The 72,089-nt window shown below is 39.3% G+C and overlaps 1 protein-coding gene across 1 annotated transcript; it reads left to right on the top strand.

Moving 5' to 3' along the window:
• Window positions 1-15,742: 15,742 nt before the first annotated feature.
• EHHADH (enoyl-CoA hydratase and 3-hydroxyacyl CoA dehydrogenase) lies at window positions 15,743-57,958 on the top strand (the record flags this gene model as incomplete). The annotated part of the gene is given in 7 exon segments (XM_084232352.1): window positions 15,743-15,816; window positions 21,796-21,899; window positions 24,448-24,620; window positions 27,193-27,306; window positions 34,870-34,969; window positions 47,777-48,118; window positions 56,697-57,958. Coding segments are annotated over 7 exon segments (2,169 nt in total).
• Window positions 57,959-72,089: the final 14,131 nt, after the last annotated feature.

Below are 72,089 nucleotides of genomic sequence, written 5' to 3' on the forward strand. Positions count from 1 at the left end.
TTCAGGTATTCTTCTTCATAGAAAACAGTGAACATAAGTGAGGATTATCACTTTGAAGATTTATTAACATAGAGCTGTTTTTATCTAACCAAGAGGGCCCAAGCTGCTACAATGTTAAAATTAGTTGTTCTGCTCTCTGATTTTTTTCTTGTACCACTCAGGCACTCAGTTCCTTCATATTGCTGCTCCTAGCACATTGGGGAGTTAGATACCAGTAATTAAGCCCGTTACAACTGTGAAGCAAATAAACTTAGTAACAAACTGAGAAAAACATATGGATTTTGTGTCTACAATTTACATCCTCAGGTAATTTTAAAATTTATTTCCTGGTTTTGGGTAAAGCAAGACTGAGGGATAACCTGAGTGGCCTGAGTGGCTAAGTTAGCTGTCACTATTTAAAAACAGGGAGAATAGCCTTCTACTACAATAAATCACTTCATTGCCCCACCAAAAAAATTTCAGGATTTGAGGGACCTTCATAATAATCTAGTATAATCTCCCATACAGCAGGAAAACCTTCTGCAACACTCCTACTGTTCAAAACAACTTAAGCAACCCTAATGACCCAAGTTCAGTCTCTTGACACAATCTGCTCTACTGCTGACTAGTTCTATACCTTCTCTCGTTTAGAACTAATTTTGGCCTCAAATAACAGAGAACAAGCATGCTTCTTGAAGAGTTTCTGCAGCTCTTCCAAAGTCTGCTATTTTCTGAACAAAATAGTCCTTGTTCCCTCAATCTAGGTCATCACAGTAGTCCTTCTATGTAATCACAAAATTGATTAAAAGCAATTCTCTTGTTCTTCAAGGTTTATCTAACAATGAAATTAGTTTTTATATATAAATGTTTTGTAGGTTAATGGGTCTAGTTAATCCATCTTGGTCATATACTAATTGGAATACTAGGAAAGGCTTCTGGGCCTGACTCATTTAAAACTGAATGGCAATACATTTTCAGTTCCCCCTTCTTTTTCCCTTTCCTAAAACAATACCATAAAACGGAACCCTGAAAGAGATTCTTAATCTTAACCTTGTATGTTGCCAGATTTTAATTTTTTCACTCTTGGGCTCTGTCTACCTTTCTAACACTTGGACCCTATAAATTTTGGATTGTAAATTCTTTTTGGTTGCTCTCACAATTATGACTTAGCTATGACAGGCTTAGCTCTGAGGCCTTGAAATTCTTTTTTCTTTCTCTTATACTAATTGGATATCTTCCTCTCTGTAATTTTTGGTTTTCTGAACATTTGTAATTTGTGTATCTATATATCTGTATCTATATATGTGCACTGTACATATGTGTGCGTATCACACACATACATGCATCTTCTCTAATTCTGTGTTCTCTGCATGTAACTTTTACATTCATGCTAATCTCCTTTTTTCCTATATGTCACCTTAATCTAACAATTGGACTCAGGATAACCCAATCTACCCTTAGATTCAATTCACTGCTCTCCACACCAAGAATAGAGTTCTACTCCAGGAATACAATCCAATGATTTCCCCCTGGTAGCTCTTAGTGATTAACCTCAAGCACTTCAAGAAGCAAATCATCATTTCATAGAAATGATTATATGTAAAATAATCTGTCAAACAACAGTATAAAACACCTGACATACCATCATCTGTTCTATTTCATTAATTATGACTTAGCCAATAGATTAGTAGCCCTCATTTTGATTTTAACAAGATACACAATCAGACATATCATATAGGAATGTATCTTATGCAGCCTATTCTCAAGAAAGTTTCAAATAAAATCCCTCTACAATAAAATGAAGATGTTATATTGTTAAATTTCTCATATAACTCAATTACTCACTTATCACTATTCAAAATTTCCTACTATAAAAGCAGATGAAATAAAAATAAAGATGCCTACAGAAAAGAAAGTCACCAGAAATTTTTACTGAATCCAAAGGTAGGTAATCATTCAATTCAAAATAGTATTCTTAATATAGAATGAAATTATTCATGTATATCTAAAAAACATTTCTGGTTTACTGATCTTATTAATAGAACAAGTCATTCTTTGAATGACATAAACCAGTTCTAAACATCAAGAAAAAGTGAAATAATAACTGTAAGATATGTTTAAAGATCCAAACAGGATCAAATGAAGCCAAGTTCATCTCCTTCAGTAATACTGAGTAGCTCAGAAGAGCCATGCCAATGCAAGACAACCTAGCTCGCCAACGCGGGTCACAACATGCATCACCTGGTAAGATCAGCAACATGCTATAAGCTGTAAATAAGCATTGAATTTGGCAGCACTAAGCATTTAGTTTATTCACAAATACTTATTAAAAGCAATGATGTAATGCCAAGGTTAAAAATTTATTATAACATCACCAAATCTTCCATGCAGTTTTGGAAAAAACTTAACTCATTTAGGCAACCCTAATTCTTCTGAATAGTGAAAGTAATTATAAGCACAAAAGTCATGAGGAATGGTAGTAGGTTTCCATTATTATTAAAGTCACATAAAGTGTTGCTGCTTCTTAGTATTACAAAAATAAAAACATGCTCATAGTAAAAACTTCAATCCATTAAAAAGAGTATACAGGAAAAAAATGTGAGTCTTCTTCCTTCTCTAGACCTCATCTCATTTTTCCAGGTTACTCTGTCAATAGTTCCTTTTGTGAATTTGAAGATATTTTGCGTGGGTTTCCATAAATGCATGGAACAAGTGAAAACATACTATACATACAGTTCTATACACTGCTCTCTTGTTAACGCATCTGAAAGATTTTTTTCATAACCTCAATTATAGATCTACTTCATTCTTTCTAAAAGTTGCAAAGTACTACACTGAATGAAGGCATTCATTTAACAGATCTCTAGTGAGGGATATTTAGGTTATTTCTAGTTTTTAAAAAATTTTTAAACACTACGGTGATCAATATCTTTGTAAACAAATTTTTGTATGCAAGTACATCTGAAATATAAATCCCTATAAGTACTGCATACTTTTAAAATTAAGAAAATTCTAAACAAGAAGTCAATGTATATACAATGGAGATCAAGAAAAACTATGCCGAATGTTATCACAAAGGTAGAAGTTAAGGTTTTAAAGAGCAACAAACTGATAAATTAGGAAAGGTTAAACAGGGAAAAAAGGAGAAATTACCCCCACGACAGAAAGATGACTGGGAGAATTAATGATCTAAGAGATTAAGGAAAAAAAGACATTTTTGTAGCTTAAACATAGACATAAAATAAAATTGGCCAGAAGATTTGGGACATATACTCTCACAGAGCCAAACTTGGATATGAAGTGACTTAAATGACTATTTGATGCCACATTTCTATAGATATCCATTTGCTGATATATTCCACTAGGCTCTGAAGTGTTGAAAGGAAGTCTCCCCCAAAAGTAAGCACAGCAGTAATCTTCCAGGAATAATATACCTTGTAAATCTTTTTAATTTCTCATCAATTTGACAGGGAACTAGTAACAGTTGCCTCATATACAAAGCAAACATCTCTGGAAGGTCCAGATCAAGACATTTTAAAGAGATTCTGCTTTTATTTTTCATTCACAAGCCTATAATTCACTAGGCAAATTCGGGGCTGTACTAACTCTCATCTAACATAAAACACAGTCATCAACTTACCTTTCCCAAAATGCTAGGATTTGAATGCCACAATACAAATTGATTCATGTTTTTGTCCATTAATGGTCCATGAATTTCTTTAAATGACGTCCATGTTAGAGTCCATAGATATCCATGTTCTGCAAAACTGAAAACCTTAAGAATATCAACAGATATACCTAAGTTACCATTTGGATGTCAATTTATTATGAATAATAATTATAAGTTATTATGAATGTAGGTATGTAAATTAGTGAACATGATATTAAACAGCAGACTGAGGTACCAAAATTAGACTTAATTTTTAAGTAAAATGTTAATATTAACATAAATGTAGAGAATCTCAAAACATTTTGTGCCATGTATATATGTATTCTAAAGATGACACCATAGTACACATATACAAAGATAGGGATGACCTGGATACCAACACTTGCCAGAAATTGGGTAAACAAGTCTTAAAAGGGAGTCCAACTTTTATTTTTTTTTAAAGATTTATTTATTTATGCATACAAGAACTGGGGTACAGGCCAGAGGTGTGGGGGGTGAGAGGACCTTTCACCAAAGACAGAAGTGGGGAACAGGCAGATTGAAATACACTGCTGAGGGGAGCATTGGGCAAGGCAGGAGAGGTCTGCTGCACCATGTGGGTCAGCTCCCTGGCCAGGGATCGAACTCATGCTGCAGTGGCTGCGGATTGCTTCATAGTGAGCGTCTTAAGCCCTTGTGCCACCAGGGAAGCCCCAGTCCAACTTTTAAAATTTAAATGACTGCAGTGATGTATTTACATGTCCACTTTTTGTTTTTAACTTATTTTAAAGAACATCTTAGAATTTTAAAATCCAAATTTAGGTTTTCCTATTCCATTATATCTAATCCACAAGATCTAGAATCTTTTAACAGCTATTCTCTCATTAGATAGCAGGAAGCTCATACACACAGTTACCTCATTGGGACTACATCTCCTTAGCGATTCTTGCCCAGCTCACATTACATAGCCTGATGGGTCATCTGCAATTTTCCCATTTGACCACCAAAAACAATCTGATGACAGTATGTGTTCTTTTGGGTGTAGACCCACTCTTCACCACATTTAAGATACTTAAACAAATATTTTACAAAGGCAACAATTTAATCTCCAGGGATTCACTATTTTGGAAGCTTTCTACAACTGCCAGGAAAGAGTTAGCTTTCCAGGTAAAACCTCTAACTGGATTTTTATTATGAAATAACCCCAACATAAAAAAGAAAAACATTAAGAAAAAGAAAAGCAAGTTCATATTGCTGAAAATATAGCACTTGGAACATTAATTAGAAGTTCAGCCCAACAACTGCAGTTTGTCATTTGATGGCTAACTCCTCCCAGGTATTATTCATCTGAAAGTTCTTCCCAGAAAAGTAAAGGAACCCAAAAGAGGAGACGTCAATCGCCTTACCCTCTTATCCACTTCAAAGAAAAACATTAAGATACATTTCTAGGCCTCCGTGGTGGCGCAAGGGGTTAACTCTTAGCACTAAGAAGCCATATGCAGCCACTGCAGCAAGAGCTTGATCCCGGGCCAGGGAGGTAACCCACATGGCGCAGCAGACTCCTCTCAGCAGTGTTTCATTCAATCCTCCTGTTCTGTTGCCCACTCTGTCCCTGGTGAATCTTCTCACCCTCCCGCACCTATGGCCTGCACCCCAGTTCTTATATGCATAATAAATCTTTTTCTAAAAAAAAGATACAGTTCCACATTTCAGTAACTACAAAACGTCAACCACATGTCCTGAATCTGTAGTGGGCATTCTCATAGATCACTCTAACAAAGCTAGAGTCACTTCCACATTCAGTGGTAGGGATACTGAAGTTGGGGAGAAGTTCTCCATGCTGAGCCAGAACCAGGTTCGCGCGCTCACGAACGTTCATATTAACTCACTCATTCAACAGCATCTCAAATATGCCGAAGAGCAGCAAGGTACTGTCCTGATGAGATAAAGAGGACGTCCCTGTACCCTACTAGCATCAGAGTTGAGGTCGAGATATGTGGGAAATAAACTCTACAGCCAGCCCATCTTTACGTCCAGATTCCATCTCTCCATCTCCGAAAGCGAATGCCCAGAAGCCCGTGACCCCCACACATGAACGATTCTTAGGAAACTCAGCCTGCCTGTATTTCCTCCATGATCTTGGCCCTCACAACCCCACTGCCAAAGTTCCTCTCGTCCCCATCCCCATGGAGACCCACGCCAACCAGCCTTCCTCCCGCCACCACCTAGTTCGAGATCCACCGTCTCTAAACGGCTTAAGTTTGGGGCCGCGAGCAACCGCCCCTTGCACCCTCCGTCTCCCGTCCAGGTTCCGCCCTCAGATTACCTGCCCAGGTCCCAAGGCTCCAGGAGGACCACAGAAGCCCAGCTCCGCCCATCGCGACGCCCTCCGCGACCAGACACCGCCTCCTGGGCGTAACTTCCTGGGCGCCACTTCCGCCGGGAATTTTGCGTCCAGCGCCCGCCGAGGGCTTCACTGCCGAGCTGCTTTGAGTTCGCCCGGTGTCCTGCCGCTTCTCGCAACCTGTTTACCTGGTTCTTTCCCATTCGCTCATCTGCACCGCCCTAGGAAGCTGTCCGCAGCCTTTGAGGCACGAGTTCGATCCCCGGCCGGCCAGGGAGAAACCCACATGGCACAGCAGACCTCTCCTGTCTCCCCTCTGCTCCCCTCAGCAGTGTATTTCAGTCCCTCTGCCTGTTCTGTTCCCCATTCTGTCCCTGGTGAATCCTCTCACCCCCCCACCCCACTTCTGTCCTGTACCCCAGCTCTTGTATGCATAAATAAATAAATCTTAAAAAAAAAAAACCAGAATGCATGAGAGTGTAGGTTCTGAGGTTGTGCTTCTCTGTTGTAACGGTGTTCCCTCGGCAAGTTACTTAGCCTCTCTGTGCCTTGCCTCAAGTGGGAAGCAGTCCCGGTACCTAGAACATAGGTGTGTGTATCACTTGAAGTCATACATGGGAAGCGCTGGGAAAAGTAAAGTGCTCAATGAGGTAACTATTTAAAGCGTTCTCAGGTTTCCTATTGGAACAGATGAAGTAGTAAGGAACTCGGGAACCAGTTTTCCTGTTGTCCTTTGTATCCTCCGAATTTAATTATGTAACTAGTATTTGGTACTTTCCACCTCTGAGCAGTGAGTTCTTTCAAAGTGGACTCATATTAATATAAGAAACAACTTCAACCTTCCTTCATATAACCTGCTTGGTAATTCTGCTATATACTGGGGAGAAGATGAATAAAACCCAGACCTTAGCCTAGAAAATATGGATGTACTTAGATTTTTATGGAAGGAAGAAAGCCCAGGAAAAAAAAAAAAAATAGAGGGGACTAATTGAGCTGAGGGTTTGTTCTCAGGACAAAAAAAAAAAAAAATATATATATATATATATATATAAATAAATAAATCACAGAATGTTAGATGTGAAAAGAACTTTAAAGATAACCTGTAGTCACCCTTCTGATGTTACAAGTAAGGGAAATTGGATTCAGAGATGCCACTGAAAGTTACACAATTAGTGGCAAGGCAAAGACCAGAAATGGAAGTGTCAAAATGCTCACTACCTCGCTCCAGTCCCCCGAATGATTCACATTCAAAACCTTTTCTCTCAAGTAAAAAGGACCAGGAAAGGGACAGTCCAGGATATATAAGGGTAGTGTAGCCTAGCAGCAGACACCATATAATTCTGATATTCATGTAATGTTCCAGTCTCACCTCAACTGGTTTCATTTTAAAATAGTAACCTCCTCTAGTCTGGCAGTGGTCTTATAATCTTTAATTTTTAACCAGAAATGAGAGGTTAAGTATCAACTTTAAGCTCTACCTTCAGTTAAGAATAGGGAAAATTAACTCAGCTAAGCAGTTTCTGAAAGCAGACATAAAGACTGTGAATGCACTGTCAGTGACATGGCACAATTTTATTTAGGCTTCTCTATTGTAAGATTTCCCTTAAGTATTCAACCTTTCTTCCAGAATTATGACAAACCTAGCATATTGTTGAAATATTGGCAATAGGTCTGTAGTCCAAATAACCAAGAAATCCCATAGACCCATAGAATAATATAATTGGGATAGATGAAATATAAGATTTCTTCCAACTCCATAAAAAAAGTCAATTATTTTCAGTGAATCTGTGGACCATAAAATTAAATAAACTGCTGAGTCACAGTGACATTCAGTTCTAGAATCGAAGCCTCCTAATTTATTTATCCATTAATTTGAGACACCATGCCAGGCATTAGAGGTACAATAATGAATAAAATATCCCCTGACTTCAGTGGGCTTCCTATCTGATGAGAGAGGCAGACTCTTTAATGAAAAAATAATTCAATGTCCTTCTAATGTCCATCTAATTCCTTCATTCAACCAATGCGCTTTTTCAGTCCTTTGCTATCAATATGATACAAAATATGACGCTTCATCAAATTTTAAATCGTTTGAAATATTTTTTTGACCACATTTTTAAGAGTTTCAAAAATCATAGCTTACACAGCCTTAGATCAGTTTGTTTGGGTCCTATCCTTAGCTCTGCAGCTCTGCTATTAGCTGTTTAAAGAAATCACTTCTCTGGGCCTTCTCTAGGCCTTATTCTTCACTTCTCTGGGCCTCAATTTCCTCTTTAGGGTCCTTACTGGACTAAACTTTGTCTTGTTCTGCCTAGCAGAAAAAAAAAACCCAACATGGTATTGCCCACTATTTCCCGCTTCCTCCCTCCCTTCCTTCCTCCTTCCCTCCCTCTGTTTCTCTCCCATTCCCCACCCCTTTCTTGTTAGTTTATCTGCCCAAAGACACCATTGCACTGCATATCCAAACAACTGCCTATATAGGAGGTCCTCAAAAAATGTGATTTGTTCAACATTTTATTATAGTGTTGAAAAGGAATTCTAACTTATGTTGAAGGGAATTTAATAGAGGGCCTTGTTCAGTATACAATGCATCCTTTAAAATTACTTTCCGAGATCCTATTGAACACATTAATGTGGGCTTACTGTACTGGTAACACGAATCCAGGTAATGAAAGATATAAAATGTCTGTTGACTGAATGGACTTAGGTATTCTTTCGGGCCCTGCTATGCTACTGCCTCTTTCTCCTATTAAAATGCTTTGTCTTATTAAAGCTATGGTGATGGGAAAAGGAAGAAAAGACAATAAATAAGAGTCTAATTGGGAGGAATAGACAGAAAGCACTGCAATGCATTTGAAAGCATCCGTGCTTTGTTGTATTTGTGGATTAAATAATGCATTGCTGAGGCTTACTTTAGAGTAATATAGGGTGATATCAAAAGACAATGATTTGTCCACTGAACGTAGGTAGAGGGATTTCATTATATTCTTTCATAGACATGACATGTATAAATGAAAAACTATTTGCAAATCTAAAGTGATGAGCAGATCTCTGAAAACTGGAGGTTGGGTGTTGGGAGATAGAAGTGAATAGATTCTCAATTCAAGTTTTGCCTGCATTCAGCTCAGGTTGCACCATATAGGTGTGATCTCTAAATATACTCAATAAAACATTAATCTCTTACTTATTTCAGCTGGTGAAAATTATCCACATATGACTGAGTAATTTTTGCTACAGTGGGATCTTTTTTAGAAATCTTGATATCTTGTCTTCAAGACACTGAATGTCTGTGTGAGTGTGTGTGTGTGTGTATCTCCAAGGCTCAATACTTGAGCAAGCCAGTTGAAATAGCAGAAATTATCATTACTGCTATGACTGATATAGTGAAGAAGTTATTTAGATCCCATCTCTCATTTCATACACTTATGTGAGCAGTTTTTTTCCTCAAATAAAACCAGCTTCACTATGAAAGAGGTTTGCTCACTGCCCATTTCTTCACTGCATCAGTTAGGACAAGTTAAAAATCTTTAACAGAGCCAAATTAATTTCTTTCTCCTGCATAATCCTTGTTGTTTCTAGTCAGCAAGGCAGCCCTCTTTCACAAAATCATCGGGGAAATCAGTTTTCTTCTATCTCTGCTGTGTCTGCCCCGGGGGCTATGTGTCCCTTTGTGTCCCACAGTGAAAAGGGACAGGATATGGAAGAGATACGGGAAAACATTTTATCACTTCAGTCTGAAAAGCAAGATTTTGTGCTTGTTCCAGAATACAATTGATTGGTTTTCACTCCAATGGCTTCATGCGCTTATTGAGTGAAGTTTCACAACACTACAGCCTGGTTCCAGAGCTAACATTGTGGTTTTGTTTTACATCAGTTGAACCATTTTAACATTTTTTCCCTGTGATTTTGATATATTTGCTATCTTGTTTTAGCCAATGCTCCAAATTTTTTTCTTTTGGCTTGGATAATGCACTATTTTTAAGTAATGAAACTGTCATACTGGACATTCATGGACAATGCTGCTGACTAATTGTTGCTTCTCTTACACACATTGTAACCCTGAAAAAAAGACTGTCTCCTAACATTACACCATGAGATCTGTGCCACCATAGATATGGTGCAATAAAAATTAAAAGGGGGGATTGTAACAGGGTGGTCCCCAGGAAAGGGGGAGGTTCCCTGCCCCACCCAAGGGAGGGTGGAGCTAAGCAGGAAGAGGAGAAGCTGCAGAGGAGACTGAGGAAGGAAGCAGGATGGAGCCAGGAGACCTGGAGGAGACGCATGGAGCCTAGAGACACGTAAAGAAACTGCGCTTGTCTTTTGGTCGTGGACTGGGTGACACAGATGTGGATGAGACCCGTGGAGAGGTGACCATGGCAGCTTTTATCTTGATGTTGATTTTGCTCTTTTCCTTCTGGGCTTGTCTGGTTGTTTCTGACTCTTTTCTGTGGGTCCCCACTGGAAGATGCTTTAGACTTGTGACAGGCTTTGGGGCCTTGCTCTGGGCCGATCCCATTTGGATGGACTTTTACCCACGAGGGGATGGGTAACTTTGGGTGCTTGATTTAGAAACTAGATTCTTCGCCTTACCTGTATTGTTTCCTAGTTTTATTAAAGTTCCTTCCCATTAAAGTCTCCTATGTTTTGTGTTGATGCGGCGGATGGCAGAACCCATTTAGAATAGGCAGGTTTGCGGGGTTTGGGCTGCCCCTCTCCTTGCCCTATAACAACATGACCAATGCAGGGAAGGTCAAGTTTAGATAGCCATCTGTGTTCTTGCTGTGAGTACATATCTGCATGCTGTAGTATACAAAAGTTCTGTTTACATTTTTTTTTAAATTTTATTCTTTTAAATGTTAATGAATCACTTCTGACCAACTGATCTATTTTCATGAACTGGGGATATAATGCAACAAAATGATATTTAATAAGCAAAAGTAGTTCTATGGAAATGATACAGAAATGCATTAGCTGAGAGGAATGGCAAGTAGCACTTATTGAGACAAATTAAATGAAAAGACAATTTAAAAACATAATAATTTGTCACAATAATCAAGAGATTGTCAAGAGGTCTGTGAACAGCACCTGCTAAATTGGCTTGTAGACCAAGGAATCCAAATAGGTTTAGGCAGTTTATTATTTCTACAGACAGAAAAAGAAAGATCAGATGGCACCCAATCTTTGATTCCTAGTCCTACAGGACGACAGCAAATAGGAGGGACTTGCTGACTGATCACAGGAACTGTGGATCACCCGGTTGTTGAGGAGTAGGACAGGAGAGTAAGTACCCTCTTAAATTTTGCCCACTAGGTGCCTTGCTTGTGCACCCTTTTCCTTACTGTGTTGAGGACCCAACACTAAACTTAAGCATTTTTATACATTTATGCAGAAGTTTGTGGCTGTACCTAAGAGGGTGGGGAGAAGGTACACCCACAGCAGAAAATTCTGTATTCAACTAAAACTAGGAAAAGGAGAAATGACTTGTCTCCTATGAGATACAGATGAGAAAATGCCTCAAAACAATCCCACACCATGGGCAGGTGATCTGCACTTGCTCCACGAGGAAGTTCAAGCCTCACTTACCTTTGTGGACATGTCCCAGTGGCTAGGCTGTCCCTATCAGATTGTTGCCCTGATGGAAGACAAGAACAGAAAAAAAAAAGAAACTGAAAAGGATGAACGCCACTAGACCAGAAACCTGGCTCACACAAGGAGGTGGGGGGAGAAGACATTAACATAACCATTGACACAGCTATGGCAACCAGGATCCTTAGGTGCAGACACACAGTTGCTGAAACTAGTCACCTTAGGCACAGACTACTATCCTTAGGCAAGACGCCTAACGCCTAGATTACAAAGCATAATATGCAAGCAGGTATCCGAGGGCCTGAGGGCACACCCAAAGGTAAAGATATGGAGATTGAGCCTGTTATAGGTCAGCCACGATATTGAACGGGTTGCCTGGCTGTGGGTCCTCACTCTCGCGCTTAAAAGGGACTTATTAATACTCTACTACAGACACACACAAAAGGTTAATAAAAGGTTTATTTACAAGGGAAAAGGAAATAAGGAAAATGTACAACTCAGGGAGAAAATAGGGAAATAAAGTTTTTAATGTGTCCTACCCTATCTGACGACCTGGAAACCCAAAGTCACTCTCAGACCTGGCCAGACGCTGCGAGCTGGCCGAGAGCCAAAATGGGGGACCTCCCTCCAAAGCCCACATGTCTGGCTTTATACCAACCTGGATGCTTAACCCCACCCTCAGGTCCCAGCCACCTTCCCTTTGGTGGTGATGGGATTTGGAGTTCCCAGTGTCTTTGGCTTTGGCCTGGGGTGGGGGTGGAGTCCACAAAGCCTGTATGGGATTAGCTTTAGGACATCATTTTCCCCTTAACAAGCCCATTGTAGAATCTCTGGTCCCTTTCAAATTCTACATAGTTATCCAAAATTAGCAACCAACTAACACTAGGAGTGATCCCTCCCAAACAGAAGAATACTATATCAGTTCAGTCTCTACACTGGCTTGGGGAAGCAATCCCACTGCTCACCTGTGACTATGCAGGTGCTACTTTTCACCAACTCTCCTCTGCAGGGCAGCAGCCTCCCTGCCTGCCTGCAACCATGCAGGCCTCTCAGCAAACCTGTCCCTTTTTGGGCAGCTCTTCCTGCCTGCTTGTGTCTATGCAAGTGTCTTTAACTGTTTTATCCCTTCCCTATTAACCCTGCTCTTTAAATATACTCCCATCTCTGTCTTATGGAGAAACTCACCGGGTATCGCTGAAACAGGAGCTTTGGTGACACCTTTCCCAGAGTGAACCCAAGGACTCCAAAAATGACAACAGCCCTAGAGACCAATATCTGAAATAAGAAAACAAAATTGAATTTACTGCTTCCTAATGTAAGGGAATGCTATGCTTCTAGTCATTTACAATGTCTGCAAGCAGAGCAGATCTTACACTGAGTTCTGGGGGCAAGAAGGAGTTCAGGGATTGGTGAGTTTCCAGAGGCATGTCACCTGTAAGAAGCTGGGTGTTGTTGACCATTGTCACTCAGAGGCTTGTGCACTGGGCTGTTTGGAATTGCTAGCTCTCAGAGGTGAGGGCTGTCCTTGATAGTTTGATCTTGATAGATTCAATCTTCTGTTGCTATTTGTCTCCAGTCATACTTTCCTAGGAGTTGGAAAATTTTTCTTTCCAAGAAGTAAATGTCTGTGAAAATAGTTTTTAGTTATTGTTAAAATTTGTGAAACAACTGTGACCAGAATCACTCCATTGTTTTTTTTTTTCCTCTTAAGCTGCCAGTCTGCTTTCAGATGGAAAGTCCATTTGCTGGGCTGTGGCCCCAGTTTCCCTCAGCCAATAAAAGGAAACCGAGTTTGAGGAAAAGGAAAGTGTTTTATTTGTTGACAAAGGATACCACCATCAATTGCATTTAGAAAGACTTTGTTCCAGTGAGAACTTTCAGAGGAAAGGGTCTGAGCCTTATTTGTCTTTTTTTTTTTTTAAAGAAAAGATTTATTTATTTATGCATATAAGAACTGGGTTATAGGCCAGAGGTGTGGGAGGTGAGAGGATTCACCAGAGACAGAGTTGGGAACATAATGATACTGGAATTGTCAGGCCTAGTCTCCCAGCCAGGAACAGATCCCAGGCTGCAGGGGCAGCGCTGAGTCCCAGCCACTAGACCCCCACGGGCTGGTGTCTCACGAAGCTGCAGCAGGAACTTCGCAGACGCTCAAGCCAGCAAGCGAGAAGAGGCAGGTTTGTTTAGAGAAAGAAAAGTTTATTGAGGAGAAAAAAAAAACAGAAATAAAGTGGGACTCCCAGGCCATGGAACCAGGCCTGGGAGGGGCAAGGAAGCCAAAGTGGAGTCGTGTCCCAGGGTATTTATACCTTCTTTCCCTAATTATTCTAAAGCTTCACCAGTCTCTCTGTGATTGGTTAGTTCTTGGCTGTTTCACTTAATTTGCTACTGAGCAGGGGATCTTCACATTCCTTATCTAACAGCTTTCTCTTTCCCCATTTGTTACTTCTTTATCTTTATGGCCCAGTCCTCTGATAAGCATCTCTGCATTGAAGTTAAACAGCTGCCCTTTTAAGTTGTCCATAAATTAAACCATTCTCTATTTCTCCAATCTTTGCCTCCCTTTACCACCTGAAGGAAACCAAGGCCAGCATTAACAATGTTGTCCTTGGTCCTGAGATGTTTGTTTTTCCAGGTGGAATTAGTTACACTCCTCTTGCTGCCCTTATCTCTGAAGCCTTCCTCAATTCTCCGAGGCCCCCTCCTGCAGTGTCCCTAAAACTGCCTAATTCCTAGCTTGCCCTGTGTCTCAATAACAGGCAGATTGACCGAAGTACACTGCTGAGGTGAGCAGCGGGCCAGACAGGAGAGGTCTGCTGCGCCGTGTGGGTAGCTCCCTGGCCAGCCTGGAGCCTGGATCGTACTAGCACTGCAGAGACTGCTTGTTATAGGACAGGGAGAGGGGCAGCCCAAACCCCGCAAACCTGCCTATTCTAAATGGGTTCTGCCATCTGCCGCATCAACACAAAACACATGAGACTTTAATGGGAAGGAACTTTAATAAAACTAGGAAACAATACAGGTAAGGCAAAGAGTCTAGTTTCTAAATGAAGCACCCAAAGTTACCCGTTCCCTCGTGGGTAAAACTCCATTCATATGGGATCGGCCCAGAACAAGGCCCCAAAGCCTGCTACAAGTCTAAAGCATCTTCCAGTGGGGACCCACAGAAAAGGGTCACAAACAACCGGACAAGCCTGGAAGGAAAAGAGCAAAATCAACATCAAGATAAAAGCTGCCATTGTCACCTCCCCACGGGTCTCACCCACATCTGTGTCACCCAGTCCACGACCAAAAGACAAGCGCAGTTTCTTCACGTGTCTCTAGGCTCCATGCGCCTCCTCCAGGTCTCCTTCTGGCTCCATCCTGCTTCCTTCCTCAGTCTCTTCTGCAGCTTCTCCTCTTCCTGCTCAGCTCCACCCTCCCTTGGGTGGGGCAGGGAACCTCCCCCTTTCCTGGGGACCACCCTGTTACATGCTGACAGCTTCACAGCGCTGTGCTTAACCCCTTGTGCCACCAGGGAGACCCCTTATTTGCCTTTTAATCTCTGCCTAAGCTGGGAAAATAATAGGTGCTCAGTTCATGGATAAATGAAGTATTTAAAAAACCCCTCAATTTTTAAGAAAGGCAGAAGAAAAGAGTTGAGCAGAAAGCCTAGAAACCCCAGTTTTCACTAGGTTTGCCAGTTCATAGTAAGACAGCTACAATGACTGTTATGTGATTAACCGATTGACGTTAGTGTTGCATGTGTGTGACCCACCACATAATTGTCAGGATTCCAGATATCTGTCCCTGTGAGAAGGCTCAAGAAGATAAAAGCTGTGCTGGGGACAACTCCACCAGTTTAGTGAAGACAGAATTTGTCCAGAGAAGCCAGTCCCTGTGCACCCGGGCATTACAAATCTCCACTTGCTGGCAATTCCACCCATTTTGCATCATCCTCCCAGATCTACTTTGCGATGGGAACGAGATGCGAGCCTATAAAAAAGGGAAAACATGCGTTTACGTTTGCGGGGCTGCGGTCAGCGAAGGAGGAGCGCCGACCCGGGAACAGACTCACGACCAGAGGCGGCGCCGGGACCGCATTGGCCAAGCCGGCGCCACTCCTCGCCAGGAGAGCCAGGCGCTTGGGGGAAGTGGCAGAGCCCGACAGCGGAGGCGGAGACGACCTCAGCTGCAGAGGAAACATGGCTGAGTACTCGCGGCTGCACAACTCCCTGGCGCTGATCCGCCTCCGAAACCCACCGGTCAACGCGATCAGGTAACAGGCTCCGGCGTCTCTCGTCTGGGGACCGCGGAGACCTTAGCAGCCTGCGGGCTCCGGAGGCGGTCACTCTTTCCTGCTGGTTTAAACCTCGAAAGACACTCACACAGGTGGAATAAGTGCCAGGGCCTTTATGCATAGGTTAACTTGGTTGATCTGTGCGAGGAAACTGCAGCGGAGAGGCAGGCTAACCCGGAGAACTTGGCTCGAATCGGTCTGTCCATGCTAACTTCGTGCTGAACCGTTCTGTTTGCTTTTGCAACGTTGACTTTCAGGTGTACTTTGTATTCCAAAGATCTTCCTACAATGCAAAGTAGATCTTGACCCCTCACTTCCCAGCCCCCCACTTCAGGCCACTTTTACCATGGTGTACCTAAAAGATTTAGGAATCCGGCAATAAGGCAGTTTCACATATTTAGAAATACATAAAAGTCCCCATGAATGCCAACAGCGAGCAAAGAAATGCAAAGTGACCCAGAAATGGAAGGTTTTCTCTCCTGATAGGTTCTAAATGTCAGGGCCTTAGTGCTTTAGTGGAAAATTAGTGTCAGGGTAGATATTAAATAGCATTCTCTAAAAAACTACTATGCCTTTTATTTTATTTCATCATGTTAAACTCTCTAACCCGGATTTGTGCAATGCACTTACGCCATTACTTATAACAAGTAGATCTCTGCTGCTTAAAATAATAATGACATTGTATATGTTTGGTTCTCCCATTTCTCTGAAAAAAATTATAGTGATACATCAGCCTAGGAATGAGTCACCCATCCACAGGAGTAAAATTAGCAGAAATTATAATTTACGTCAAATACCTAAAGCATAGAGACAAAGATCTTTGATCAAAATTCTTATCACAAGAGATTAAAGTGAGGAGACCTCCTAATTTTAACTGAATTTTTACCTGACTATATTAGAGTTTATTTTATTGTAATATTTTATTATTTTTTTAATTAATTAATTTATTTATACAAGAACTGGGGTACAGGCCAGATGCGCGGGGGTGAGAGGATTCACAAGAGACAGAGTGGATAACAGAACAGGCAGACAGACAAAATACACTGCTGAGGGGGGCAGCGGGTGAGACAAGAGAGGTCTGCCTTGCCATGTGGGACTCTAGCCCTGCCCGCAGGGATCGAACCGGTGCTGCAGAGGCTGTGGACAGCTTCACAGTGTGGTGCTCAACTGCCTATGCCACCAGGCGAGGCCCAATATTTCATTATTTTTAAAGAGTATTTTTATACTTGAATTCTAAAATTATATTTAATTAAAATGTATAGTTACAAATGACTATTTCATTACTCACTAATTGTATTATAATTCTCCTTTTTATATGAATTATTGCATTTAATAATACCCAAAAATTGCAGGATTAAAATCACACAAGAATGCTATATCAACTCACTTGCCATTCTCAGAAAAAAAGCAAAATATTCACCATTTTTGGTTTTGACAAAGAGAACCATAAGTAAAATGACTACATATTCATTTTGGCCTTGTCTATATTCTAATTTAGAATTATTAGATATTCAGGCTTTCTTTCCTACCCTCTACTCATAAAGGGAAACTGCCATCAAGAACTTGGGGAGGTGTGGGGGAGGGGGGATTCTATAATCTAATACTTATAACTAACAATATTTTCTCACAACGCTTCAAAATGTTTTTGATTTTTAACTTACCTCCCTTACAGGAGAAATGTTAATCACTAGATCATAAAGTTGCTGTTGTTTCCAAATGTGGGCCCACTACTTAAAGGCATAGAAGCCAAGAATCATGCCAGCAGCATTTGAGAAAAGAAACTAGTTAATGTAAGGTCACCTGGCAGAAGACTGGCAGCAAGACTTCAATCTCCCCAAGGATGGGGCTTTGGCCAGTATTTATGGAGTTAAGGAACAAAGAAAGTATTTTAAAAAAATGCACGGTGGTAAAGTCCAATTGTTTGCTTTCTGCTGAATCATTGTGTCACTCAAATTCGGTCCAAACTGCCAACAAAACTCAGTGCCCTTCATTTCTGCATGTTGTCTGTTTTACCATGAACCAGTCTTCCTAGACCCATCATCCATTACTTTATCTATTTGGGCAAAGAGAGGTCACCCTGAGCTCTGAAACACAACTGTTAATTTCTGAAAAGTTTGGTTTTCCCTCATTTAAAATGGTTACTTTTTTTTTGTCCCATTGTTTCACTCTTGCAAGCCTCCCTGCTGTTCTTGCAGATTATATAGAAACCAGAAAAGACCACCACAATCACCATGGTTTCAACATCCTTTGACAACAGTCAGTGTTCTCTCTTCTTCTATTTTTGCTGAAAAAAAAAAATTTGGTCACAAGTCACAAAGTTGATTTGATGAAATTTATTTATTTATTTTTTTAAGATTTATTTATTTATGCATCCAAAATCTGAGATGTAGGCCAGAGGTGCAAGGGGTGAGAGGATTCACCAGAGACAGAGTGGGGAGAAGAACAGGCGGATTGACTGAAATACACTGCTGAGAAGAGCAGTGGGCGAGACAGGCGAGGTCTGTGGCATTCATGTGGGTCACCTCCCTGGCCAGCCAGCCCAGATGGAGCTCCTGCTGCAGTAGCTGCGGACTGCTTCACAGTGCTGACACTTAACCCCTTGCACCACCAGGGAGGCCCCTGACGAACTTTAGACAAAAAAAGACAAAATATCACCTCACAAATATATCTCTGATAATCACAGAAACTAAAAAGTTTTGGTCAGCACCCATGAGTTATCTTCAGACTGCATTTTCCATAGTAAAGGGAGAAAATAATTACTTCACGCCTCTCCCTCTCCTTGGTATGAACCTAGTAAAGGTATATCTGTTACAACCATTTTCATTCACTCCTTGTGTTTGATTTTTGCAGAAGTAACAAAAACATAAGAAACAGAGTAGGCGTTGATTGAAATGGGAAAAGCCATTTGGAACCGATTGAGCACATTTTGGCTAATTTTGAGCCATCATTTTACCCAGAAGAAAATATGTACCTTTTGGACTTCTTGCTATGACAGATGGTTTAGAATCTGGTTTTCATTAGTAGATTTAGTTTCTAATTAACCAGTCAAAGATTAGTGGGTTTGTTTGAGTTCATCTAGATTAATTGATAAAAAGTAACTGGGTAGGGCCTCCCTGGTGGCACAGTGGTTGAGGGCTGGGCTGCCGCGAAGCTGTCTGCAGCCTCTGCAGCGCCAGTATGATCCCCGGCCACTAGTGAGGGTCTCACATGGCTTGACAGACCTCTCCTGCCATGCCCACTGCTCCCCTCAGCAGTGTATTTTGTCGGTCTGCCTGTTCTGTTCCCTGCTCTGTCTCTGGTGAATTCTCTCACCATCCCGTGCTTCTGACTGTACCCAGTGCTTGTATAAATAAAATAAATAAATCTTTAAAAAAAATAAACTAGGTAGGGGCCTCTGGTGATGCAGTGGTTTAAGTCTTAGCCATTCCCCAGCTGACCCACATGGCACAGCAGGTCTCTCCTGTCTTGACCCTGCTACTTCTCTCAGCAGTGTGTTTCAGTACATCTGCCTGAATCTCCCCACTCTGTCTCTTGTGAATCCTCTCACCTCCCCCCCACCTCTGGCTTATACCCCAGTTCTTGTATGCATAAATAAATAAAAATAAATCTTTTTTTTTTTTTTTAAAAAGGTAACTGGGTAAAAGGGAATTATCATTTACAAGGGAAAGGATCTCCTTCATTCCATGAGCCTTTAACACATACCTGATGGCCTGAACAATATGGCTTTTATAGAAGTTTGTTCTTTGTTTTGTTTTAAGATTTGTTTTTACCCTGTATGCCAAAGAAAAGACATTTTGATGGGAATATTCAGAACTTCTTTTTTTTTTTTTTAAGATTTGTTTATGTATACAAGAGCTGGGGTACAGGACAGAGATGGAGGGGGCAGTGAGAGGATTCACCAGAGACAGAGTGGGGAACAGAACAGGCAAAAATGACTGAAATACATTGGTGAGGGGAGCAGCAGGTGAGAGAGGAGAGGTCTGCTTTGCCATGTGAGTTGCTCCCTGGCAGGCTGGGGATCATACTCCTGCTGCAGAGGCTGCGGATTGTTTCATAGTGTGGTGCTTAACCCCCTGCGATGCCAGGGAGGCCCAATACTCAGAAGTTCAAGACAAAACTGAGTGGACTCTTGTTTTATTATTTTTTCTTTAAGGAAAACCTTGCCGTTTTTCCTAGGTTCTTCTCCTTCACCATCTCTTGGCAATTAGGATCCCCTGCTTCCTGGCAAATCCTCTTCATTGCTTTTTCTTGGTTTTTGTCACTTTTGGTTGAATCACTCTACCGAGCTCTCCCTTGTCTTAAGTGATGGTGTATCGAGAAGCACTATGACTATTTTCTCTCTTCTTTTCCTTTGACAGACTCGTTTAATCTTGTCTTTAACCATCTCATCTGTGGATGATGCCCTCATCCACTGGCACTTGGCAAAACCTACTACATGCTCTTTTTTCCCCTCTTACCTTACTCTGACCTCCTAAATTAGGTAGGATTAGGCTTGGCTGTCAAGGATTAAACAAGAAAAAGTTAATTTCTCTCACGGCATTATCCTGAAATGCTATGGCTGCTCCACACCAGGGACTCCAATTCCATATATCTTTTTATCTGCCATCCTCAATATGTGGTGTCTACCTTTTGGTCCATGATGGCTGCTCCCAATCTAGCCATCACATCTGCATCCTGCCAGGAGTAAGAGGGAAACAAAAAAAGAAAAGTGTACTCATTCTTTTAAGGACTCTTCCCAAATGTTGCTTAAAAACAGATCTACTTTCATCCCATTGGCAAGAACGTAATACCTTGGGTTGACCTTACTGCAAAACAAGTTGGGAAATACAGTCTTTATTTTGGGCAGCTTGGTTAAAACCAGATATCTAATACTTTGAAGATGGTAGGGAGGACAGAGTGTTGGGTTTGCTGCCTCTGCTACATCTCATAGCCTATTCCTTTTACACTATTTCACATTTTTTATATCTTCTCAATATAGCAGATTGAAAGTAATTCCCTCCCCTCTAAATTTTGGCATTGCTTTCATTGTATATTTATTACAATATCCATTTTAATGTGATGTTTTCTTGTATACATTTCGTTTTTCCTAGGATGTCATAAATTCTCACTTTACAAAAATGATGTGTAATGTGTTTAAATTGATTAGACCAATTATAAGTGGTCAAATTTACAGCAGAGTGAAGGAAAATACTGGTTATTTATTTATTTAAAATATTTATTTATTTATGCACACAAGAACTGGGGTACAGGCCAGAGGTGTGGGGGGGCGGTGAGAGGATTCACCAGAGACAGACTGGGGAACAGAACAGGCAGACCATCTGAAATACACTGCTGAGGTGAGCAGTGGGCGAGACAGGAGAGGTCTGCTTCACCATGTGGGTTGCTCCCGTGTGGGTTGTTCCATGGCCGGCCGGAGATCAAACTTGTGTTGCAGTGGCTGCGGACAGCTTCATAGTGCTGTGCTTAACCCCTTGCACCACCTGGGAGGCCCCAATACTGATTTTTTAAAGTTAATTGTCTCTCTATAATTCATCATAGGCACATACGTTATTAGTTGAACAAATTAGTAAAAACTTATCTACAGTTTTTTTTTTAAAGATTCATTTATGCATACAAGAACTGGGGTACAGGCCAGAGGTGTGAGGGGGTGAGAGGATTCACCAGAGACAGAGTGGGGAGAAGAACAGGCAGACTGACTAAATACACTGCTGAGGGGAGCAGAGGGCAAGACAAGAGAGATCTGTGCCATGTGGGTAGCTCCCTGGCTGGGGATCGAACTCATGCTGTAGTGGCTGTAGATAGCTTGCTAGGCTGTGTCCCAACCACCTGCACCACCACGGAGTCCCTACAGTATTTATCCATCTTGTATGTCTTTGATTTTCATTGTTATGAGAGGAAAAATCTCTGAAATGGTAGAAACTTAATTCTGACTAAGCTTCCTGTATTTTTTTCTTTCAGTATTGCAGTACTACATGGAATAAAAGAGGGACTGCAGAAAGCTGTAATGGATCATTCAGTAAAAGCCATTGTGCTTTGTGGATCAGATGGCAAATTCTGTGCAGGTAACCAGTGTCTTGCCCTCTCCCACTAACTCTGGAATCCAGCCACAGACTGAAATCGATACTGCATTTGCTGTTCTTTTGGATAATTTCTTAATGGGTTAATAGATATGTGAGTCTTGAGTAGGAATGCAATCCACTGTGGAAAAAGACACAGGCGTCAAAAGAGAAACCCAGAGAAAACTTTGACCTCATTATTTGTTATTTTGGACTGGTCCCTTGGAGGATATTTCAATCCAGGCTTCCTGCCTATTTTACCTGCTAGCACACACCTGTTGGAACCTGCCTACTCTGCATATGTCTCTGTCTTATGTGAGCCTGGGCAAGTCCCTTTTAACTTTTTTTTTTTTTTAAAGATTTATTTATTTATGCATACAAGAACTGGGATGAAGACCAGAGGTGCAGGGGGTGAGAGGATTCACCAGAGACAGAGCGGGGAACAGAACAGGCAGACTATCCGAAATACACTGCTGAGGGGAGCAGCGGGCGAGACAGGAGAGGTCTGTCACGCAAGGTGGATCAATCAGCTCCCTGGCCGGCAGGGGCTTGAACCCTTGCTGCAGAAGCTGCGGAGAGCTTCATAGTGCTGTGCTTAACCCCTTGTGCCACCAGGGAGGCCCCCACTTTTATCTTTGAATCTCAATTTCTCTATTTGCAAAGTAGATGCAGTAATATCTATTTTAATCACCTTTTGAAGATGAAATGAGACACTATATGTGAATGTTCCTAGTGCCGTGCCCTCAAGCAGAAATGTTGTTTTTCATTTCACACCGAGGCTTGAAATGGAGTTCATTTTTCTTCTGGTAGTCACCTACCTCAGTGACCAGGGCACTCTTTATTGGATTATTATGTGAAGATCAAAAATGTTGACAGAATATGGCAGAAGTGTTTGAAATATTGATTTATTCAATGGTATTTGTGTTACCTTTTCCTCTTTTCCCAAATAAATATATTATACCCTCTGACAAAAGTTACATAGTGATGATGGACTATACAATCTTACCATACCCAGAGGAATTTAATGTATGTTAATAGTAGCTTATGTAGTAGATATTGAAATTATGACAATATTTACATATAAAAATGTTAATATTATAATAATTGTCATTTATCTTGCCCGTATATGCCAGTACTGGGTAGGTTATTTATTTATTAATGATGAAATACTATTTTCTTTTTTTTTAAAGATTTATTTATTTATACAAGAACTGGGATACAGGCCAGAGGTGGGTGAGAGGGTGAGAGAATTCACCAGAGACAGAGCAGGGAGCAGAACAGGCGGACTGAGGAAAACACTGCTGAGGGGAGCAGCGGGTGAGACAGGAGAGGCCTGCCGCTCCATGCCATGTGGGTTTCTCCCCAGCCAGGAATCGAACTGGCACTGCTGAGGTTACCAACAGCTTCACAAAGCTGCGCTCAACCTGCTGCGCCACCAGGGAGGCCCTGAAAAATCATTTTTAATCTCAAGTTACAGGAATGATAATTTTGAGACTCAGAAATTCATCTCGTTTAATTGGAATCAAAAAAATCTAGGAAAAAAACCACTAGACTAGAATGATGAAATATGATGGTTCAGTGAGAAAAATGCAAAATGATGCTAGAGAAGGAATACACAGCAAACGAAAAAGAAGATGAATAGGCTGAATGTGACATCATTACATTAACTTAGCTTTTAAACTTGTACCAAGCAATGTTTTCAAAGACAGATAGGATATTTTTCCCAATAGCATGTATAATGTTTGTTAAAAACAGAAAATATAAGATTTTACAGGATTTTTGAGACTGTTGAAAGTATATACCTTAGTACATTTTTTATTACATTGTTTTTTTAAGATCGGTATCAAGAAAAAAATGTTAAATACCTTATTAAGGTCACACTTATATATGTGCATTGGTTAAAAAAAAACAGGAATTCACCAAAATATTGCTGTTATCTCTGTGGTATCTGAAGTGATCTTTATATTTTTATAATTTTGTGTACTTTTCAAGTTTTCTATAATGCATGTTATTTTTATAATTAGGAAAAACAATAAATGTTACTTTAATTGAAAAAAAATCTGTCACCAAACATAATTCTAAGCTGGTTGATTAACAAATAACTTACAGACATTGTGTGCATTTTACCCTGAGATTTTATTTTGTAATGACTCGTGCTCTTATTAAAGATGTGGGTCTAGATTGCTGTGGGACAGGTTGGTGAGTAGCATCAAATGAGAACGGTTGACTCAATCTCAGAATGATGGTCTTTATTAGAGAATTCCTGGTCTCCTCGGTGCTTTTTAATTTTTCTAAATGTAGAGTTGCTACCTTATATAGAAAGACAGATTTTAGAAGAGTACAGGATTCTTACAAAGATTTGAGGATTTTCTCTCATGTTGTTTCACATTTCCCAGGTTATTTGCTCCTTTATTGTTTCTCCAGCCATAGGATGAAATGTTTCATGGGTTCAAAGAGGTCTGAGATTCCTTAAGAATTATATGGTAACTTGTTATTATATAATATAGCCCATGGCTTTCTCACCTTCCTTTTTTCTTTATATTTATGCCTTTAGGTGCTGATATCCGTGGTTTTGGTTCTGCTAAGAAGCCTAATATCTCACTAGGATATATAGTAGATGAAATACAGAAAAATAAGAAGCCTGTGGTGGCAGCAATCCAAGGCGTGGCTTTAGGAGGAGGATTAGAACTCGCCCTGGGCTGTCACTATCGGATTGCCCATGCAGAGGTAAAAGAGAGGCTCCTTATGAGACTTGGGGTGGGGGGAAGGGGCAGGCTTTTCTTTACGACAAGCTCTAAATGTTGTTATAAGCACCAGAGATGATCATTTTATTATTTTTTTTGTTTTAAATATTTATTTATTTATTTATACAAGCACTGGGTACTGTCAGAAGCATGGGAGGGTGAGAGAATTCACCAAAGCCAGAGCCAGGAACAGAACAGGCAGACCTACGAAATACACTGCTAAGGGGAGCAGTGGGCGTGGCAGGAGAGGTCTGTCGAGCCATGTGGGACCCTCCTCCCGGTGGCCGGGGATCGAACCAGTGCTGCAGAGGCTGCAGGCAGCTTCGCAGCCCAGCCCTCAACCACTGTGCCACCAGGAGAGGCCCAGAGATGATCATTTTAAATGGTTAGTTTACTGATTGACAACTCTTAAGTATTTTTAGCACTGGTATTCAGCTGTTATACACCAATACAGCCATACTGATTGTTAAATTGTTAACTATGTCCATCTGATTGGTAAATAGCTGCTACCCTGAATTCCCTCACTGTTCCTTTGCTTCCCCTAATCTTAGTCCTTGGACTTCCCCATGATTCGCCAAAAGGGATCTTCCAAAGGAACTCCTGATCAGCAGAACTATGGCCCACCTCAGATTTCACTGAGCCATCCTCATGCAGTAGGAAGGGTTAAATATTTTGATTATCACTCCTGAGTATGCATATGTATTTAAATTTTTATTCTGATCTAAAAGATTTCAGTTTTGTAGTCCCTTGTAATTATCAGTATGTACTTAGGAAGAAAATTTCCTGCTGGAAAATAGCATGAAACTAGCAATAATTAATGCCTTATTAACCATTCAGTTTAGATTGATATACACTTAATTACATAGTATACAAACATTTGTTCCCAGGCAGTTGTTATCCACTCTCTTTATACTATTATTGTCACAAATTATATCATTATAATCTATACAACTTAGATTTAGAATGATTAATTTATATAGTGGTCTTTTAAATCAGATAAGAACAAGGTTCTGGCCACTTTTTTTTTTTTTAAAGATTTATTTATTTATTTATACAAGCACTGGGTACAGTCAGAAGCATGGGAGGGTGAGAGAATTCACCAGAGCCAGAGTGGGGAACAGAGCAGGCAGACTGACGAAATACACTGCTGAGGGGAGCAGCGGGTGGCAGGAGAGGTCTGCGCACCATGTGGGACCCTCACGGGCTACCTGGGATTGAACTGGCGCTGCAGAGTCTGCGGGCAGCTTCGCAGCCCAGCACTCAACCGCTGCTCTGGCCACTTGTAAATGGCCAAGAAGGCAGAGTGATAAAGAATTCAAGTTCAGTCTCTTATGTGCCTGATTTTCCTTTTTTTTTGATACATACATTTTAATCATTTAATGTATACAAATCAGTGATGTATTGGTATATTCACGAGTTATGCAACAATCACCACAGCTGGTTTTAGAATACTTCATCACCCCTCTCCCTTACCCCAGGTCCTAGGCAACCACTAATATACTTTGTCTCTATAACTTAGCCACTCTAGACATTTCATATAAATGGTTCATCTAATATGTTGTCTTTTTATGTCTGACTTCTTGCACTTAGCATGTTTTCAGAGTTCATTGAAGTTAGTACTTCATTCTTTCTTATGGCTAAATAATATTCCCTTATATGGATATACTTCCCTTATATGGATGTATGAACATAGTTTCTTTATCCATTCTTCAGTTGATAGACATTTAGGTTTTTACTTTTTTGACTTTCATGAACAATAAAGCCATGGAAATTTGTGTATAAATTTGATAGGCATGTTTCCATTTTTCTTGGTATATTCATGGGTAGAATTTCTGGGTTGTCTTGTAACTCTATATTTCATCTTTAAAGGGCTGCCAAATGTTCTCCGTGAGGCCACACCATTTTATATTCCCACTTGCAACGTATGAGGATTTTGTATTCTTCCCGTCTTGTCTAAAAATTGTTATCGTCTGTATTGTTTGAGTATAGCACCCTAATGGGTATGAAAAGGTATCTTGTTGTGGGATTGATTTGCATTTTCCTGATGCCTAATGATACTGAGCATCTTTTCCATGTGCATTTTGGCCACTGCATCTCTTCCTTGGAGAAATGTCTATTCAGATCTTTTGCCTATTCTAATTGAATTATTTATCTAATTATTATTGCGTTGTAAAGGCTCTTTATGTGTTCAAAACATATGATTAGTGAATATTCTCTGCCCATCTGTGGGTTGACTTTCTTGAGCTACCTGGATCTCAGGACTCCATCAAGCTGTTCTGGAGAGTCCTATTTTTGTTGTCTTAATATATAATAGAGTCAGAGAAAATTTGTGTAAGGAGCTAGAGATGTGTTTCAACATGAAGGCTTAGGGACAGCATGGTTCTCTTTATGCTGTTGATTGAAGTAGAGGGTGTGCACTAATTTGTCCCTAGAACCTCTCACTAAATTTTATGAAACAGTGTTTTGGAAAATGTGGGAAATAAAGAGGAATGCTTTCCTTGACTCTGATGATATCACCCAATTTTAATGACCTTTATGTCTTCTACACTTGATAGACTCACATTGGCCTTCCAGAAGTCACTCTAGGAATTCTTCCCGGTGCCAGAGGAACCCAGCTTCTCCCCAGACTCATTGGAGTTCCTGCTGCTCTTGACTTAATTACCTCAGGTTAGTATCAACTCTGCCAATAGCTGTCTACATCAATATGAAGAACTAGTCTAGGCTTTTAAAAACTCCTGGGTGACCATTCCCTACTCATATATCCTTAAGCAATTACTTTAAATTCTTTGATGTTAATTTTATCATCCATAAATGGAAAGGATACATTCTCTGGGGGCTTTTCAAATGTTACCATGGTGATCAAATGTGATGACTTTGTAAATGAAAGTATATACACATACTAAATACATTCAGGATTTTAGTATAGTTCAAGTATGTATTTACAGACACTGGTGTCACTTAGGGTACTTTATATTCACATGATACAATTTGGAAATTCAGATGATACAATTTGGAAATTGTAATATAAACAAGACCAGAATTCTCAAAATAAATTTTCAAGTTTTAGTGTGGAAATGATTGAATTTTTCCTTTCCAATGACTAAGATATTAGCTACAATTAGAAGTGTTGTTCTTTATTCAATAGGGAATATCAACAGCACAATGCTAGAATACATCTAGAAACTCTAGATTTAACAAACACCATAAGGTGATATATAAAGAGATTTCAAGTTGAGGTAAAGTTGGAATAAATAACATATAAAACTATTTAGTCCAACAGGTAGAACTCATTATGAGTCCTTGGGGCAAGTCACTTTATCTTTTTGTCCCTTAGTTTCCTCATAAATGTGACAAATAATATTATCTGCCACATACTTAATACTTACAGTGAAGATAAGTTAGATAACTTAATGAAATGCGCTTAGAACAGCCCTAGACTTGGTGCTGTGTTTGTTGTGTATTATTATTCCCATATCTGTCTTCCTACAATAATAGGCAATTGATGAGAATCTTGGTATTAGATTATATCCTGAAGAATGGGCAAAAAAAAAAGAGTATGAGCTTTAGAATCAAAGACTTGAATTTGAGTCAACATTTAGACAACATGATTTGTGCAAGTTAATTTTTATTTATTTATCCAGCAACTATTATAGTTTTCTCTCATGTGCCGAGTTCTGTTCTAAGCATTGGGCCTATAGTAGTGAACCAAACCAAGAAAAATGCCTGCCCATACAGTGATTATGTGGAGAAAACTACACCAGTAAAACATTAATCATAATTCCATATTTTATCAGCTCAAAAATGTACTTTTTCTCACATATTTCAAATTAGGATGCCATTTACATTTACTGTGAATCTTGTTTTGATTGACAGTAGTTTTTCCTACTTTGTGTAGGGCTTGAAGATTATAGGAAGAATGCTTGCTTTTCTTTTGAATGAGTTAGAAAGGCATTGGAGTTTTTTGAGTAGAGAAATAGCATGCTCTCACTTATGCTTTTTAAAGATCACTTTGGCTATTAAAAATATGTTATTTGGAAGTTAGGGCATAAATAGATTGGATAGAGGACTGCTATAATAATCCAAGAGATAGATAATGGGAACATGGACCTGAGTGGAACAATGTAAAGGGTGAGACATGGTTAAATTCTGGGTATATCTTATGATGACAGGGATTCACAGGCTTGTGTGGCAGATCAGATGTGAGATGTGCCAGAGGGAAGAGAGTGAGGATGATTCTAATAGCAGGACAGCTGGAAGGATAGTATCATTACCAAAAAGAGAGTATCTGCTGGTAGACAAGTTGCAGGGAGAAATTATAAGAACTTAGTTTTGCATGTGTTATGTTTGAGAAGCCTAGTAGACATCCAAATGGAGATGTCAAGAAGCCAGTTGCATAGATTGACCTTGAAGTTTATCAGAGAGATCTTCTGAATGCTGCTTAGCAGTGAAACAACCACTAGTTGGTTTATGGGATAATGAAATTACATGGTATGCTTCTGGTATATTACTGTCACATAGGAGACACTTTATAAATGGTAACTTCAGTAGGCAGAACAATTGGACCCCCAAGATGTCTACATCATAATCCCCAGAATCTGTGGATATATTACCTTTTATTCACAAGGGACTTTGCAGACAGACATACATGTAGAAGGATTTTAAGATTACTTTGGATTTTCTAGGTGGGCCTGACTTATCACAGAGTCCTTATGTTGAGAACCATGACACCAGGGGTCCTTGATGTCTCACAAAAGAATTTCATGAACCATCAGTATGAAGCCAGCCTCAAAGTTTATTAGGAAGTGACAGGGCAGAACTCCGCATGAGGCAGCCTCAGGAAAGCGGGAGGGCTGCTCTGAACAGTAAAGCAAGAGGGCTTTTCAAGTATTTTTTCCCCCTCATAACTGTGCATACCTTTCTCCTGTCACTCCTTTTTGGGGACTAATTGGAATGGCCCTTCCCCCTTCCTCCAGGACTATGTGGTGGCAGAAACAGCTGTGCTCCTCTGGGGGAGTGTGTTAGGGCCTGGTTTTATCCTTAATACCTGAAAGAGGCAGGCAGGGGTTCAGAGAGGTGAGACAACACTAAACAGCTTGGCTTTGAAGATAAGAAAAAGCCAGAAGCCAAGAAGTGTAGGCAACTGGTAGAAACTGGATGGGCAAAGAAACAGATTTTGCCTTAGAGCCTCTACAAGAAATGATTGACTGACCTATTTTCAACTTCTGACATCCCAAACTTAGATTAATTAATATGCATTATTTTAAGCTACTAGATGTGTGTTAATTTGTGTAGGAAGTTAATGGCTCTTGCTTTTTGGTTTGGAAAAACTTTTTTTTCTAAGAAAGGATTATAAAAAGAAATTAATTGTTACTTAAAGTCAAAGATTCCCTACTAATGTAAATTCCCTACTAATGTGAAAGAAAAACACCAGCTTTGTAGACACCAACTTTGTAGACACTGTCCCCATTGGAAATTAAGAAGTAAATAAATTTAAGATTAAATTAACACATAAATAGCTAACCTTTCTGATCTGACATCCATGAGAGGTAATTCTGGAAAGTGGAATAATTCCAACTCTAACCACTGCTTCCCCTCAATTCTCTTAAATTTAAATGCCACCTGAAAGCAACAGGACCTTGAACAGCCATCACAGAAGATAAGCTTGGGCACATTGCAATTCTCTGCTATTCAGTTGACATTCTGTGTCTCATCAAATCATGAGAACTACAGTTTCCTGCTTTTCCTCTGCTTTTATTTTCTAAGTCCCTTCCCACTTGTTCACCAAATAGCTCTATTCCCACAGAGCACTGCCCCTATCCTGAGGAGCTGTTTTAGGATTGTCTCAGAGAGGGATGCCCTTGGGCTCTAGACTTTGAAGAGCTACCTCTCACCACCCAGACTATGAGGGAGGAAGTTGGGGGTGGCATCTTTCTCCTGCCTGCCTTCCTGGATTTATGTCCAGGTGGGTTTTCCTTTATTTGAACAAGATGTTGAGGGTGAGTTTTAGTACCCAGGGCTCCCAGACAGCAATAATAAACATCACATGATCAAAACAAACAGACAAAAATATGAAAACCAAACCCCAAACCTAAAACCTATAAAAATATCCTGTGACATTAAAAAAATGAAACAAATATGAATCTGCTGAAAAAGATTAAATGCAAACTTTAGAAAATTCACATTATTCTAAGTCACGAAAGAAAATATTTTATTTATTAAATAAGAACACTCCGTTTAAAATCAAAGCATTAGCCAAAATAATTTTTTTTGAAACAATGAATAAAGTCATAATAGATCAGGCAGCTGAATCAGCACCATGGAGGAGAGAAACCCACTTATAAAATTCAGAAGAATTTAACAAAAAGATACATAAAGTGTAAATGAGGCAGTAGAAATGGAAGGTATGTAATAGAGGTTTCTACTACAAATAAGAGCTCCCAAAGCACAAAGCAAAAGGTGAGAAGCAGTAACCACAGGAAAAAATAGGAGAAATTCTTCAGATTTGAAATAGAATCCAAGGTTGTATTTTAGCAAGAACACCATTTTCCTGGAAAAACTGATGAGGAGAGATCAATGCCCTAATGTACTTTGGTAATGATTTTATACTTCCAGGAAATAGAATCCTGTAAGCTCCAAAGGATAAAAGCAAACACAGCAAAAGGTTACTTTCAAAAGAACTAAAATCACTCCAGCCATAAATGAATGCTACTAATGGGACTTGCACATAATAGGCGCTATGCACCTTTAAAGTGATCATTTAAAGCAGGAGCTGGCACAGTGTGATCCAGGGTCTGCTGAGCCTGTCTCTCCCACCACTAGGGGAGAGTGGAGTCACAACTCTTTTATAATAATTTATTACTTGCCTTTTCCACTCTCATTTTCCCAAAAGTGTACAGTGGAATTTTCTAGAGGCCTTTATGTGCCATGTCATACTGTTACAGGGCAGTCCCGATATAAAACGGGTTGCCTGGCTGTGGGTCCTCACCCACACCCTTAAAAGGGACTTATTAATACTCCACTGCAGGCACACACAAAAGGTTAATAAAAGGTTTATTTACAAGGGAAGGGGAAATGAGGAAATGTACAACTCAGGGAGAAAATAGGGAGATAAAGTCTTAAATGCATCCTACCCGTTCCGCCGACCTGGAAACCCAATGGCACTCTGAGAGCTGGCTGTGAGCCCAGAGCCGTGAAGCCAAAAAGCACCCCAAGACCCACATGTCTGGTTTTTATACCCAACATGGCTACTTAACTCCACCCTCAGGTTCCAGCAACCTTCCCTTTGGTGGTGATGGGATTTGTCTTTCCCAATGTCCTGATGGCTTTGGTCTGAAGTGGGGGTGGAGTCCACAAAGCCTGAATGGAATTAGCTAAGGACATCCTTTTCCCCATAACAATATCACAATAGATTGCATCCAGAAGCAGATTAGAAAATCCCACTGTCTTCTATTAAGCCAGATATTAAAGAAATTTGCAAAAATATAAAACAATGACTCTCTTCTCAGTAGTAGTTTCAATTTTGAAAATATAGTCATTTTGCATAAAATTCATTTGTTAACATGTGATAGGTTTATCATTGTTTTTTAAGGGACTTAATATACACTTTTAAAGTTCTCGGTTTTAATTTCTAGAAATAACTCACATAAATAAAAACTCTGGAATCCTCTATAACTTTTAAGTGTGTAAAGAATATAATAAAAAGCAAGAAAAGGGCCTCCCTGGTGGTGTAAGGGGTTAAGCACCGCACTATGGGGCAATCCACAGCCTCTGCAGCACGAGTTCGATCCCCTGCCAGCCAGGGAGCAAACCACATGGCGAAGCAGACCTCTCCTGCCTTGCCCACTGCTCCCCTCAGCAGTGTATTTCAATCAGTCTGCCTGTTCTATTCCCCACTCTGTCTCTGGTTTGAATCCTCTCACCACCCGCACCTCTGGCCTGTACCCCAGTTCTTGTATGCATAAATAAATAAATGTTTAAAAAAAAAGCAAGGAAAAAGGAATGGTGGTTGGTACATGGGAACTACATATTATTTAGCCAATAAGTTTCAAGAGATTTTATTGATCTCATAGAACAGCGACATTTGTTTGTTTACGACATTTCTTCATGAGATCGACTCTGAGTATTTTTGTAATGTTTTTTCCACAAAACTGAGTATAAAGGGAAAGCATTAATCAAGTTACATTGTCATGAACTAATTCCATTCATAATTAAAGTCTAAGGCTAAATGTTTGAGAATGAGAACTGATTATCAAAATCCATGTTTTGACACAAAACCACAATATAGAACTGTGTACACATGAGCCAAGTTAGAAAATGAGTCTATATACATAAAAATAGCTTTTTTTCTTTAACAAAAAGGAAGGAGTGTTATAAATTCTAGAAAGTATGAAAGAAGGAGGAAAAAGTGTTATATTTCTTCAATAAATTGATTTCAAAATTGTTTTAATTTACAGTGTTATAAGTTTACTTTTACAAATGTGATCTGTTTTAAGTAATATAAACTTCATGTGAAGATGTCTACAATCCAACATGCTGCAGGAATCAAAGCACATTCTGCAAGAGACAAAATAGAAAGAAAGCAAAGAAGCAAAAATATAGGAAAAAATGTAATGGTGTGAAATGAATTTGTAAAGTCTAAAGTTTATAAAAATTAAGGCTTGGAGGTGAATATTGAGGAATTCCTTGACTATTTTTAGTATTAAATCTCTATGGCAAGATTATCTCAGGGAAAATCAGGAGAAAATCTGGCTTATTTAACAAAACAAAAATGAAGTGAACTGGATTGGCCTTTCCCGAAGTACTGCTGCTTATAGAAATATCACTATTTTTAATGTGGTGATGGAAGGAAGAAGTAAAAACAGAATATGATGGATTTTTATTTGCATAGAAAAGATCACCGTGAATTAGAAGAAAGCGAACCTTAGAGTCATGCACCTATCTTTTAATTAGTCTTACAATTTTAGGGAAACTTTTAAATGACACCTGGAAATGGTTCCATGTAGGAATTTTTTCCTAAAGGTTGGAAAAGAAGCCACAAATAAAACTGGAAAAAAAATTGAGATTATCTCAGCCACAGTTGCTTTGGGGTCTACTTAGAGTAGACCTAGACAGGACTCTTCCTAGAGCTCACTGGACAGTGGTTGTCATCTACATCGAGGCAACACAAGAAGAAAAAAGTTTATATCCCAGCAAAATAACACTTGATTTCATCTCAGTTAGTTCCTCACCTGAGGATTCGGGTTGGATGTATAAAGTTGTGTTTTTAAGTCCTTGAAGTAGAATAAAATTATCTGGATCTCATTGGCTGTAGAAAACAGTAGTGGGAAGCCTCCTCTTTTATGAAATCTAGACCAGAAGAAATAATTATAGCTGCAGTAATATTCTGTCCATCCTGTGGGCAGTTCATGTCCCCCTAGTCAGTTGCCCCAAATATCCTTTCAGGTTTCATGTTCCATTTTGTTCCATGTGGTCCCCTTTACCTGGGGAGACTGATTCACCTCTCACTCAAGTGATTTTATGCACAGGAGACTGAATCCCTAAAGCTGCTTACTGTCTGATCTTATCTGCTACCTTCGAAGCTTCTGTAGTATAGGCAGCAGTGGTCCTCAGCTCCTGCAACAGTGATTCCATAAATTAAGGGAGGGGTCAAGATGCTGGGGAGCCAGAATATGCCAGAAGTCCATCCCATTGGTCCTGTGTTTTTTGATTACCATTCATATAATGCTAACTTGATTTCTTTCTGTCTATCCATCTATATTTTTGGGCACTTTTTTTTTTTGTAACCAACAGTCCCTGCTGCTGGTACAAAACAGATAGCACTACTCTGCTGCTAATACTGCTATTGTTATTATGAAAGAATCAATCGTCTCATTTATATAGAAACATGTAGTTCATAAAATACTTCTATAGAGATTTATAGGCTATAATTAGACTACAGCAATCTAATTTAATACTCAAAATTGCTAAGTTAAGCACAATTATCCCCATTTACCAATGAGGAAATTGTGGTTGTAGTACTTCACTGTAGAGCCAGAGTTTAAATCCAAATTTTCTGGTTACTTCTCAGTAATTCTATAATGCTCTTTTACTGCAAGTCACTGTGGTGCTTATTAGATTCATTTAATAAAAGCTGTTTATATCCTAGACAGATAACCTTCCCTTTTAGAGAAAGTAATGCTTTTGCCTTCATCTCACATCCTTCTTTGTTTTGTCTTGTTTTTTTTTTAGGGAGACGTATTTTGGCAGATGAAGCTTTCAAATTAGGTATTCTAGATAAAGTTGTGACCTCAGACCCAGTTGAAGAAGCTATCAAATTGGCCCAGAGAGTTTCAGGTAAGACAATAATAATAAAATAGCGCAAGACTGGAAGCAAGTTCTATGTCCACTTTTATGAGGAATTCAAATATCTTATTGTACATCCACAGAATGGAATATGGCACAACTTTAAAATGAATGAGGAACTCTGTGCATTGATATGGTCTGAGCACCATGACAAATTGTATTAAGTAAATAAAGCATCTTTGTGGAAAGTGGTTTACCATTTGTCTAATAAGAAAGCTGAGGGTGGTGGAATCACATGTCTACCTGGGGAGAATGTACACATGTAACTGTCTATGTCGGAAGTATTGCTATAAGGATTCTTAAGAAATGGGTATTGCTCCTCTGGAAATGGGCTGGTCAGTCAGGGAAGCAGCTGGAAGGGCACTATCTTCTGTACTTTTTGAGTGTTTATTCAATAAATGTGTTTTCTATTAAGGTATACAGTTAAAATTAAGAGAAACAAGCAGGGCCTCCCCGGTGGCGCAGCAGTTGAGCGCTGGGTTGCGAAGCTGCCTGCAGCCTCTGCAGCGCCAGTTCGATCCCCGGCTGCTCCCCGGCCACCAGAGGAGGGTCCCACATGGCGCGCAGACCTCTCCTGCCGCCCGCTGCTCCCCTCAGCAGTGTGCTTCGGTCCTTCTGCCTGCTCTGCTCCCTGCTCTGGCTCGGTGAATTCTCTCACCCTCCCGCGCTTCTGACTGTACCCAGTGCTTGTATGTGTGTATGTATGTATGAATAAATAAATAAATAAATAAATAAATAAATCTTAAAAAAAAAAAAGAGAAACAAGCATACAAACATTTCAGCAAATAGAAGAAAATCTGCATAATTTACACAATAAAACCATGATTCTGTCACTGTAAACTGTTTTTTCTCTCTCAATGGTTTCTCAATTTAAGGATTTATGACATTCCTCCAAGAGTTCTTTTTGCTGTTTCTTTTCAATTCATGGAGGTTGGAGCAGGAGGGAGAGGGTTAAAGAGTGCCAGAAAGAATAATTGGGAGGAGTACTGGGCGGCTGTGTGATTATTCCTCCCTAGGTGGTCGGCAATGGCTCTGTGCCATTCAAAGGCTTTCTTTGGAAAAAGTCATTCTTTTGTTGACCCTGGCAGGCACCAAACACTTCCCTAAAAGAATCTTTCTTTTTGTGGCTCTAACCAGTTGCTGTTTCAATGCAATAGCAAAGGCCTGCACTGAGAGCCTGGGAATTGGGGGAGAACAACACTGGTGACTCAGTATCAGCACGTCTTTGCTCTAATGGGAATGAGTTTCCTGGTAACTTTCTCTGCTTTGCAATGACCTTCAGTGTTTCATCACATGTTTCTTGGTGCTTCTAGAGAGGGCTTATTGTAAGAAGCACTGGGTGAGTTAACAGCAAAGACTATTTGCATTTGGAGATCCCTAAATTATTTTAGATCCCTAAATTATTTTAAGGTTGATCCATGTCTATCATTTATACCATAGTTTCAGGTTTGTTTTGTTTTCTTCAATGGCTTCAGATTTTAAACAGAAATTCCTTTTTCTTAAGTGATTCCCTAAATTTGGAACTGTTACTTTAACAGATGAGGATCACAATCTAGCACTTCTATGAATGTTCTATTTTCATTAAAATTATTTAATTTTTAAAATTACATTAAATTTTTGAACATTAAGTTACCTTTTTTCTTTATAAAATGGTTTACTCAATCCCAGCAATATTGCAGTTTGTCCACAAGGTGGCATCCAAATATCGGGGACGAATCATACTTTAAAACTTAGTAATTCACTGTTAACAACAGAGGGATGTGCTGGGCTTTAGGAAAGTATATATACCTATTTAAAATTATAATCATGAAGACTTTCATTATTTCATGAAGCAATATGTAAAGTTGTGATATAAAAAGTCTAAAATATAAATTTACATAGATTCTATAATTATTGCTATCAGAGAATGTATGAATATAGACAAAAATTTAACTACACAAAAATAAAGTTAGCTTTTCTCAATTTTTTGTTAAATGACTTTTACTTTTGTTTTGATTTTTGTCCAGCTTTATTGAGTTGTGATTTACACAAGAAAATTCATACATTTTTAAAGTGTAGAGTTTGATGGATTTTTGTAATTGTTTGTAGTTATGTAACCACTTCCCCAATCAAGATGTAGCTCAAAAATGTTTTCATGCCTCATTCTAGTAGATTCCCTCCCCTACCTTTTGGCCACAAACACTGGCCTACTTTCTATTACTATAGCTTTACTTTTTTTTTTTTTAAATTTCATGTAGACAGAAGCATACATGTAGTATGTACGTACACTTTTGTGTCTGACTTCTTTTACTTAGCATAATGTTTTTGGGATTCCTCATATTATTTCACGTATTAATTTTCAATTCCTTTTTATTTCTGAACAGTTATCCATAGTGTGAGTACACCACAATTTGTTTATCCTTTTACCCACTGAAAGAACTTTTAGGTGTTTTCTCCTTTGGGTCTACAGGAGTCTTTGTAGATACATGTTTTCCTTTTGCTTGTGTAAATATATAAGCTTCGTATGTCTTGGCTGTATAGTAAACGTATGTTTAATTCTTAAATGCTTTTTAAACTTGATAATAAATTTTAAAAAAACCCTTACAAAAATAAAAAAATAAAAATCACCCTAGAGTGACTTGAAAGACACTCACTAATTTTTGCCAAGCAAATTCGCAGAGATAGAAAAATAACATGGTAAGATTGAGTTTAAATAAGATGTTTACACTCCTTATATGTATTCCATCTAGTGGACAATAGGACAAACCTGTGCTCAGGCTTATTCCTGTATTTTGATTTGCTCGTCCAGCTTAAGAATTTACCACAGGAATAATCACAGAGTATGCAAAGATTTGTATACAGTAATACTCACTGAAGCTGTATCACTGTTAAACATCAGAAACAACTAAATCATGTTACATAAAAGTCGATAAGTCTCAATGAAATGATCCCATTCTGCATTTAAAATTCTGTATTTAAAAAAAGTTGAAAATTTGGGGCAATGCTTACATGTACTATTAAGTAGAAAACAGGTAGATAGGAAATTGCACAAATATGTGGATATGTGTATGTATTAAATTATTTACATAAGAAAAATATATAACAGATTTTATAGTGGTTGTATTTGGGTGCTAGGTGATGAAGAAGCTTGATTTTTTTTTAAGTTTATCTTTTCCTAATGAATCATTCAATTTACCAAAGAAAGAAGGGTGCATGGTCAGTGTGGAAGGGTGCTGTCAAAGTATTTCATTTTCATCCTATTCCCACCCAACCTATCACTCTCCCCCACTGCTGAAATGTTGATTTAAAAAAATAACAAAGGAAAAGTTTAAGAACACTTATTTAGTTTCCATATCCAATAGTAAAGGAGACAAGGAAGCGAATTTCTAGGGTCAGTGTTGCAATCAGTATTTTTGAAATCAGTTATGAGTGAGAAGGCACTGCAGGAGGTTAGCATGTATCTTAAAATGTGATTTGGGAAGAAGCTGTGCATTTATCCACAAACTTAACTTACATCCTGGAGAGCTGACTGTGGAAGTTAATTAGCTTCGCGCATCTTAATGCTCTTGTTCCAGGAAGCCTCTCAGACTACCGCAGTGCTATAGGTTTAGCAGAGCAGTTTGGAAATACTTGGCAAACCAGATTGCTTTGGCTAAACTGGGGAGGGGAGGGTCCTGAAAATGCTATTTATTTGTACTTGCATTTGGCCAGAGGCCTGCTTGTCCCAATCTGGATAAGAGCTCCCTCTTCTCCATGTGATGTGTCTGGCATGAAGCTGAAAAGTATGTGCTGTTATTTAAAGGTGGGCACAGGAGACATCCACTGGGAGTCTCCACTCAGGAACCTGGTGCTCTGGTTTTGTCCTGGAATGAGCCCTGGTCCTCTTCTGTGACTGCACTGGGCTGTAACTATTTTTAGTGATTCTAATTTTGCCTTTTAAAGACCTTGGTCTATTTGTCTGCTTGGATTTTGTGGTTTTGGGAAAAAAAAAAAAAAAAAAACCTCAATGCTTTCATGTCTTTGTCTTCCTTTTCTCTGTACCCTTAATTCATTTTTACTCTCTATGTTATAAACATGCTTCACAAGAGAGAGTGACCTGGCCTCACATCGGAGGCCTAAACACATGTCTACGATGAGCTTTCTTTTCATGTCCTGCCCAATGTCTGTGGGTGATCCCTGCAAGCCTGGAAACAGGCAGTTGTTCTGTCTGTCCTAGGCAGAGTTTCCATGACAGACACAGCTTACAGTTTATCAGAATTAGAGAAAAGAGGGTCTTTATGTCTTTGGAAACCATTTGGCCAACTGCATGTTGTCTCTCTCTCTATCCTAGCCAGAGAAAAATCTCTTCTTGCTGTTTTACCAGAAAGGAAAGAAGGAAACTAATTGTCTCCTATTCTTTCTTCAGGAATGTGATACATTTGATTTTAATAAAAACTTTAATTTTCTTCTGTTTTAGAAAACTGAAGAATTAAGGAAAAAATGTGATTGGGTTGGAAATATTTCAATTATAATCATATTTGAATCAATAAATACTTCCTCTCCTTCCCATCCTGAGCAGCTAGACCCAAAAGGAAATTTCTGAATATATTTTGTTGTAATAAACCAAAGTTATAGGATAATAGCATCTTTCAGTTACAGCTTCAGCAAGAAAGGGATAGGAAATTGAGCAGGGAAAACTCATCTCCTGTTGTGTCCTGATCCAGAACTCTCCAGTGAATGTGCCTGACTTGACCTTGGGCTGGTCTGGACAAGTGCGTGGATGCTCCCACAATGCCCAAGTGCAGCCTGGGAAGCTGAGTATCCCCATGATAACTGGGGGTACAGCACAACTGGGTTGTGCTGGTCAGCAATAATTACTGCACTTCATTAAGCAAGCGTTGCTTTTCTTCTTTTTCTTCTTCTTCTTTTTTTTTTCTTTTCAATGCCTGATCCAGGGCAAAGTTGCCAAGAGCTTCAGCAGACGTTAATTTATAAAAAATACTGACACCTATATTCTATTCTTAAAGATTCTCAGCTGAGTCTATGGTGGTGCTTGGACAACTGGACTTTTACAACTCTTCCAATAGCTCTGATGTGTACTGTGGCTTGGGACGCAGCCCCAGTCATGATGGGAATGGACAAGGACAGAGATTTGGCTCAAGAGGGCCTGACCCATGACTGTGCTGTCCCCAGTGCAGACTCATTAGCTGCTGTTGATGCTTTAACTCTGACAACTTGGCCCCCATTCTTCATCCGCTTAGATCCTCATTCACTTGTCCTCCCCCCACTGTCCATTCCTACTTTCCTTTTGGACCACTAGGGAATTAAATCAGTTGTCGACCTGGGAAGATCTCCATCCTTCTCTGCTGTGCTTTCTGTTCCATAAATTAAGGATTGGGCTAACTCAGTGGATAACTGAACAAGTAACAGTACCACAAGCCTGTGGGGTACAGTTCATGTTTTTCCAACAATAGAGGTGGGGACAGGGACCACATGCTGCTAACTGCATCTGCCCTCTCCCGAGTCCTTTCCTTGTGTCACCCAGGAAAGCATTAACGTAACCCATTCTCTTCAATTCTCCTTAGTAATCATATTAAGGAAACATTCTCGTCTCATAGATTAATGTCAGATGGTGTCATTTATATGTGAAATATAGAAAAACCAAACTAAGGGTCAGATAAAGACAATCTTAAAAACAAATCCTTGAAAGCTGATTCTCTGAAGCATCTAGGCAGGTAGGGAGAGGTGACAACAAAGCGGGAAGGGAGCACAAGGGGCTGTGGTGGTGGAATATGGGTGAATTGGTGACAGGTGTGCTATATGGCGATCTCTAAGGGGGGAGAGCCTATACTTCCAAAGTACAAAAAAAAATTTAATTTTTATCTCAATTAAAACATTAAAATGGGATTACACCAAAACCTTTCTCACTCAACCTGGACACACAGTAACACACCAATGTCAAATTCTTAAGTCTTTTATAGAGATACTGCTTTATAAGCTTTGGTAGGTTTTCTATCTTTTTACCTAAGGTGTATGTTTTTGATACAATGTTTTATTTTTGTTTTATTTTTGAAGCAATGGTTGGTAGCACTTTTTTGAAAACAATTCCCAGTAAGCTGCTTTAGAAAACAATTTTGGTGACATAATTTGTTACACATTCATTCTTTTATGTGAACATTAGAATCATTCTGTTAAGTTATTTTTTAAAAAATAATAGGCACCATAAGGGCTCTGATTAGAAATTCATATATAATATATGTGGACAATATTTATATTTTTATGTTATTAAATATTTATATCTAGGAACATGGGGTCTGGTACTCTTTATTAAGGTCTCATTTTATGTTCTTCAGTAAAATGTTGTAGTTATCTTCTTAAAGGTCTTTTAGTTTCTTGGTAAATTAGTTTGTGAGCTTTATTTTTTAGGAATATCATCATTCTTTTATTTATTGGTTTTCATTGATGTAACATTGGTTTATAACACTGTATATGATTCAGAGGTATAAGCGTCATACCTCTTCAGATATATGTCACTACACGGAAGCCTTTTAAAAAGGGTTTTAATGAGGCATAATTTACCTTATACAGTTATGCAACCATCCCCAGCTTTAGGACTTGCCCACCACCTCAAAAAGTTCCCTCACAACTTTTTGCATCTAACCCCCACTCCCATCTTCAACTCAGGCAACAATTGATCTTCTTTCTGCCTCTATGGATTTTTCTTTTCTGGACATTTACTATAAACGGCATCACACAATATGTAACCTTTTGCATTGGATTCTTTCAGTTCACTTATATTGTGGCATGTGTCAGTAGCTTGTTCATTTTTATTGCCAAATAGTATTCCACTGTAAGACTATACCATAATTTTTTTTAATCTATTCATTTATTGGATATTTGACTTGTTTCCAGTTTTGAGCTATTATGAATAAGACTGAATTTTATGAATATTATGAGTTAGTGTTCATATGCAAGTTTTGTTACAACACATGTTTTCATTTCTCTTAGATTCCTAGGAGTGAAACTGCTGAGCTGAACAATAAGTTTATATTACTCAACAATAAGTTGAACAATAAGTTATATAAGAAATTGCTCAACTGTTTTCCAAAGCTAATATACTATTTTATATTCTCATAAGTACAGTACAAGTGTTCCAGCTACATTGTTTCATCACCAACATTCGGTATTAATATCTTTTGATTATCATTCTATAGATATTAATTTCTATAACTCCATATCAACTTACTTCAGAACTTAGCTGCTTAAAATCACATGTTCTCTTGTAGTTCTTGTGGCCAGGAATCTGGGTGTGATCAGCTATATACTCTGGTTTAGGATTTCACATAAGGCCACATTCAAGGTTTAACCGACAACTGTTCCACAAGACCTGACTGGGAAGTGTCTGCTTTCAAACTCTCAAGTGCTTGTGAGTCAGATTCAGTTCCTCTTGGGTCTTCGCTTCCTCACTGGTTGTTGGCTGAAGGCCTCCTTCAATCCTTTGCCACATGGCTTCACCAAAATGCAACCCATACCGGGTACGTGGCTGCTATCAGCTCGAGCAAATGAGAAAGCAGGGGGTGGTGAACAAGCCCAAAACCAGAGTCTTGTAATTTATCTCAGAAATGACATCCCTTTACTTAGTGACTACCTACCATATTGACTGTGGCTTTAATTTGCATTTCCCTAATGCCTAATGATGTTCAGCATTTTTTGTATGCTTATCAGTCATTTATATCCTCCTTGGTGAAATTGTCAGTTTTTTTTCCCCATTTTTAAAACGAGGTTGTTTGCCTTCTGATTAAATCTTAAAACTCATCTATTCTGGATTCAAGTTCTTTATTAGATATTTGATTTACAAATTGTATGAGTCTACTATTGCTTTGATATCAAATTCCCTACAAACTTAACAGATTATTAAAATAATTTATTATCTTATCTACCTGGCAAGAGGTCTGATTGAAGGCTTATTGGATTAAAATTCAGGTGTTGCAGCTACACTCTTTTCTTTTTAAAGATTTATTTATTTATTTATCTATTTATTCATTCATTTATTTATTTATTTATACAAGAACTGGGGTACAGGCCAGTGGTGTGTGGGGGGTGGTAAGAGGATTCCCCAGAGACAGAGTGGGGAACAGAACAGGCAGACTGACTGAAATACACTGCTGAGGGGAGCAGCGTGCGAGACAGGAGAGGTCTGCTGAACCATGTGGGTAGCTCCCTGGCCAGCTGGGGATTGAACTCCTGCTGTTGAGGCTGCGACAGCTTCATAGGTTGCATCTTAACCCCTTGCACCACCAGGGAGGCCCTACACTCTTTTCTGAAGCCCTAGGGAAGAATCCACTTGGTGCACATTCGGGTTTTTGGCAGGATTCGGTAGATGGCATCTAGGATCAAGGCCCCCCTATTCTTGCAGGTTTTAAACTGGGGGTTGTTTCTAGCTTGTTGAGGCTTCTGCATTCCTTGGTGCTTACTCTGTTCCTCCACCTTCAAAGCAATATTATCACCGGCAAATGGGGTCTCTCATGCTGCACCTCTCTAACCCTTCCTCACCTAATTTCTAACTGCAGCCTGAAAAAGTTTTCTTATTTATTTCTCATCCACATCTTTATTAAGTACCTACCACATGCACAATACTGTGCAAAATCCAAAGGAATACGATGATGAATTTTAAAATGTTGCCAATTTTCAGTGAGTCAACAACCTGCTAATAGTCACAAGTGGTTTAACACAGACTGTAGGAAAGGAATTGTAAATAAATATTTGGACTAAATATTGAGAAAAATCACTTTATTTCTTAATTTAAAGCATAAATTGCCAGTTGGGGAACACTGCTATTATATATGCCTTCATGAGTTCAGTCTTCTTAAAGGAGGTTGATCATCAAAAAAAGAAGTCTTACCCTATCACACCATTATGACTGGCTTGAGTTTTTAAAACAAATATTTGCCTACAGAGGAAAAATAACAGATTCATAATATCAAATGAACTTCATGCACAGAAAGACAAAATGTGTCTGCAATAATATATAAAAGTTGGGCACAGTGAATGATAATTAAACCTGATTTTTTGAGACTTGCCTTAGTCATGTTATTATATACCATTTCATCATATATAAAACAGGGTTGATACCACCAATTAAGATTATGACTCAGATACTATAACAATTTTTTAATTTATATATAATTTACATCATTATTCATTGTTCTTTTTTTTTTTTTTTTTTTTACATTATTTGCTTTCTTTTCTCAGGTCTAGTCCCCATAGAATTTCTACCACCAATTCACCCGTGCACCATCACCACAGTGCCTTGTGCTCTTCCCTCCCTCATTTTGATCCCTCTCCCTCCCCTCCCCTGCAGCATGGCTCTGGTTTATAGTTGTCTGTTTATTTTTCTTTTGTTGTGTTGTGTTTTTATTAATTGTTATCATTCCAACCCCCCCCCCCCCGTCCTTTATTTGGTTCCCCTATATTCCTCCTGTAAATGAAACCATCTGATATTTTTCTTTTTCTTTCTGACTTATTTCACTGAGCATAAGCCCTTCTAGCTCCATCCACGTTGCTGTGAATGGCACTAGTTTATCTTTTTTGATTGCTGAACAGTATTCCATTGTGTATATGTACCACATCTTTTTGATCCAGTCATCTATTTTTGGGTTGTTTCCAAGTCTTACCTATTATAAAAAGTGCTGCAATAGACATAGGAGTGCAGGTATCCTTTTGAATTAAAGTTTTTGTGTCCTTTGTATAGATCCCTAGGAGTGGAATTGCTGAGTCATATGGTAGTTTCAGGTTTTTTTTTTTTTTTTTTTTCCAGTAGTCTGAGGAACCTCCACACAGCTTTCCATAGTGGTCGGACCAGTTTGCACTCCCACCAGCAGTGTAGGAGAGTTCCTTTTTCACCACATCCTTGCCAACATTTGTTTCACCTAGTTTTTTTTAATATGTAGTTTTTTTTTAATATGGTAATACATGGAGTTAGAAAAAACTAGTATAAAAAACTTTTCTGATAATTTACATGTCAAAAATAATTTGGAATCAAACTAGCAATAAAAAGTGATGATGGTGTGAATAATTTGACAGTAAATTCTAAGTGCACAAATGAATATATATTTGCAAGAATCTACTTTTTTCCTACATTTTATACCTTTTTAAATAGCTCAGATAAGAAATTTCAAATATCTAGCAACACTAGTTTGAGAATTCATTTTGTGAGATGTTGGGAATAAATGGGAAAATGGTATAATTTTTAAATGTTTATTTATTCTGCTATCGAAAAATGTTTTCAAATCACCAAAGACCAATACTCCTCTTTGCTTCTGATGCTATGCTTTTTCCTTCCTACCCAAAGTAATGATGTAATGTATATTTTTATAAGTAATCAGTTTGAGACAGCTGTGATTCTCAAAAGCTTTTTTAAAATACAAGCTGAAAGCTGCAAACAGACCATACACAGAGATTTTAAAGACTGAAGAGGCAGGGCTTTACTCTGACCAAATGACTAATCAGCTGGATTCGGATGACTGTGCTCAAGAGCCCTGCACATACCGGAGGGGCCCCCATCCATCCTCCTAACACTCAAGTGCAGCTGCAAATAACAGTCCTGGCACAGAGAGGAGACCCTGCTGATTCCATTTTATTCAACAGATTTCTCTTCCCTACTTTCTTCATTGGCTTCATCTTTTTTCTTGCAAGAATGTTGGCTTTTGGTATCAGTAAAATAATTTTCTTCCTCATGCTGTTTCTTCTATTTTTTCTTCTTCATTAAAGTTTTATCTTCAGTGAAACTTTTCATCTCTTGATTGCTGAAATACACAAATATTATCCACCTTGACCTTTCTTTGACACATACTCACTACTTATTTCTAGTGTTTTAAGGGTGTTTTGATATGACTTTCCTTTTGCCCTTCTTTTAAGGTTTTCTCTTTTAAGTCCCCAAGTGATTAGATTGGGCTGACCCAGATAATTAGGGGTAATCTCCACAATTCAAAATCTTTGGTCTTAATCACTTCTGTTGCCATGTAATATATTCAGATTTCTGATGATTAGGAAGCAGATATTATGGAGGTATTATTCTGCCTACAGTAAGTTTTTTTTCCCCACTGTGCCTTATCATTTCATTTTTAAAATGGTGCTCTTTAAAGTACAAAAGTCTTTAATTTTGATGAAGTTTCACGGATTGATTTATTTTTCTTTTATGGGTTGTGTTAGGAAGATTTTTCCCAGTGCAAGGTTTCACAGATTTTTGTCAGTGTTTTCTTCTGGAGATTTTTATAGTTTTAGCTCTTCAATTTAGATTTATGATCCATCTTGATTCAATTTTTATATATGATGCTAGGTAAGGATCTAAGTTTATTTATTTGGCATGTGGATATTCCAGTTATTCAGCATCATTTGTTGAAAAAATTCTCCTTTATAAAAAAATTCATTTATTTATTTGTATATATATTATTTTACATCATTGTTCATGTTAGTACAATGTAGGCTTTCTCCTCTCAGGTGTAGTCCCCATAAAATTTCCACCACCAATTCATCTATGCACCATCACCATAGTCCCTTGTGCTCTTCCCTCCTCTGAAAAACTCTCCTTTCTCTTGTTGAATTGTTTCGGCAGCTGTATTGAAAGTTGCCATTATGCGTAGTGAAATAAGTCAGACAAAGAATGGCAAATATTGTATGAATACAATCATATATGGTATATAGAGAAAACAAACAGATAAACTAAGTAAAACAAAAATAAGTTTTCATTTGTAAGACCCATTAGTAGTCAACAGAAGGGGGGATGGGGGTAAGGGTCGGTAATTGGGTAAAAGACATCAATTATATGGCGGAAGATAAGATTGAACTTTTTATTGCAATAACCTTGGTTTACAACACTGTATGTGATCTAGGGGTTATGAGTTTACATCTCTTTAGGTGGAGGTTACCACTCCACACCCACCACTAACACATTTGTAACCCACCACTATAATTCTTTGGGTCTCCTCTCTTCTTTGCTCCCCTTTCCTACTCTCTCTTTATGGTAGCCACAGTTCTGCAGTCAGATTTCTAAGGTTTGTTTTGGTTTGGTTTTGTCTGTTCATTTACTTTGTTTCTTTATATTCCACATATGAGTGAAATCATTTGGTATTTGTCTTTCTTCTGACTTACTTTGCTTAGCATAATCCCCTCCAGTTCCATCTATGTTGTCACACTTGGTAAAATTTTCTTTAATTTTTTAATATAAATGTTATTTAATATATCATATGATATAAAATTGTTCTGGCTTTGGAATGAAAGAAACATAACTTTCATGCCTAAATTAAGTAATTTGAAACTTTTTTTAATAGTAAAGCTTTTTTTTTAAAGATTTATTTGTTTATGCATACAAGAGTTGGGGTACAGGCCAGAGGTGTATTGGATGAGAGGATTCACCAGAGACAGAGTGGGGAACATAACAGGCAGATTGACCAAAGTACACTGCTGAGGGGATCAGCGGGCAAGCCAGGAGAGGTCTGCTGTGCCATGTGGGTTGCTCCCTGGGCGCTGGGGATTGAATTTGTGCTGCAGAGGCTTCAGACAGATTCATAGGTTGTGTCTTAATTCCTTGCGCCATCAGGGAGGCCCTGAAACTGTTTTGAATCTATTAAATTCTATCTTATGGGATTAAGTTGCAAAGATGTCAGTGATTTCGGTATTAGTGTTTCATTCAATACCTTAATGAATAGCATTTAATTTTTATACTTTGGATTTGAACAGGTTATTATTGTTGACATTATTATTACTATTGTTATATACTTATTTTCTCATTGTGTAAGTAACATCTCCCAAAAATCCAATCTTCTTGCTTCTTTCTTTCAGACCAGCCCTTTGAATCCCGCAGAATCTACAATAAACAGATTCAGAACTTGCCCAATATGGATTCCATTTTCAGTGAGGCCCTTTCAAAGATGAGAAAGCAGCACCCTGGGTGCCTTTCTCAGGTGACTTGTATCCGTTCAGTCCAGGCTGCAGTGCAGTATCCCTATGAGGAGGGCATCAAGAAGGAGGAGGAGCTGTTTATATACCTTCAGCGATCTGGGCAGGCCAGGGCCCTGCAATACGCCTTCTTGGCTGAGCGACATGCAAATAAATGGTCAACTCCCTCTGGAGCATCCTGGAAAACAGCGTCGGCAGGACCCATCTCCTCAGTTGGAGTTCTCGGTAAGGACGTGGGATAGTTAACATAGTTCTCCAAATCTGCCCATGTAAAGTGCTACCATTTTCTCAGGTACACCAGGTGCCAGACTTTGTGCCAAACATACAACGTTTTTTAGCTAACTTAATTTACCCCTGCTCATGAATGATCTTCAGTTTATATGAGAGGCCTAGAGAAGGTTAGAGACACCAGGCTTCTCAATATTGAGCTGAATACAAGTGTTGTAGATACTGGTTCTGTCTGACTCCAGGCTCTGGGCATTTTTCACTCATCCCTGTCTCTTCTTGTATGAATCTTCAAGTTCTGGATTTCCCAACAATAATTTTTATTTGTACCATGTTTCAAGGTGTGACATGGTCTGTAGCCTGCTATTTGAAATGAATGGTCTGTCTTTCTGGTCCTTGGATGCATTCACTTCTCCAGGCTCAAAACTAGTATTTTCAAATCCCTGTGAAGCTGCAACAGAGAGTGTCCTACTTCGCCCCTTCTGGAATTTTTCCCAAACAAAATGTCTTCTTTCTTTACAAGTTAGCTCTCTGGCTGGCTTCTTTGGACTACTTTCCTATGCTTCATTTACTCTTAGTATTGACCCAAGGTTTATTTTCGGAATATTTTAAATCCCCTGAAAGAATACTTGTATCATCTCATGTACAATCTTTTTTTTTTTTTTTTAAGATTTATTTATTTATACACGGACCGGTGTACAGGCCAGATGCGCGGGAGGGTGAGAGGATTCACCAGAGACAGAGTGGGGAACAGAACAGGTAGACTGATGAAATACACTGCTGAGGGGAGCAGCAGGCAAGACAGGAGAGGTCTGTCACACCAAGTGGGACCCTAGCCGGCCAGGATTGAACCAGCACTGCAGAGGCTGTGGACAGCTTCACAGCGCTGCGCCCAACCGCCTGCGCCACCGGGGGAGGCTCTCATGTACAATCTTAAGGGAGGTTAGCTCTATAGTTGACAAAAGAGTCGGCTTACTTAACCCTCACTCAGCTGTCTAGCACCAACCACAGGTTCCAACAGGTTTCAAGGGGAAAGAGCCGCTGTGAATCTTGTTTATTGTCTCAGTCAAGATTGGATATAAAATAATATGTATTTAATACAAGCACATTCTGCTTTTTCTAGCACTGACTCTGTTCACTTGCAGTTTTTTAAGGAAGTGAATACATTGTGTGAAAAAGTGCTCCAAGGGTTCCTTTTTGTACTTTTTCAGCAGCACCAATACTTGTTTCTAATTGTTGTGCTCTTAATCTGATTCTTCTCCCCTCTATTCTTTCAAGCCAAGAATAATTATGCAAAATAATAGCAAAAGTTTTGCAGTATTGTGTTTATCAACTATTATTTGAAAATTTCCCTCAGGAGCTTGTTTAAAGGGTTTCCAAGCTTCTCTCTGGCATCAAATGTTTAAAATTTTGAAACTTTTTTTCAGTATACCTCACTTTGTTTTGAAAAAATAGTAGCAAAAACATTTAAAATATATAGAAGACAAAGTGGATACAAATCAAATGAGAAAGGCTGGTCACTCCCCCTTCCTTCATGTTTGTCCTCATACTGCATCTTGTGCATTTCATCCTTGTGGTAGAGCCTCCTGTGGCTCCTGCAGTCTCCTTTGTTTCCCAAATAGCTTCCTCCTCTGCCTTTGGTCTGAAACTTGGTTTACCCTGGCCACCTGTTTCTTTTGCAGCTTTCTTAAGAGAATGTTACTGCTTCTCTCACACGCCAGGAACCTCAGTGTCCATTCCCAATTCCTCTCGCAGGACATGATTCCTTCCAGGCCACTCTCCTCTTTGGTCCCTTTGTCAATCTATCCCTCCTCGTTACTGTCATAGCACCCCCTGACTTACTGAAAAGTTTGGCACCTGACCTTGCTCCCATCCTGATTGTCTTCATTGTCTGTGTGGCCCATTCAATCACTTCTGTACCCTCAGGGTTCTTTTGCCTCCATAAATGCAGTGACAGTCACCTCACTTCAGTTCCCCACGACTCATACTTACGACTTCACCTCTGAAATTTGAAATTTCAACACAGCCTCACATCTTTTCATGTCCCTTAGTTAGTCCAATGGTATCCACTACTTCATCTTCTCCCCTTGTCTTTACTTTCAATTTAAGTTTCCATTGTCATCACTTCGGCCATTTCCTGCCAATGTCCTCAGACACCATGATTCATCGCCCTTCTCTGGGGCCCCTGGAAAAACCCCAACCCTCATGATCCAGGTGTGCACTTCCCTGGCCCATGACCAGGCTTCTCAGGGCAAATAGAGGCCATTACAAGTTCATGTTCTCACCTTGTTACAGGGCAACCCCCACTCTAAAATGGGTTGCCTGACTGTGGGTCCTCGCCCATGCTTAAAGGGAACTTGTGCTGCAAGCACACACTAAAGGTTAACAAAGTTTTATTTACAAAGGAAAAGGAAATGAGGAAAAGTACAATTCAGTGAGAAAAGAGGGAGATAAATTCTTAAATGCATCCTACCTGTTCCACCAGCCTGGAATCCCAAATGACCCGCAGAGACCAAACCTGCCTGGCCAAGAGCAGGAGCCAAATCTCCGAGACCCCACTAACATGGCTGGTTTTTATTTACAAACAGAGAAAATGGCTGCTTAACGCTGCCCTTAGGTCCTTGCAACTTCCCTTTGGGGGTCATGGGATTTGTAGTTCCCAGTGTCTTGATGTAGTGGGGATAGCATCCACAAAGCCTGTATGGAATTCGCTCAGGACATCCTTACCCTCTAACAACCTCACCTGGCTTTCAAGGGTCACGAGGAGGGGAGATGAATGCACAGTCAGGAGATAAACATCGCTTTTTCTTTGCTTAGCTCAGTGGAAGAGGTTCTTGACCAAATTTAATTCCTTAGCAGGTAAAGGCAGTACTTTTGTTAGGGGAGCAGCACTCCTGCCCCATCTAAAGTCAACAAAAAATTACCTATAAAAATATAGTAACTAACAGTAAACAGGTTGGCCCATTAGCCCTCTATCAGTTTTGAATGTCTTGAGGCCACAGGCTGTGAAAAGAGAACTTAGGAGCTAACTACGGTTGGGAAGAAATACATGTTGTTTTAATGTATGTTTTAATTTCAGTGATTAAACGAGAAGTGTCAGCTTATAGACTCATAAAGATTGAAAATTGTGAATTGACCTTTTCTAAAAAGCGTTAATTAGGTCTACTGTTGTGATTTAGGTTGTGAGTTGATCTGTAGCCACAGAGGTCCCTCTGCAGAGGTGCTCTGAAAGGTGAGCACAGAAGTGCTATGCTCCACCTTTGCAGGTGACTTTCCTACCCTACTCTGGCTTTGGTTCTGAGATATCACATACATTACTTTACACTCGACAAAGCACTTTCACATGACTTCTCTTCAATCCTTATTGTCCCCATGAGATCTTGATCTCTACAATGTTAAAACTTTTGTATGGAGTCTGGGACCGAAAGCTAGGTCAGCGTTTGGAACGCCACACTCTCCCTCCAACTGTTTACTCAAGCTGAAGTTTAGGCTACAAGTTGCTATAACCTTGAGCCTTCTTGTTAGTGAGTAAAATGCAGATGTTCAGAATTTGGAATATCAGAGTTTTTTAATAATATAATATTTACTTATTATATTATATAGGACTTATTAAATAATTTAACAAATTAAATAAGTATGTTCCAGAGAAACTCAGTGATTTCTGATGATTGATAACATTCTACAATATATTCAAAAACAAAGCTAGTCAATATGAAGAATAGAATAGTATACAGAAGTGACTTTCTGTATCATCCAAAGTCAGTAAGGTAACAGATAACCCAACAGTTTCAGTGAGTTAACACAATCATTTTCTGTGTGCTCCACTGGGGTTTTCTACAACCAGGTTCTTTCCCAGTAGTGGTTGAGCCATTCTTTTGGACAAGGGTCAGAAAACTGTTTCTGGGAAGTGCTGTATAGTAAATATTTTAGGCTTTGTGGGCCAGAGGGTCTTTATTTTTATTTTATTTTTTTTAAGTTTTTTTTTTATTTTTTAAATAATAAATGAGGGAAAGGGGCTGGGAGAGATGGGAGTGATGGGGCGCAGCGGAGGGCGCGGGGCTTGGGGGGGCGGGGAGACTGCGCCTGCGTGGACAGGGCAGCCCCGCGGGAGACCAGGTGAGCCATACGCCGAACCGTTCAGCAGTTAGATGCCACACAGAGTTGGCCGGAGGCCACCCAGCGGCTCAGCAGGGACGGGCAGGGCAGGGCAGGGCAGAGGGGTTTGTGGGTGTTGAATCCTGACGCCAGGCTGCTGGCCCTTCAGCTTCACCCCACAAACCCACGGACTGTCTGCCCTCGGGGTGGTGCACAGGGAGCCGTGGGTGGTGAGCGCAGCCAGTGGGGAATCCCCAAGCACAAGAGAGGCACTGTCTGCTGTGGGTGGTGACAGGTGCAGGGAGGTGGGGTGGCTGCAGGGCAGGAGGCAGAAGAACGTCTGAGCTTCCCCCTCAGTGTGCTTTGATTCTAATCATATGGAAGCTCTATGTTTAGTAGGTCCAGAAATCTCCACACAGCTCTCCATAGTGGTTGGACCAGTTTGCACTCTCACCAGCAGTGCAGAAGAGGGTCTTTATTGCAACTACTCATCTCTGCCATTGACGTACAAAAAACAACCACAGGCAATATAGAAGCAAATAAGTGAGGTGGTATTTCAATAAAACTTTATTAATGAACACTAAAGTTTGAATTTGTTAAAATTTCATGTGTCACAAAATATTCTTTTGCTTTTCAACTATTTAAAATGTAAAAACTTTCTTACCTCACAGGCAGCACAGATGCAAGCATTGACCAGAATTAGCCACACCCCCACCCAGGATGGGGTGTGGGGAATATGCTGTTCTATGTGAATATCCAGATAAAATTGTATAGGAAGGAACAGCAACATCTTTGCTATAAAATAATTTTTCACTTTTCCCATTCTTCTTGCCTGCGTTTAAAACATCACTCTTTTTTCTTTTCCTTCCCTCAATCTGAATGGTTCAACTTCCCCAATTTATCTACCTATTTTGGTGTGATCTTTTTTCAAATATTTCTTCAACTGCTATTTTTTTTAAGATTTATTTATTTATGCATACAAGAGCTGGGGTGTAGGCCAGAGGTGTTGGGGGGGGGTGAGAGGATTCACCAGAGACAGAGTGGGGAGCAGAACAGGTGGACTGACTGAAATACACTGCTGAGGGGAGCAGTGGGTGAGACAGGAGAGGTCTGCTGTGCCATGTGGGTCACCTTGGTGTCTGGGCATCAAACTCATAATGCAGTGACTGCAGATAGCTTCATAGTGCTGAGATTTAACCCCTTGTGCCACCAGAGAGGCCCTCAAATATTGTTATCTTGAAGATTTTCTTGGACTATTCAATCAACCAAATATAATCCCCTTCCCTAAATCACCAAAGAAATCTGAATCATCACATCATTTGCTTTATCCTATAGAATGGATATTTATGAATTTTCCTTTTCCCACAGGATTATAATAAACTCCCTGAGAGTTGGTACTACTCATATTTTTTAAAAAGTTTTTTTTATTTATACAATAACTGGGGTACAAGCCAGAGGTGCGGGAGGGTGAGAGAATTCACCAGAGACAGAGCAGGGAGCAGAACAGGCAGACAGACTGAAAGCGCGGCTGAGGGGAGCAGTGGGTGTGACAGGAGAGGTCTGCCGCGCCATGTGGGCATCTCCCTAGCCCGCTGGGAATCGAACTCGTGCTACAGAGGCTGCAGACAGCTTCACAGCGCCGTGCTCAACCCACTGCACCACCAGGGAGGCCCATACTCATATTTTTTTATAACAGTTTTGAAATGCAACATATATGCTGTAAACGTCACCCTCCTAAAGAGTATAATTTAATATAAAATGGTACAACTGCGAAGGAAAGCAGTATGGCAGTTCTTCAAAAAATTAAAAATAGAATTATCATATGATCTAGAAATTTCACTTCTGGGTCTATCTCCAGGAGAAATGAAAACATGCCCACAAAAATTTGAAAGCAGGAACTTGAATAGATATTCGTACACTCATGTTCATAGCAGCATCATTCAAAATAGTCTAAAGGTAAAAAAAAAACTCATATCTCTTGACAGATGAATAGACAAACAAAAGACGGTGTACACACACACAAACACACACACATACAATGAGTTATTACACAGCCTTTAAAAAGTAAGAGATTCTGACACATACGACAACATGCATGAACATTGAGGATATTATGAGTGAAAGCAATTATAGGATTCCATTGACAAGGGGCCTAAAGTAGTCAACATCATAGAGATAAAAAGTTGAATTGTAGTTGTCAGGAGACAGGGAGCGAGAAGAGGGGGTAGCTATTGTTTAAAGGGTATAGAGTTTCATTTTTGTAAAATGAAAAGAGTCCTGGAGACAGATGGTGGTGCTGGTTGCACAACAGTGTAAATGTTCACTAAATGCCACTAAACCTATATACTTAAAATAGTTAGGATGGCAGATTTTAGGATATGTATATTTTATCACAATTGAAAATTTTTTGAAAATACAAACTAACCACCTCACCAAAGCAAAAAAAAAAGAATATACTTCAATGCTTTTTAGATATTTACAAAGCATGTAACCATTGTAACAATCAATTTTAGATCATTTCTATCTCCCTAAAAATAAACCCTATCTCCATCAGCAGTCAGGCCTCATTGCCCTTCTCCCCAACCCCTGCAACCCCACTAATCTACTATCTGTCTCTGGATTCAATAAATCTGGACATTTCATGTCTATGGAGTGATACAAGATGTGGCCTTTTGTGTCCATCGCATTTAACTTAGCATATCGTTTTCAAGGTTCATCCACCCTTGAAGTGTGAATCAGTAATTCATTTCTTTGTATGTGCAAGTAATACTCTACTGTATGGATACATCACACCTTGTTTATCCATTCATCAGCTGATAGTTTGGCTAGTCTGTATAATGCTGCTATGAACATTTATATATACATTTTGTGTGGACATATTTCAATTCTCTGGGGATGTATATGCACCTCTCTACCTACCTACTAAGGAATGGATTTGCTTGAGGAATGTCTAAACTTGTTTTTCACAGCAATTGCAATCTGCTAGCTATCAGGGTTCTATTTCTCCATATCCTCACCCAAACTTACTATTGTCTGCCTTTTAAATTATAACTGTCTTAGTGGATGTGAAGTGGTAGCTCAGTGTGGTTCTGATTATCATTTCCTCAATGACTAATGACATTAAGTATCTTTTCACTTGCTTATTGTCCATTAATATATCTTCTTTGAGGAAATGTTTATGGGCCCCTTTGCTTAACTTTAAATTTAGTTTTCTTTTTATGTTGACTTGTTATATATTGTTTTAAGTCCCCCGTCAGATATATGAGTTCTCCCACTCTGTGAGTTCTCTTCGCTTTCTTTTTTTTTTTTTTTAAAGATTTATTTATTTATGCATACAAGAACTGGGGTACAGGCCAGAGATGCAGGGTGGGGGTGGTGGTGAGAATATCAACCAGAGACAGAGTGGGGAACAGAACAGGCAGACTGACTGAAATACACTGCTGAGGGGAGCAGCAGGTGAGACAGGAGAGGTCTGCTGCGCCATGTGGGTTTCTCCCTGGCCGGGGATTGAACTCGTGCTGCAGAGGCTTTGGATTGCTTCATAGTGCGGTGCTTAACCCCTTGCACCACCAGGAGGGCCCTCTCTTCACTTTCTTTAGTGTACTTTGAAGCACAATTTTTTTTTTATTTTGATGATGTCTGGTTTATCTATTTTTTTCTTTGGTTGCTTGCACTTTGGTGTCATATCTAAAAACCTACTGCTCAATGCAAGGTCATGAAAATTTTATAGATTTAGTTCTAATATGATCAATTTTGTATTAATTTTTTTATGGTAGGGGTCCAGCACCTTTTGCATGTGACTGTCTAGTTGTCCCAGAACCATTTGTTGAAAAGACTATTCTTTCCTTATTGAATTATCTTAGTGCCCTTTTAAAAACATCAGCTGACCATATGTGTACCACTTTATTTCCAGACTCTTAATTTTGTTCCATTGATCTATTTGCTTAACCTTTGTCACTGCCATACTTAACCTTTGCCATTGCCACCTTAACTATATTAAGTCTTCTCATCCATGAAAGGAATGACTTTACATTTACTTCGGTCTTCTTTATTTCTTTCAATACTGTGTTCTGGCTTTTGGTGTATAAGTCTTGTAATTTTTTGTTAATTTTTGATGAAGTATTTTATTCATTTTTGGTTCTTTTGTAAGTAGAACTACTTTATTAATTTCAGATGCATATTCAGAATTTCATATTCAGTGCTTGTATATAGAAATAAAACAGACTTGTGTATATCGATTTTATGTCCTATAACTTTGATGAACTTGTTTTATATACTAATTATGTGTGTGAATCCTAATCATTGTTGTATCCTCTAAATATTTAACATAGTGCTTAGCCTTAACTAGTATTCAATTCATTTGTACTCCTTGAATTGATCTCTTTGTATGCCACATTGCCGCAGAAACCTTCCATCCACTGAGAAATTTTTCAGTTTCCAAGACTGTGAAGTCATTGTTTTTCTCCTTTATTCTTATCTGCAGGCTTGGGGACAATGGGACGAGGCATTGTCATTTCTCTTGCAAAGGCCAACATCCCTGTGGTTGCTGTAGAATTAGACAAGAAGCAGTTAGAAACTGCAAATAAGATAATAAACGCCACCTTGGAAAAGGAAGCATCCAAAATGCAGCAGAATGGTCGTCCTTGGTCAGGACCAAAACCCAAGTTAACTACATCTATGAAGGAGCTTAATAATGTAGATTTAGTCATAGAAGCAGTCTTTGAGGACATGAATCTGAAAAAGCAGGTTTTTGCTGAACTGTCAGCTGTGTGCAAACCAGAAGCTTTTTTGTGCACCAATACTTCAGCCCTGGACATTGATGAGATTGCTTCTTCCACTGACCGTCCCCACCTGGTTATTGGTACTCACTTCTTCTCGCCAGCTCATGTCATGAAGTTGTTAGAGATTATCCCCAGCCGACACTCTTCCCCCACGACCATTGCCACTGTTATGAACTTATCAAAAAAGATTCAAAAATTTGGAGTAGTTGTAGGCAACTGTTTTGGATTTGTTGGGAATCGAATGTTGTTTCCTTATTACAATCAGACATATTTCTTGCTAGAAGAAGGCAGTACGCCAGAGGCGGTAGATCGAGTGCTAGAGGACTTTGGTTTCAAAATGGGACCTTTTAGAGTGTCTGATCTTGCTGGGTTGGATATAGGTTGGAAATCTCGAAAAGGGCAGGGTCTCACTGGACCTACCTGCCCTCCAGGAACTCCTCCCAGGAAGCGAGGTAACAGGAGATATTGTCCAATTCCTGATCTGCTCTGTGAATCAGGACGATTTGGCCAGAAGACAGGTAAGGGCTGGTACCAATATGACAAGCCATTGGGTAGGATTCACAAACCTGATCCCTGGCTTTCCAAATTTTTGTCACAGTACAGAGAAACTCATCACATCAAGCCACGCATCATTAGCCAGGATGAGATCCTTGAGCGCTGCTTGTATGCACTTATCAATGAAGCATTCCGTATCTTGGGAGAAGGAATAGCTGCTAGCCCAGAGCACATTGATGTTATCTATTTACATGGGTATGGATGGCCAAGGCACAAGGGTGGACCCATGTTCTATGCTTCCACAGTTGGGTTACCCACAGTGCTAGAGAAGTTGCGGAAATATTACAGGCAGAATCCTGATGTTCCCCAGCTGGAGCCATGTGACTATCTTAAAAAACTGGCTTCCCAGGGAAACCCTCCCCTGAAAGAATGGCAAAGTTTGGCAGGACCCCTCAGCAGTAAATTGTGATTTCACCTTCCAGGTTATGCCTCACATACTGATGTCAGGTAATATTCAGATAATATCATTGAAATTGAATCCAAAGATCTAGAGTAAGATTACTCTGAAATACAAAAAATATAAATAATTTGTCAGCTAATTGGGTCTTCTGTGTGATGATTCTAATGGGTTAAATCTTTAGGAATGAATCTGTCCCTATCAGATAAATTATTTCAATTCCAAAGATTGAGCCTTTGCTAATACCATATAGATAAGGAGAGAGCCTCAAGAATAAACTGAGGCTCCAAAGTGCTTTGATCATTAGAAAAATATGTCATCAATTAATAACTAATAAATACAACTAACTCATAAATTTACTTTGACCCCTTTCAACTTTACATACACAGCATTGATAGGAAAACTTACGGATCCTTCATTCAAAAAACATTCATTGTATACTCCCTTTGCATTTTGCATAGCACTTAGCACATTTCGAGTCTTGAGGGGGATTAAGCCAGCATGGAAACCTGTGATGAAGTTCAGATCACAATCTAGAGGTAGAGCAGAAATGGTTGGTAGGGTCGGTGAGTAGTAAGGGTCTCTGCGAATGAACATGGAAAGCTGCCCAAGGAAAGGCAGAGGTTGTAGCCAGAAGGAGAAGCAGGGTATCAAAGGCAAAAGTGTTAAGGTTACGAGCAAGACACAGTTGGGAATTAGTAAAGGAACTAAGTACAGCAGACCAGAATGGGGAACACAGGTAAGCTGGCAAGTCCTGCTCAATCTATCATTCTATCCAAGGCTGTCACCTATGCACACTTGTGCTTGTTGCTTAGAAGGGCTCAGTAAAGTCGAAATTTTCCTTAAGAGCAGGGGATGGCCACAACCTGGTCTTTCTTTACCCTTCTATTCATGGAGATTTCTATAAACTAAGTTGCTGATTTAGTGTAAGAAGGAAACTTTGAGAACATCAACCACCTCTGATTCTGTGATAGAGTAATGATGCCAATTTCCCTGGCACAATAAACCTTGGTGATGTTAGATGTGAAAATGGTTGCGTCTTGAAAAACATAAACTTATTGCAAAACAAATTTTGTATAATTTTGTTATAAGAATATTTTCCTTTTAACCTTTTGCTTTATATTGTTAAAAGTCAAGAGACTGATCAACACAAAAATTTGTACATAAATATTTATAGCAAAATTATTCATAACAGTCAAAAATTAGAAACATCTCTACTGGGCATAAACAGATGAATGGATAAACAGAAGTATGGAATAGCCACACAATAGAATATTATTTGGCCATAAAAAGGAAATGAGGTGCTGATACATGCTACCTCATGATAAACCTTGAAAATATTTTGCTAAGTGAAAGAAGCAATCACAAAGACCATATGATATGGGCATTTATATGAACTGTCCAAAATAGGCCAATCTATATATAGAGAAGGCAGATTGGAGGTTGCCTAAGGCTGGAATGATGGGGGTGGGGGCATGGAATGGGAATGACTGCTAATGGGTACAGAGTTTTTGGGAGGTTAATTACAACATTGTGAAATGCTTATGCTTTGTGAATCTATTAAAAACCATTGAGTTGTATACTTTAAAAAGGTGGATTATATGGTATGTAAATTGTATCTCAATAAAATTGTTAATAAATAAGTAAATAAATAAATGTACTCCAGATGTTGTCCTTTAGTGTGATGTAAATGAACTGTTTTCACATTTTCATCTCTGAACCCAAACACAAGTATTGAGAGTTCTGCTAGAGAAATCTTGGATGAATACAGTGTAAGTTTCTCTTTGTACAAATACAAACAAAAACCCCTAACTTATGCCTTGGATTGTAGTTCAATTTAGAATAAGTTTTGAGATGCATAATACTGGGCTTGATATAAATTGGACCTTGAAATTAAGTAAAACAATAGAAAAGACTTATGAAAGCAGTAACTTGATCTCCAAAATGACTTATTTTCAAATCAATGTAACCCCCACCCCACCCACATACAAGTAACATTTTCTTCTTTAGACCTTGAGTGGATTTTGAGTCCTCAAAACCCATTTTCACCTTACACTGACTCTAGATTGGGGTTTTGAAACTAGAATGTTTGTGAATATATTTTAGGAGTCAACGATCTTTTCAATTTTATATTAATGTTTGTGTGTATGTATCTGAGTACATTTCTTACCAAAGGTGCCATAATGCCATCATATTCTCAAAAGCATCTATGACCCTATAAGGGATAAAATTAATTATCCAAATGGGAAGAAGAATTATGAGTTCATTTATTCTTATGCACTTCAAAAGAAGCAAAACTAATTCTAAATTGTTAGTAATTTGTGTGTAGGTTGATATCTACAACCGTGGTTGATATAATGAAATCTTTCCAGGATATCTTATTCTACCCTTGAAAACGCACTTTCTTAAAAGCTTTATTGTTGTTAATAGTTTAAAAACTACCTACTCTTTTTTCATAAACAGCTTCTGAATGACATTTAAGAAAACCATGTTCTAATGGCAATTGACTCTGATGGGACTGTATATTAGAAGCACCCTTGAAGCTCTGCCATAATACTGAAGCTTTAAAGATGAGACTAATGATATTCCTTAAATCAGTGAAGGCACTCTGCAGCTGCATTTGCTGTCTACTTACTCATTTCCAGCAGGAACAGGTGTGTGCGAGAGAGAGAAAGGAAAGAATCCTAAACTCCTCTGATTAATGGTGTTACAGAGTTGTTTATGCAAATCATACTGCACAGCACTGTTGGAACCTGAAATTTCCAAGGTCTTCCATTTGTCTTTAAAACAGACTTCTAGAAATTAGAAATATGGCAAGCTAAAATAGTACCCTTTTGGCAGTCGTTAATGAAAGGAACATAAACCAAGTTCACTTAATAAGTTTAAAAACGACTTTCTACAAGAACAGAGTAACCTTTGACTGTTCTCGGGACCTCAGTGCCATCTGTTTATCTTGCCACCTTGTAACTATTTTGCGATTAACAGGCACATTACACTACTTCCTGGCAGGTCAACATCGTTGCACACCATTCATACTGTGCTCCAAGGGGCTGCTTTTCACGGAGTGCTAATGTGAATAGCGCCCCCTAGAGTCCAGTATATTTCCAGGATACGCCGTAAAGAGGTTTCAAACCAAAAACCCTTTATTCTATTTATTACTCTCAGCACCTTTCACAATGAAAGTTAGTTGACAAAAGTAGAGGGAAAGTCTCCATTTAGATTGGTGTCTCCAATGGGACCAAATTTTTTAGAAGATTACATCTTGTTTGTTCTACTTCATATTTTTTTTTTAGCATCCTGAGAAAAAGGAACTTGAGAAAGATGAACAGAGTTTTAATTCTTGTCTAAAGACTCCCAGGGAATTTCAGTTATAATATTTATTTGTTCTCTTTACCAAACAGCCTGAGAGAATAAGGGCCTGCACGCATCTGATAAGCACCCAAGTGATGTGAGCCTCACTGATTGGGGCTGGGAATGGGGAGCCATCCTTCCCTTGAGGTATTTCACTGTAGTCAGGTTTATTCCAGCTTCTTAAGGGGACACAGAAACAGTTGCTAATTCTAGCTGTAATGTGAGATCTTCAGGATATAGTAGGGCAAAACCTCCAACCAAATTATAAGTGTATTCAGATTCACAGAGTCTGCTGAGGCCTATGAGCTGTCAACTTGTAAATTTTGGCAGAGTATTTTGGCTGTCTCCCAGTGTTTTTCTGCTTTTATAGTAATAAACTTCGCAATTTTAAACCCAGCCTTTGGTTGCTCAGAATACACAATATATTTGTCAGTTTCTCTTGCATCCAGTTGTGAACAGGTGACTAAGATCCAGACAGCAGGAGGAGTGGAGGTATTACGTGACAACTTTTGGAAACCTACCTTAAGAATCAGATGATGTACAAATTTTGCCCATCTCTTTTTTTGTCCCTTCTCTGTCTTAGTACCTGGAACACAGATGTGATGATCAGAATTTGACCCTCTATAGAGGACCATGAGGATCAAGGTCATGCCCTAGGGAGAGCAGAATGAAGGCTCTGAAGAGCTTGGTCCCTGAGGGCCTCATGGAGCAGAGAGGCTCTGCCTCCCAACAATCACTGATGTGAGAGAGCAGTCATTCCTATCACAGATAAGCCAGTGTCATCAGGGGGGGTCTTTAATTGCTCACAGCTGACCCTGATCCTCAAAATGCAGGTGGGGGAGTCCCAAGAATAGTTTTCTTTTCCTGTTTAGCTTTTGTTTTTCTCAGTGTCATAGGTAATCAACAAAAACAATGGTTTCCCTATTGTGTAATGTTATTCAACTTGATGTTGAATTGCTCATACATTTTTATGTGATGTTTCACATGTAATTGTTGTAGGTAGGCCATACAGATGCCCACTAAGAACTTGAGAGTAGGGTTTTAAATCAACATTTAGTAGAACGCAATCTTGAAGTTCTCCTTGGACTTCAAATGGACTCCTACTTAATTAGACCTGAAAACTCTCATAAAGAAAGTATGTATGATCAGATGGAAAAGTGGTCAATGAAGAGTAATTCGAGAAGCAGTATTTCCCAACATTGGCCAAAAGGGAGGTTGCTGAATCTGGGGGGAAAAAAACCCTCTGCTCACTGATCAGAAATATTCAAAGTGGGTTGCCCTACCCAAGACAGTGTGAAGGACGAGCCATAGAGGTATAGGCAGAAAATATTAGAATCACTTTTGCTACTTACTTTTGCCTGAAAAATGAGAAGTTAATCTTCATTTATATTTCATGTGCATATGGACACAGTATCATCCCAGATTGCATCTCATGCAGCCAAATGTCAGGAATGAAGTATCCTGAGGGAAGAGGGTAAGTTTCAAAACCCAGAGAGCATGACAGTGGCATTTTCCTTCTTTAATTGGCCTTCAGTATATTGAGAAATATTGCAAGTGATGTATGCTAGAATCAGTGGATATTTAGACAAAATTATTTAAATTAACTAAAGTAACTCTCACAAAGATTCCTTGATATAAAGCACCCTTAAAATGTTCCTTAAAATAAAGCACAATTGAAGATAATACAAATAGTGGAGCAAAGGTGAGAGAGGAGAAAGTGTCAGAGTTGGCAGCTATCAGCTATTTGTCATCTGCCTTTTGTCATTTTGACAAGTGTTTGGCCAAAAAAAACCCCACAAAAATTGTCAAGAAGAGTATTAGGGTATCGGGCCTCCCCGATGGCGCAGTGGCTGAGCGCCAGGTTGCGAAGCTGCCTGCAGCCTCTGCAGCACCGGTTCAATCCCCGACTGCTCCCCGGCCACGGGAGGAGGGTCCTGCATGGCGCGCAGACCTCTCCTGCCGCCCACTGCTCCCCTCAGCAGTGTACTTCGGTCCTTCTGCCTGCTCTGCTCCCTGCTCTGGCTCTGGTGAATTCTCTCACCCTCCTGTGCTTCTGACTGTACCCAGTGCTTGCATAAATAAATAAATAAACAAATAAATAAATAAATAAATACATACCTACATAAATAAATCTTTAAAAAAAAAGAAGAATATTAGGGTATCGATTTATAACTTACCATTCAAAATATGGGATTCTAGTATAACATCAAGCTTGTTAATTATGCTGATCACAAAAAAACAGAAGTCACTAAGAGGCACATAAAGATTTAAAGGGTTCTGTGTCATTGGTTGAAGAATTTCCCTTCTAAGAACACTAAGAAACAGGAACTTATGCTCTCAGAGTGTCAGCTGCTGACACAGAAAGCAAATTTCCCAAATAGATCCCTGGCAGTGATAATAAATGGGACCATTTGCTCTACTCTTTGCTTCCTATGACCCAGTATTATACCTGTTAGGAACATAGTACCATGTAAGGGTTACTGATTCAGGGTGTGAACTGCATCCTGGAGGATGGTACTCCCTCCTCACAGGTTATCATCTCTAACCTGGACCCTTGTTGGTACCACTAAAGAGATAGTTATTCCCTTGGCCTATCAGGGAGGCTAGTAGCTTTTGGGTGGAGTAGGAGATTAGAGCAGGGAATCCATAGCCCCACCTCTGCATCCTCTTCATTTTAAAGTGTCCATTGGTTTGAGGCAATATTTTGTGAGCTTTTGTATCACTGCCTCACAGCCTACCTAAGCCATCAGAAAATGAAGCTCAGCAGTCAGGAAAGGCAAGCCCACAGGTGGAATAAGTGTCAACTCCAGTCAAGATGAATCACTGACCTACAGACAGAAGAGTTCCTGTGTGATTGAGCACCAAATGGTTGGTTGGCCTTGAGAGAGAAAGGTGTCTGGGGCAAGGTGTACATTCAACAATTAGGATCAGCCTAGATGAATGGGATTCCATTCTGTTGGACTTATGCAGAACTTCCACACTAGTAATCAAACCTGCTCCATTTGTCGACCATTTACGCCAGCACTAAAGTGGGCAATGATAGTGGATGTTTGGTGTCAGCTAGCCTGGACACACAACTTACATGGCTTTTTATTTTTTATTTTTTTATCAATTAATGCTTTTTTATGTATTTTTTAGCTTTTTAATTTTTTTTTATTTTTTACATCACTGTTCATTTTTAAACAGTATTTGCTTCCTCCCATTCCCTCGGGTATAGCCCCCATAGAATTTCCTTCTCCAATGCACCCGTGCACCATCACCTCAGTCCCCTGTGCTCTTTCCTTCCTCCCTCTGATCCCTCTCCCTCCTCCTCCCCTGCAGGATGTCTCTGATTTATAATTGTCTGGTTTTGCTTTGTTGTGTTTTGTACTGCTATTATTTTTTTACACTGATGTCTTATTTGGTTCCCCTACATTCCTGCTATAAGTGAAACTATCTGATATTTTTCTTTTTCCTTCTGGCTTATTTCACTGAGCATAATTCCTTCTAGCTCCATCCATGTTGCTGCAAATGGCATGAGTTTATCTTTTCTGATTGCTGAATAATATTCCGTTGTGTATATATGCCACATCTTCTGATCCAGTCATCTATTTTTGGGCATTTGGGTTGTTTCCAGGTTTTACCTATTGTAAATAGTGCTGCAATAAACATAGGTGTATTACATGGTTTTTCAATTCATGTTCTGTGGTAGATGGTTTCTGGATAGCATTAACATGTGACACACTACTCTTCATATGTTGTGCACACCCCATTAGTCCATCTCTTGATTTCCCAGTTGTTACTGTCCCCTATCTTCCAATATTTCTCTTTCCAGGTCCTAGCTACCCATCTAAACTCTTTACCATTGCCCTTACATTTTTACCTCAAACCACTTCTCTTAGTCTTTTGAGTCCTTCTCCCACCATCTTTCATAGAAGATGAAGAGTGTTTCATGAAGAGTGTTTTCATATCTATATACACACTCTACCCAAGATCATGTTCTGTTGCTCTTGCTCCAGCATCCTCAATGTCCATTCCCATGGTTTTTGCTAGTTCATGTTGGCTAGATTCTATAGCATCCTGGGGATGTAAATCCTTCCTTTCTTAGTAGGCACAGCATTTAGTGAATGGGTTATTTTGTGAGTAAACTCTAATTATTGTTCTGGTAACCAAAGGGAAGTAATTCCTGGCACTGGACATGTGTTGTCTTGTAAGGCAGAAGAATTTGAATTGTGCTTGAACAAGTGGGGGGGCACAAGTCGTTAGTAAGGGGTGAATGGCCTGGCTCTGCAAGGCCAAACCACTCAGAGGCATCTCAGCATTTGAGATTTTCTTTTTTATCTTCTTTATTGAGGTAATATTGATTTACAACACTATATATGATTTGAAGAATTAGGTTTATACCATATGTATGGTATAATATGTATATTACCACCCCACCCCACAATCAAAGTGCCCATAGTCTTTTCTCCTAGACCATTGGGCCCCCTGCCTGCTATGTTCCTACCTCCACCTTGTGTCTCCCTCTAGTAGCCTCAAGAATTTGAGATTTTCAATTTCATTCTTCCAGATGTCTCCTCTTCAAGTCACGGGATCTCACTTCTTCTCAATCAGTTCCTAAACTTGGCATAGCCTATTTGCCATGAGAATTCAATCCTGTCTCAACTCTATTTCCCTTATAATTAAGTTCTGGGCCTGGCCATCTGCCTTTTTTTCCCCTCCTGTGACTACAAAAGATGAGCCTCTTACATGCTACCAGGGAAATCCTCTGATGATCATAGTTCATCTTACATTGGTAATTAATCACCTTCATACCTTTCATTATGTTTCTCCTCTGCAGCAATAGCCCCCAGCAACAACCATCTGACTCCATGTAATTACAACGTCCTATAAACCTTTCAAATGCCTGAGATATTACTTTCATTACCTTCTACCGATATCCCATCCCAACTCTCCACTGATGGAAGTTTTCACTTTCACACAGTTACATTATGCTAGGAGCTATCAATACTCCAACATACCTGCAGCGTTGTTGTCTTTGTTGCAGTTAGTTCATGATCCAGTTTTCAAAATCACATTTTAGAGTTTGCCCCCAGGGCCATCTCTATTAGCAGCTCTCATGGACCAAGCTCTCCAGGAAAAAGACACTGAGATAGAGATTTCTGCTACAAGAGGCCCAGTAGTGAGTAGGTTTGGAACAACACCTATCAGGGAATAAAGAAAGAAGACTGAGCAGGAAAATCTGAACTGAGGCAGATGCATCAGAAGCTTCAAAAGACCCTTGAGGCTCAAGACCTGAGGTTCAGACCATCCTTCAGAGATGTCCTGAAGTGAGGCAAAGGGGTTGGCATTTGTCTTTGTTTTGTAATTCTATTGTTTTCTTTTTTTACTGCGGGAACTTGGTCTCAAACACTGTATATGATTTAGTGGCATAGGTTCACACCTGTGCTACAGATGCTTGTTACCACACCATAAGGCATCTATCAGCCTCCCCCCAAACACATTGGGGTCCACTTCCCCTGTGACTCCCTCCCCAACCATCCCCAACAGGTAACCTCAATTCTCCATATTTCTAGGGTTTGATTTGTTTTTGTCTGTTCCTATGTTTTGTTTTTCTTTATATTCCACGTATGAATGAAATCATGTTGTAATTGTCTTTCTCATTATGACTTACTTCACTTAGCATAATTTCCTGCAGTTCCATCCATGCAGTCAAAAATGGCAAGATTTCATCTTTTTTTTACATATCTGACTGGTATTTAATTGTGTATATATACCTCATTGTCTTACTCCACTCACCTGTTGTTGGGCACTTAGGTTGTTTCCATACGTTGGCTCTGTAAACACTGCTGCAATGAACATAGGAGTGCGTGCACCTCTTCACATTAGTGTTTTTGTATTCTTCAGATAGCTACCTAGTGGTGGATTTGCTGCATCATATTAGATATATGTTGAGAAACCTCCACTCTCCTTTTCCATAAGCATTGAACCAACAGTGTATGAGGGTTCATTTTTCTCCATACCCTAGCCTCATTTGTTGTTTGTGGTCTTTTAAAAAATTTTTAAAAATTTATTTTTTTAATTTTTTACATCATTGTTCACTTTTAAACAATATTTGCTCCCCGCCCCCAAGTGTAGTCCCCACAGAATTTCTTTCACCAATGCACCCGCTCACCATCACCACAGTCCCCTGCGCTCTTCCCTCCCTCCCTCTGATCCCTCTCCCTCCTCCTCCGCTGCAGGATGTCTCTGATTTATAATTGTCTGTTTTTGTTTTGTTGTGTTTTGTACTGTTAATATTTTTTTTCACTTATGTCTTATTTGGTTTCCCTATATTCCTGCTATAAGCGAAACCATCCGATAATTTTCTTTTTCCTTCCGACTTATTTCAACGAGCGTAATTCCTTCTAGCTCCATCCATGTTGCTGCGAATGGCATGAGTTTATCTTTTCTGTTTTTTTTTCTTGTGATAAGAACTTTTTTTTTAATAATAGATTTTATTTTTATATTCCCCATACAATTGCAACCCCCTTATTTTGACCCCAATCCCTCCCCTCCCCGCCCCCCACCCCCCTTAGAGTGTCTCTGGTTCATAGTTTTTTTGTTGATTTTTATTTTCATCTTCTTATAGTTATTCATTTTCCTGGTCCCTTATTTAGGCTTTCTAGATTCCTGCTATGAGTGAGACCATCCGGTATTTTTCTTTTTCTTTCTGGCTTATTTCGCTGAGCATGATCCCTTCCAGCGCCATCCATGTTGCTGCAAATTGCATGTGTTTATCTTTTTTGAATGCTGAGTAATATTCCACAGTATATATGTACCTTTGATTGCTTAATAGCATTCCATTGTGTATATCTGTTTGTGGTCTTTTTGATATGTGTCATTCTTATGTTTCGTATGCTGGGAGACACCACCTCACACACCGGTGGGTGTTAGCTACACTAAAGGCTGGCTGTAGAAAGATTGTTCACCCATTGTCTGTTTAAAAACTATCTAGCACAGCTTAACATAAAGTAGTGTCAGAAGTAGATTTCCACTGCTAACCTAACTTTGCCTTATCTACCCGCCCCCCACATGGAACACATGGTCCAATAACATTTTTCCTGATTGATGACTCACATAAGAAATACTTACAAAGAACTAAAAATCAGATTACAGTTTGTTGTAGAGTTAAGAAATTCTCTTAATCTAGACAATAACTTTACATAAAAACAGATACCAAATTCAAGAGTATTTGTTATTAAATGTATGAAAATTTAAATCTCAACGATTGCAGAAAATCGGAGTTTTGTTATAACACTAGATTTACAACTGGTCCTTTGGAATATTTCCTGTTGGAAATATTCTTTTGGAAAATACGAATATGAAGTAAAATTTAAATAACTCATTCTAAGAACTGCGTATATTGAAAATAGACTTTTCCCCCTGCTCTCCTTACCAGATGGTGCTGCTAAAAAGTTTTCTTAAAAATTCCAATTTGGGGATCCACTTTTAACTAAGCAATAGAATATAGTTCATATGTGGTGGTTTGCTAATAACATTTGTTTTTATAACTTTGTATAAGCTGTTCTGTGGGTTCCTAGAGCTTGCATATGGATGTGATGTGGGTCAGTTTCATAAAAAATAGGCAATTTGAGTAGAAGGAAATTGGAGATAGAATTTGAGCAGCAAAAGCACTTGAAATTATTAGATTTTCAATGATCATCATGTACTTGGCTTCCACTAACTTTTCCCAGACTTGAAAAATTGCATAAGACACACACAATTTTCCTGTAGATATTGTTCAATCTGTAAGAGTCGGCATTATAAAGCCATTTCAATTTAAAAGCCCAATTACTTATTCTTATGCAGTTCATGAAAGGTTGGCTACATGTGTTCTTCAAAATATGGGTAAGATTTTTAAAAATAATAATTGAACACTGGATTTATGGTTCTTTCTACAGGATATTTTGCTTAATAGATTCTAAATTCAACATTTTTCCCAGTGTATAATATTATGCTATATACAAGTGTAATAGTGTGAGCTACTGGTAAAATTAGTAGCAATTGTCCATTTGACTATTTCATATGGGCCACTAATTTCAGTGGGAACACAGTGACTATAGATAGTCAGTTTCCATAATTTGCTACAGATTTGAAGCTTCTATGCAAATTTGAAGGTCAAAGAATGCTTCTCTTCTATGGACATGGAATCTTGCTGTGAAATAGCCATTACATTTTCTTTTCTAGATTAAATTCCAAGTTCTTTACCTTTTATATGCTGATTCTATTTTCTTTTCTTTTTTTTTTTTTTTTTTTTTTTTAAATAGAGGCATGCTTTTATTTATTTGTTTGCTGGTTTGTTTGTTTTGTTTATACATGCACTGGGTACAGTCAGAAGCGCGGGAGGGAGGGTGAGAGAATTCACCAGAGCCAGAGCGGGGAGCAGAGCAGGCAGAAGGACCGAAGTACACTGCTGAGGGGAGCAGTGGGCGGCAGGAGAGGTCTGCGCGCCATGTGGGACCCTCCTCTGGTGGCCGGGGAGCAGCCGGGGATTGAACCGGCGCCGCAGAGGCCGCGCGCAGTTTCGCAACCCAGCGCTCAACCGCTGCGCCACCGGGGAGGCCCTTCTTTTCTTTTTTTTAAAGATTTATTTATTTATGTATACAAGAGCTGGGGTAAAGCCAGGGGTGCAGGGGGTGAGAGGATTCACCAGAGACAGAGTGGGGAGCAGAACAGGCAGATCTACTGAAATACACTGCTGAGAGGAGCAGTGGGCCAAACAGGCGAGATCTGCTGCATCATATGGATTGCTTCCTGGCTAGCCGGGAATCGAACTCATGCTGCAGTGGCTGCAGATTGCCCCATAGATTGCATCTTAACCCTTGTGCCACCAGGGAGGCCCCCATTAAATGCTGATTCTATTTTCTGTCATTTAATCTTTGTTTTTTGAGCTATGAGATATCATTAACACATAACATCACCTAATTTTTTATATGTAATTGCATTTTATTTTTTAAATTTAATTTAATTATTTTTTTATATATTTCTTATATCATTTTTGCACAATGTATGCATTTTCATCTTGGTTATGTTCCCCATACAATTGCACCCCCCTTATTTTGACCCCAATCCCTCCTCTCCATCTCCCCCCCACCCTGTAGTGTGTCTCTGGTTTAAAGTTGTTTATTGATTTTGATTTTTTCTTTATTATAGTTATTCTTTTTTTCCTGGTCCCTTATTTAGGTTTTCTAAACTCCTGCTATGAGTGAGACCATCTGGTATTTTCTTTTTCTTTCTGGCTTATTTCTCTGAGCATGATCCCTTCCAGCTCCATCCACGTTGCTGCAAATTGCATGTGTTTATCTTTTTTGAATGCTGAGTAATATTCCATGGTGTATATGTACCACATCTTCTTGATCCAGTCATCTATTTTTGGGCATTTGGGCTGTTTCCAAAGCTTAGCTATTGTAAATAGTGCTGCTATACACATAGGGGAACATCACCTAATTTTATGGTGTACAATGTGATGGACTGATATACATTTATGTCCTGAAATGATTACCACAATGTTAGTTAACATATCCATCACCTCACGTAATTACCTTGTGTAGGTGTGATAACAGCATTTAAGATCTACTCTCTTAGCGACTTTCAAGTAGAAAACAGTGTTGTTAACTATATTTACCTAGAACTCACTTATAATTGGAAGTTTGTACCATTACCACCATCACTCATTTCCCCCACCCTCCAGTCCCTGATTACCACCATCTGTATACTCTGTGTCTGTGAGCTTGTTTTTTTATAGTCCATATATAAGTAAGGTCATACAGTGTTTGTTTTTATGTTTCTGATTTATTTCACTTAACAGGATGCCCTCAGGATTTATCCATGCTGTCACCAAGGGCAGGACTTGGTCGTTATTGTTACTTTCTTCTAGTGTTACCAGAACTGAGATGGGAAAAGGAAGGATCATTTACATAATCATTTGCCTAATCATCTACATTTATTTGCATACGTTATAAATCATCTGAACAAAAGAAGAGCCTGGAATGGAGACTGGGACTTTGAAAATGTCTTCAGGGACTTCCTTTTAGGAAAAGGGATCTGGGATGAGAGCCTCCAGAGAGTTGGGGGAGCCAAAACAGACCTCTGAAGCTGCAAGAGTAGAAGATTGCCATTGGAAAGCGAAAAAGAGCAAAGAAAAGCAGGCAGCTTGAGCAAAACTAAATGCACTTCTTTCTCCTTTTCTCTGTAGTTGACATTCCCACTTCCTGGTACCTCAAACATGGGGCAGGGGGTGAGCAGCTGTTCTGCTGGGCTGCTGGCTGGGGAATTGTCCTAACAGAGACCCTTTTCTTTTTTTTTGGAGGGAGGAGGAAGCTGTTATAAGAGGAGCCTTGTTTCTTGGTCTCTCCATCCCCAGTTATCAGAGGGAAGACTCTGTATAGTCATCTGTCTCCCATTCCTGGGCAGGGCTGGGCCAAAGGGCAACACAAAGAGAAATGATCCCCATCTAATATGATATCAATGCCCTCTTTTAACTTATGGAGTTAGGCATCCTGGTGGTGGTAGCCCAGGTCCCAAAGCTAGAAGCTTAAACGGAGGAGGGGCAGCTTGGAAAGAGTTTGCTCTGATGCCCCAGAGTCACTTGTTTCTTTGCCTCTGCAAGTTAGTAGAAGAGTGACAGTGTTAATTGCCAAACTTTTAAAAGGGTGTGTGTGTGTGTGTGTGTGTGTGTGTGTGTGTGGGCGGGAGGGGGGGAATGTACCCTTTATATGCCTTAATACATGCATGACAATAATCATTGTCTTTATCGTAGAAACAACATACA

This window comes from Talpa europaea (assembly GCF_964194135.1).
Source record: "Talpa europaea genome assembly, chromosome: 4".
Taxonomy (NCBI): domain Eukaryota; kingdom Metazoa; phylum Chordata; class Mammalia; order Eulipotyphla; family Talpidae; genus Talpa; species Talpa europaea.